The sequence below is a fragment of the Arvicola amphibius genome, chromosome X (genome assembly GCF_903992535.2).
Source record: "Arvicola amphibius chromosome X, mArvAmp1.2, whole genome shotgun sequence".
In the NCBI taxonomy this organism is placed as follows: domain Eukaryota; kingdom Metazoa; phylum Chordata; class Mammalia; order Rodentia; family Cricetidae; genus Arvicola; species Arvicola amphibius.
This window is the reverse complement of record NC_052065.1, coordinates 110,808,926-110,880,617: the sequence shown is the minus strand read 5'-3', so window position 1 is coordinate 110,880,617 and position 71,692 is coordinate 110,808,926. Positions and strand designations below refer to the sequence as shown.

The window sequence follows — 71,692 nt, the reverse complement described above, 5'->3', positions numbered from 1 at the left end:
ATCCTCTTGTCTCTGCTTCCCAAAATCTAGGATTAAATGTGTGAAGCAACATGAAGGGCAAGAGTCATGTTCATCTGAACTCCTGCTTCCCCATCAGCACCAAGCACAGGTCTTTCGCGTTCACCCTCCTCGTCAGCCACTGCTAACCCTCCTCCCTATCTCCCTACATACTCCCTCTTCTCGTTTTTAGGGTTACCAAGAGAGGCAGAAATAGGGGATGAGGGAGGATGGGGGATAGGCAAAAGGACACATGGGACATGAAGACAGAAAAAGAGATTAGAGGTCGCTTACCAGGGGGCATTTAGGGGTATCAGGAGGGTGGAGGATACAAGGAGGATGAGAATCTGCTAAACACTTTGTTCAAGAATGTTATAATGGCCATACTGATGAATTTCTTGCATATCACCATAGAACCTCCACCTGACGATAGATGAAGAAAATGACAGAGCCCCACATTGGAGCACCGGACTGAGCTCCCAAGGTCCTGATGAGGAGCAGAAGGAGAGAGAACATGAGAAAGAAAGTCAGGACCGTGAGGGAACCTCCAGCTGGCGACAGATGGGGAAGGTGACTGAGCCCCACATTGGAGCACTGGACTGAGCTCCCAAAGTCCCGATGAGGAGCAGAAGGAGCGAGAACATGAGGGAGAAAGTCAGGAACGAGAGGGGTGCGTTCACTCATGGAAACGGTGGGACAGAACTAATGGGAGATCACCAACTCCAGTTGGAATGGGACTGATGGATCATGCGACCAAACCCGTCTCTCTGAGTGTGGCCAACAGCGCGGGCTGACTGAGAAGCAAAGGACAATGGCTCTGGGCTCTGATTGTTCTTCATGGACGGGCTCGGTGGGAGCCTTCTCAGCTTGGTCGATCACCTTCCTGGACCTGGGAGGAGTTGGGAGGACCTTGGTCTTAGCATAGAGTGGGGAACCCTGATGGCTCCTTGGCCTTGAGAGGGAGGGAGGGGAGGTATGGGTGGAGGGGAGGGGAGGGAAGGGGGAGAAGGAGGGGAGGGAGGGGGGAGGAGGAGGGGAGGGAGGGGGGAGGAGGAGGGAAGGAGATGGAAATTTTTAAATATAAAAAAAAATAAACCATGAGAAAAAAAAAAGAATGTTATAATGATACCCCCATGCTTGCTAATTTTAAAAATAATTATTCTCTTTGGGGCATTTCCCCCCGCTGCTCAGCACATTAATACTATACATTTTCTACTCATTCACAAGATCCTGGGCAAAAGGGACAATTGCTGCTGCCTCCACTTCCTCCTCTTCTTTTAGATATGGTTTTAGACATTCCAGGCTGGCTGACCTCAGCCTCACTTTCTGGGTGACCTTGAACCCCACCTGGTGTTATGCAGTGCTGAGGGTCAGGATGGAGACTAGGGCCTCCTGCATGCCACGCAAACACTCAACCGACTGAGCTGCAGCCCGTCTTGGAGCCTTATTCGCAATGGATAAGCTTTTCTTGCAGTTACCCAAGAACCATCTCTTCTGCTTTCACTAGACTCAGCTGCCACAAAGACAGGGACCGAGTTTGCTGGGTTAACCATGGAATCCCTAGACTCTGGTACATGGTAGTGCTCACTAAGTAGTTAGCCACTGGGGGCTGCAGTGATGGCTCAGCAGTTAAGGGCTCATACTGACTTTTCAGAAGACCTGAGTTCAGCTCCCATCCCCCACACCGGAAAGCTCACGAGCATGTATAATTCCAGCTCCAGGGTATCTAACACCTCTTCCAGCCTCTGAGGGTGTCTGCACTTCTGTGCAAATACCCACACACAGACGTAGACTCACATAATTTAAAAATTAAAGCGACATCTAAAAAGAAAAGTAGTTACTGATTGCAGATGGAATCTTAGATGTCACCCAAAAGCACATTAGAAATGAACGGAAAAATCAACTAAAAGGCATCAGAATTTAAACTTCTCTTTAGAAATTATTATATTTATTTAGAGCTGGACATGGTGGCTCGCACTTTTATTTTCAGCACTTGGAAGGTAGGGGTAGGTAGATATCGGAGTTCGAGGCTAACCTGATCCACCGACTAAGTTCCAGGACAGCAAGGCTACACAGAGAAAGCCTGTCTCAAAAAATCCAATATATGTATGTAGTATGTATGTATGTATGTATATGTATAATATATATCACATTTATTTATTTAATGTTGGTGCATGTGTACATGCCATGCTACGCACAACATTTAGAAGTTGTTTTTTTTCCTCCCATCAAATCCTGGGGAATTGAACTCAGGTCATCAAGCTTGGCAGCAAGCATCTTCACCAACTGAACCATCTCACCAGCTCCCAAATTTAAACCTTTAGAGAACAACAGAAAACTATCAAGAAAATAAAAAAGAGGTCAGGCATGATAGCAAAATTGCTGTATTCCCAGCTGAGGGAGGAGGATCAATATGAGTTTTAGACCAGCCTGTCTCAAATAAAAGTGAGTTCTGGAAGGATAGCTGAGTCAATAAACTGCTTGCTCCACAAGCAAAGAGGACCTGAGTTTGGAATCTCAGCATCCGGGTAAAAAGTCAGCATTTGTACTGTAGTCTGTAGTCCCTTGCTGGGGAAGCAGAGAGAGGTGAATCTCGAGAGCCTGCTGGCCTGCCAATCTAGCTGGATCAGTGAGGTCTGATCTTGTCTCTAAATAAATAAATAAACAAACATTGGAGAGCAATTGAGGAAAACACCTGACATCATCGATCTCCAGCTCTCTACAGTTGTGCACACAGACAGACAGACACACAGACACACAAACACAAACACAGAGACACACACACAGAGTCTCATGGGATAAAACCCACAGAATGGGAGAAGGTGTTTGTAAACATGCATCTGATAAGTTATCTATCCGGCCCAAGCCTGGGGGTGACAGCCTGTAGTCCTATCACCCCGCGGACTATGACAAGGGTAATCTCAAATTCCAGCCCAGCCTGAGCTACATAGTTAGAGACCCTATCTCAAATTAAACGGTGGTATAGATCTGATATTAATCACATATAAACTCCTATAAGTTAACAACGCAAACACAACCACCTGATGCTGGAACGAATAAAGGACTGCACTGCACGTTTCTTTCTATGTTTTTCTTGTTGTTGGTTGTTGGTTTGTTTGTTTTGAGACAAGGTTTCTCTCTGTAGCCCTGGCTGTCCTGGAACTCACTTTGCGAACCAGGCTGGCCTCGAACTCAAAGATCCACCTGCCTCTGCGCCCTAAGTGCTGGGATTAAAGGTGTGCACCACCACCGCCTGCCCTTTACTACACATTTCTACAGGGGAGAGAAGCAGATGAAAGAAAAGCATGTAAAAAGGTGCTCGTTGTCACTAGGCCATGGAAAAATGGAAACCAAAACTACATTGAGAGGGCTAGGAATATACCAATTTTAGAGACCTTGTATAAGGTCCTGGGTTCCATGCCAGCCCTACATAAACTGGGCACTGTAATGTTTACCAATAATCCTAGTACTCAAGGAAGGAGACTCCAGACTTGTGAATGTTTGGTTCTGGAAAGATGGCTCAATGGTTAAGACCACTTAGAGTGTTTTGCCGAGGACCTGAGTTCAGTTCTCAGCTCCCATATTAAGCAGTTCACAAATACCAGTAACTTTAGCTCCAGGGGATTGGCCTCTGTGGGCACCTGCACTCATGTGCACATACCTACCTAGACACACACACACACACACACACACGCACGCACACACGCACACACACACACACACACACACACCAATTTAAAATAAGATGAATCTTTTACAAATAAAGGCAGAGACACTGGAGAGAAAGGCTCACTGTTAAGAGCACCTTCTTCTTTTCCAGAGGACCGAAGTTCAGGTCCCAAGACTCATGTCAGATGACCACAACACAACAGCCTGTCATTCCAGCTCTAAACAATCCTATGCCTCTGGCCTCCAGGACATCTATTCTGCCCTGCACATACACAAAGGCACACACTCATACACCTAATTAAGACTAAAATAAACGGGGGCAGAGAGATAGCTCAGCAGTTCAGAGTACTGATTATTCTTCCAGAGGAACCAGGTTCGATTTCCAACACCCATGTGATTGCTAAAAACCTTATGTAACTCCAGTTCCAGGGAATTCAAGGGCCTCTTCTGGGCTCTGTTGGCACAGAATGCATTTGGTACACAGACATACATGCTGGCAAAGCACCTATATTCATAAAATAAAGTAAAATAAAATTAAATCTTTTAAAATTAAATAAATTGTTATTTAAAAATTAAATAAACAAAAATAAAAACAGAACAACAGAAGGGGGGATTTTTTAAAAAGGACAATGGGATTTGAAAACAGAGACCAAACAAGCACAGAGTAACTGAATTTATTAAGAAAAACAGCAACCCAAATCTGCCCTTGTACTCACCAGCACCGGGCACAGAACTGTACATGTTCCTCATGGATCCCAATCTTGGTCAGTCTATTTCATCGTTGGTAGTTTGCTGAAGGACAGGAAGAGATTTGTTTGCGGGAGGCTTCTTCCCCCAGCGCTCTGTATCCACTTCTCCCGCAAGTCTCCAGGCAGTGAATAGAAGCAGAAAGGAGAGGAGGCCTCAGAGAGGAAAATGGGAGAAGTCCCTGCAGACAGAAGAAGATTATGTCTAGAGGAATCTTGGCCCTTGACATAAAGGTGAGGAGTCAGAAGGACTCAGGTTCCCTGTTGCTCAGCTCAGTAAACTAAAGATGTTCAAAGCAGGGCCTGGGGCATGACAAATGGATTCGTGTGTTCAGTATCACCTGCCAAAAAGACAGAGCTCGTAGCCTGTGACTGGGGATGGGACTCGGTGGTAGTGGCCTTGACTAGCATTCAGGAGGCTCCAGCTTCAACCGCCACACACACACACACACACACACACACACACACACACACACAAAAGGAATTTTCTTTAAAATGTCTGGAGTGACTCACAAATTCTCATGTCCTCCTTGCTCAAGGGCCATGTTCATCATCTCCGCCTCATTCTAATTTTAGTGTGTGTGCTGTAGAATAAGTGATTTCACAAAAATAATTTAAAGAGTAAAAACTTGGGTTCAAAACAGTAATCCAGAAAGCATACCTTAATGGGCCCTGGTCAATGAGGAGTCCTGGATATAGACTCTTCCTTAAACATAGGAAGGGCCTTTTGGTATGTGAATTCGCCTGTGTTCTAGGGCCCAAATGGTCAACAAACACCAATGGTATTGGTGAGTTGTTCCATGATGACCTCATTCTATGTAAGGAAGAGTTTCTGTGGTGACCCGAGGGACTGATTTAATCAATGGGGTTGCTTTAAGAGCAGAGTGGAAGTGTCTCTGACAAAAGAATTTTCATCTGTAGACGACAGCCCTAGCCAAGTGCAGCCTATGCCGGGGAGGCTCAATCTGCCTTTTTAAAAGGCCTGTCCTACAGACTTAACCTATGACTTGGTAGAGCCAGGAACTGCCAAAGCCAGTACCCAGTAGTAAATCTCTTCCCGTTTTTCACCGATGAGTTCTACTTCTCTGGTTGGACTCTGACGTATTAAATACAAGAAAGAAGGGCTGGAGAGCTAGCTGGTTCAGTGGTTAAGAGCACCGACTGCTCTTGCAGAGGACCTGAGTTCAGTTCCTAGCAGCCACAGAGTTGCTCCCAACCACCAGTTCCAGGAGATCCAATGTCTTCTTCTGGATTTTGAAAGCACCAGGCACGCACATGGTGCACATATATACACGCAGACAAAATTCATACATGTAAAATAAGTATTGAAAAGAAAAATGTGAGCTATGCTGGGACCTGGAATCTGCACCAGAGGCTGAGGCAGGAGGATGGTAAAAAGATTTTACCATCATCCTCTGGTGAGGATCTAGTCCAGAAGCGCCATGAATCAAGACCACATCTGAAACACACGTGTAAACATGATACACTCCAGCACTGCAGGTCAGTGGTGAAATTTAAATGTATTCAGGTCACAAGGCCCTGGTTTTGATTTCCAATGAAACACAACACACACACACACACACACACACACACACACAGTTCTTTGAATGGAACATACCTGGCAGCCAGGTCATGAATTCTACAACCATTTTCCAATAAAAAGATCCATAATGGATTATAACACAATGAATGCATGAAATAAATATCAAAAGTTTCCAACTGATATGAAGAAGTTACTATTTTTGTTGTTTTGTTTCTTGAAGGCAGGATCTCCCAAAGTTCAGTCTGAGACCAGCCTTGGACTTCTGATCTTCCTGCCTCCATATCCCAATTGGTAGAAAAAATTAATGAATACTTCTTAAGTAATTGGGGAAGAAGAGACAAACTTTATATGCAGAAAACCCCCAAAGAATGTGTGCAGATACTTCTTCAAAAAGATTGTACTCCCTACCCCTTTTCTGGTTGTCCCCGCCCCATGTCTGTGCATGTGTGGGTGTGTCTGTCTGTCTTTCTGTCTCTTTGTCTCTGTCTCTGTATGTGTGTCTCTGACTCTGTCTCTGTGCCTATCTTTCTGAACAGAGGCTCACTAAGTAGCCCTTACTGGCTTCAAAGTCTACATCCTCCTGCCTCAGCCTTCCTAGTGCTAGGGTTCCAGGCATTCCCATCACACCCTGTCCTACTCCTTAAACGAAGGTCGCACCTAACAAGCTATTTTTCCAGAGTACGAGCAGAAAGGAGAAGGGACTCAACACTGGAGAAACCTGACACCCCGCCTCGGCCAGGTGCTCTAGGTCAATGTCGACATGTAGATGGTATGTTCCCGAGACAGAGCACAAGAAAAATGGCACTTTTCCTCTGCGATCGTTCTTTCCAAAACTCACAAGCCCAGCCTAATTGCAAGGAAAACAGCAAAGGAATCCCAAGAGAGGAGCATCCTACAGATGCTTGACCGGTAATTTTCCAGGTCAGCAAAGACAAGGGAAGCGGGGGGCCTCTCACAACAAAGAGGACTCTAAGGCCATGTAATGGCTGACTAAATCATGACCTCATGTATGCGATCCTGAAATGCCGAAGTGAAAAACTGTTTAATGCAAAACGATTGTGGAGAGGTTCACATCTGCAGTTCCAGCGCTTAAGACGAGGCAGGCAGACTCCTTTAAGTCTGAGGCCAGCCTGGACTACATGGTGAGTTCTAGGCCAGCCTGAGGTACACTTTAAAACCTCATTAAAAAAAAAAAAAACTACGGGGAGGTGGTGGTGAATGCCTTTAATCCCAGCACTCAAGAGGCAGAGGCAGGGCAGGGGATCTCTGTGAGTTCAAGTCTAGCCTGGTCTACATAGCGTTCCAGGATACACAAGAAACCCTGTCTCTAAATAAATAGATAAATGCCAGGAAAATGGAATAAACCATGACTTTCTCTGTGTAATCTTCTCAGTTTTTAAAATAAATCTGTTTTAAACATAGGGACTGAAGAGATGTCTTCTTGAGGTCCTGAGTTCAGGTCCTAGCACTCGTGACTGCTAATTCACAACCATCCGCAAGTCCAGCTCCAGGGCATCCAATGAGTCTGGACTCTGAGGGGACCTGCATTCATGTACCTATACCCAAATGTGTGCATATGCACACATGTGTGTGCACGTTCACATGCACACACCTACATATACTTAAAAAGAATAAAAGTAAAAATCATTCTTAAAATAGCATCTATTTTTTAAAAAACTCAACCAGGAAAAGGTTATACAAACAAGTTTCAGTATTATACTCCAGAACGAGGAACTATTCTGATGACCTTATTTTTCCTTTAATTAAGATACAAATCTTGGGGCTGGAGAGATGGTTCAGCGGTTAAGAGCATTGCCTGCTCTTCCAAAGGTCCGGAGTTCAATTCCCAGCAACCACACATAGTGGCTCACAACCATCTGTAATGAGATCTGGTGCCCTCTTCTGGCACGCAGGCGAATATTACATGATAAATTTTAAAAAAAAGATAAACATTCAAATAAAATTTTTTAAAAAAAGTTACAAATCTTGGTGGTTCAAATGAGCAGTAGTTGTTTGAACTTCTGTTGGTCACAACTGTCTTGACTTGTAGCCAATGCTACAAAAAGAAAAAGGAAAAGAAAGAAAAAAAAAGAAAGGAGAGGAAAGGGAAACATAGAAACCACCTGAAAGAGATTGTTCCACTTCTTGTCTGCAGGGCCTCCTTTACCCTAACAGTTGTTAGTAACTTACCACTTTGCTTGCTATATAATAAACTCATGTGCAGCCATCTATGCGGGATGGCCAAGTACCTGGCTCAGCATGCCCAGTGTGTGCCTTATTGCCTCTTAGCAGCGGAACAGGTTTATGAGGCAGACCCTCAAAATGTCACTGTTCCATGGTGGAGGACGCTGAGACTCCAGAAAGGAGTCAGAGGACCAAGTTTTAACCAGCTCGTCTGGCTCCTAGGGTATCTCCTCCCCAGGACCCCAAACCATCTCCAACATCTGAGCTGTGCCCTCCCATCCCTAGGAGCCAGGAGCCACTGACTTCCTGGGTGTCTTCCTACTTCTCCTTCTCAAGCCTTTATGCAAATGAGTTCCAAGTTAAAATAATCCTCCTCCTCAAGTCCACGGCCTGTCTCAGAGACCGTCTCTCGGGTGCCTTACAATCATATCTAACTTGGTATACAAAAACTGACCTCCCAGCCTGCTTTCCAAGTGCTCTAGTTGTCTACCTCTTAGTACACAGCACAAACCTCTAGTGTGTTGTGCAAGACAGATCCCTGAGCTTTGTCGCGGTCACCTCCCTTCTCCTCATCCCTGCTGTCAGCCACACGTTTTTGTTGTTGAGACAACTAAATCTCTCCCGTCTGTCCATCTCATCCCTCTCCACTACCTCTGCCCCAATTCTGTCACCAGTATGCCTCCTCGTCTGAACCGCAGCCTTCGGTGACTCACGGCTCCACGCCTCCCCGCCACAGCCCCAATCACGCCGTTCGCAGCGGTCCACACATTCACCTTCACTCTTTCCTTTTGGCCCCTTTCTCCTACCTACATTACTTCAATTTTTATTTGTAATCAACCATGGTAGCTAATACTTGTAATCACAACTCTCAGGAGGTAGAGGCAGGTAGGTTGTCCCAAGTCTCAGGCCAGCCTGGAGGGGCCTTATCTCAAAACACACACACACACACACATACACACCGTGAACACACAGGAAATGTAACCAAGAACACAAGACCTCTACAGGTTCAAACCAAACAAAATCTCAGCACTGAGAAGGGGAAGTGGACACAAGATCCCACCCCTAACAGAGAAGCTATATGCAATAGATACCTGCTGGGGAAGGGAAACCAGTTTTCTTCAGAGGAGTGACGCTGGGCATGCCATTCACACTCCAGGGCAGGCCGCTACTTTTAGGCCCAGGAGTACTTGACCAACACAGAACAAACTCAGTCGCTTTTTGTGAGCTTTTCATTTTGTTTTGCTTCCGTTTGATTGATTCATTGTTTGTTGTTTGTTTTGATTTTCGTTTCTTTTTGTTTTTGAATGAAAGACAAAAAAAGGAGATGAAGTTGGGTAGGTTGGATCTAGAAGGAGTTAGGAGAGGGGAAAGAATAAGATCAAAGTATATTGTATGAAATAAATAAATACACAAAGTAAAATAGTGTTATAAAGGAAGGAAGAGAGGGAGGGAGGGAGGGAGGGAGGGAGGAAGGAAGGAAGGCAAAGACCAGTGAAGTAGTTGAGCAGATAAAGGCCTTCCCAACAAGGCTGCAACCCGAATTTCATCCCTAGGACCCAGCTGGTGGAAGAAGAGAAGCAACATCTTTAGATTCTTTCTGGACATTCATGAGCATGGTGCATACACTCTCTACCCCAGCCCCACCCCAAGTAAATGTGAATATGCTTGAATGATTTAAATTATTATTATTGTGTGTGTGTGTGTGTGTGTGTGTGTGTGTGCTCTATGGCTCAAGTGTGGAGGTCAGAGGGCAACTGTACGGACCCAGTCCTCTCCTTGTATCTTCCTGTGGATTTCAGGGCTGGACCTCAGGTCATCAGGCTTGAGCAGCACTTTACCTGCTGAGCCATCTCGCTGTCTCCCCCAAGCCCCCAAAATCTAAAACATGCACAATAACTGTGCGTAACTATAAGGTACAGTATGATCTGTTTTTAGAACAGAATCTCACTATGTATCCCAGGCTAGCCTCAAACTCTTGATCCTCCTGCCTCAGTCTCCTGAATGCTAGAATGGTGGATACACCCATTCACCTGGCTGTTCAGAGTGTCGTTCTGTGATACAGGTACAACAGTGTGTAATGATCAAATTGGGGCAGTGAGACTATTTACCACCTCGATATCTATCTAAACTCTCTCCTCAAGGCCACTGTGTGATTGCGAACCCTTTAATATTGTTCTTTTTTTTTTTGAGACAGGGTTTCTCTGTAGCTTTGGAGCCTGTCCTGAAACTAGCTCTTGTAGACCAGGCTGGTCTCGAACTCACAGAGATCCGCCTGCCTCTGCCTCCCGAGTGCTGGGATTAAAGGCGTGCGCCACCGCCGCCCAGCAATATTGTTCTTGACCATCGATAGAATCCAAGTTCCCCCTAGGCCTGGAGGCTCCCATGACCTAGCTCCTGGATATTTCCCAGACTCTCACCCATCTTCGCCCATCTTTATTACTTCCTCTGGCAGCCCCCACCCACCCACCTAATACATCCCCTTTCTGCAGTCCTGGTCCACTGAGTAACTTTCAGTTCCCTTAAGTCCCCCAGCCTTCTTTTGTCTGCCCTTCTTATGGTCTGTTTCCTCTGCTTGGCCACATCATGAGGGCTCCATTCTCCACAGCTTTGCTCCCAAATCTAACGCCTCTTCAGCCTTCGGGGTTCTGGGTGCTCTTCCTCAGCCCCTTCCACGTTAAAGACGGATCCCCAAGCACCTAGTGCCTTCCTCAGAACAGGAGGTGGGGTAAGCTGGGCTCTGTCTTTGACCTCTTCTGTCACCATGCAGACTAGGAGCCGATGCGGCCTAGATGGATCTCAGCTTTGTTATCGGTGGTGGGGTTTCTGGAAAGAGAAAGTAGGAGCTGGAGGTGCCTGACCTTGAACCCAGATCCACGGGCTTTGTGATCCAATTACATAGTTATTTTGTGGTGAGTTCTTTGTCTTCCTTTCTCATGTCCTATCCCTTTGGTAAACCCTAAGAAGGATTGCTTTTCCCTCCCCTCCTGCAGTCCCCCTTCCCCCACCCTCAGCCCCCACCACCACTTCAATCTGTAACCCAGACTGGTTCCAGACTAGGATTCTCCTGTTTTGGCTCCCAGAATGCTGAGATGACAGAAATATCCCACAGAAACAGGGATCCCTGTTTCTAAGAAATACAATATTAAATGCATAGTCAGGGTCACAAATGGGGTTTCTAGGTTCATGTTTCTTACAGCTTGGGCATCAAACAGAAAAAAACTAGCCAGGCACAGTGGTGTGGAATTATAATTCAAGTACAGCGGAGGCAAAGGCAGAAGGACTACTAGTCAGGGGCCCACTGATATAGTGAGACCCTGTCTCAAAAAAAAAAAATCAAATGAAGAAACCTGAAAATCCCAAAGTGGTCACAGCTTGTTTGTGGCAGGCTAGGCATATCTGGACTCAGTCTCAAATGTCTTTCCTTTCCCCTTGTCTTTCTCTCCCTCCCTCCCTGTGTCTTTTCCTTCCTTATTTGATTATTTTCTTGTTTTACTTTTTTTTGAGCTAGGATCTCAGATATCCCAGGCTAGCCTCAAATTCATTGATAACGGAAGTTACAAAATAATCCCACAGTAGCTCAGAATTACACAGAGGCCTACATTAATTATAAACTGGTTGACCTATTAGCTATTAAGTAATTCTTACATCTTACATTAACCCATAATTCTTGTCTGTATCAGCCATGTGACTTGGTACCTTTTATCAGTGAGGCATTCTCATCTTACGTCCTCTGCATCTGGGTGACGACTGCAGACTGAGTCTTTCCTTTTCCCAGAATTCTCCTGTTCTCGTTGACCCATCTCTACTTCCTGCTTGGCTACTGGCCAATCAGTATTTTATTAAACCAGTACAAATGACAACTCTTTACAGGGTACAAGGCATTGTCCCACAGCAATTCATATTGTAGGAATAGCCTTGAATAGCCTTGAACTTCTGGTCCTCCTGCCTCCCTTTTCAGAGTGCTGGGATTACATACATGTGCCACCAAGATCCAGTTTATGTGGTGTTGAGGATTAAACACAGGTCTTCGTGCATAGTAAGCAAAAATTCTATGAGCCACGCTCCAGCCCCAGCTTATTTTAGTGTGTGGTGCACACCTATAATTCCAGCTATCAGGAGGTAGAGGCTGGAGGATTGTGGGTTTAAGATCATCCTTGAATATATACTGAGTTCAAGGCCAACCTGGGCTACATAAGACCCTGCCTCAAAGTTTCTCCCTGCCAGAAAGAATTCCCTGATGGTCAATATAGAGCATCAAGTTAAACACAGATCCTTGTGTGCTCTGTGGTTCCCAGGCACATAAAGTGGCTCCAAGTTGTCTTAGAGTTTCTATTGTTAAGACAAAACATCATGACCAAAAACCATGTTGGAGTGGTTAATGGTTTATTGGGCTCACACTTCCACATTGTAGTCCATCATTGAAGGAAGCCAAGACAGTAACCTAAACAGGGTAGGAACCTGAAGGTAGGAGCTGATACAGAGGCCATGGAGGAATGATGCTTACTGGTTTGCTCTTCATGTCTTGCTCAGCCTGCTTTCTTATAGAACCCAAGATCACCAGTCCAGGAATGACACCACCCACAATGGGATGGGCCCTCCCCCATCAATAACTAATAAATAAAATGCCTTACAGCTATGGAGTCTTGATGTGGGAGGGTCTTCTGTTTGAGTTGATTTCATTGGTTAATAAAGAAACTGCCTGGCCCATTTGATTGGCCAGCCCTTAGGTGGGCAGAGTAGATAGAACAGAATTCTGGGAAGTTAGTCAGACCACTGTGCCTCTCGTCAGGGAGAGACACGATGAAGCTCGGCCCAAGATGGACATACGCTAGAATCTTTCCCGGTAAGACACCACTTTGTGGTGTTACACAGATTATTCGATATGGGTTAGTCAAGATGTGAGTAAGAGGCTGAAACTAATGGGCCAGGCAGTGTTTAAATGAATACAGTTTGTGTGTTGTTATTTCTGGGCATAAGCTAGCCAGGTGGCTGGGAGCCGGGCAGGATGAAAAGCAGGCCTGCCCGCAGCTCATCACTACAGAGTCTTATGGAGTCATTTACTCAATTAAGTTTCCCTCCTTTCAGATAACTCTAGTTTGTGTGTCAAGTTGGCATAAAACTAGCCAGGGCACAAGTTATAGATTCTAGGCCCAAGTCTCCAGAAACAGGCTACTTCCAGTTCCTGTCTCTTGGGACACTCAAGTCAAGTGAGTTGCCACCTGAATAATAAAGTGTTCTGAGGTTACCAGGGGACAAGAAACTGAAGCCACGTAGAGAAGTCTAGGAGGATCAAAGGCTGTGTAAAGAAATGGAAAAGGCCAAGGAAATCAAGCCCACTGTATGTGTATGAAGAAACCATCTTGGAAGTGAATTCTTCAGGCTGGCAGTCCCACTGTCCCCAAACCAAAGCATACAGCCAAGGTCAGCCTGAGTTCTTGCCCCACAAAAATGATGAAGACCAAAAACGTCTTTGTTTTGGGCCGTTGTGGTTTGGGATAGTTTGTTGGACAGAAGTAAATAAATAGAGCACATTATTCTCGGTGACAGAAGGCAGTAGATAGACAGTGAGAACACACAGTTTTTTGGGCAGTCTTCAAAATGCAAGCAAAACGCTATCTCTTCAAGCACAAAGGTTTTGTTTGTATAAAGTGGTTCCAGTCTGAGAGTCCTAAGTTAAATTGTAAGTATATAGATATGACTATTGCAAATACACATAGATATGGCTATGGAAATTAAAACATGTAACTTCATACTGCACAGTAGGGACAAAGACTGTTTCAGACTCTGCCAACCTCCACCCTTACACATTCCAGTTTAAAGTATGTGAAGCTGAGCTGGCTCATACCTGAAATCCCAGCATGAAAGAAGGAAAATTGCTGAGTTTCAGATCAGCCTGGACTACATAGTGAGTTCCTTCCAGTCTGTGCTGTGGCATGAGACCTGTCTGGTGGTGCTGGTGGTGCTGGTGCTGGTGGTGCTGGTGGTGCTGGTGGTGCTGGTGGTGCTGGTGGTGTTGGTGGTGATGGTGGTGCTGGCGGTGCTGGCGGTGTTGGTGGTGCTGGTGGTGCTGGTGCTGCTGGTGCTGGTGCTGGTACTGGTGGTGCTGGTGGTGCTGGTGGCGCTGGTGCTGCTGGTGCTGCTGGTGCTGCTGGTGCTGGTGCTGCTGGTGGTGCTGGTGGTGATGGTGGTGCTGGTGGTGCTGGTGCTGGTGCTGCTGCTGGTGGTGCTGGTGGTGCTGGTGGTGATGGTGGTGCTGGTGGTGCTGGTGTATGAGTTCCAGATAGTTGCCTTGGCCTTGGTATTCTCTATCATGGTACTTAAAATACCGTAAATATTTATGAACTAATCTCTTTAACCAGGCCTGTGTTTTCCTTTTCTTGTTGTTATTCTGAGACAAGGGCTCATGTAGCTCAGGCTGATCTCGAACTAAATATTCAGTCAAGGATCGGGCCCCATGGATGTGGATCCATTCCCTCTTGACCAAAGGTCAGAGAGTTCAGGCCTGCTTTTGCTCCTCCAAGAATGTGACAGGAGGTTTGAACCAGAGTGTGGCTGTCTACAGGATGGTCTAAGGTGTGGTCGCTACATGTCCTACTTAAACAACAGAATACTTAACTCAGGATATAGTTACTTGATGTCTCAGGTATTGAAGAGGTAATTGCTGTTTGTCTTTGTATCATGGTAAATCAGTCTTTTGCCTTCTCCCCCCCCCTTTTGGATTGGGGTATATGAGCATATGGAAAATAAATACAGGTGAATTCAGTATTCACTGGGTTGTCCTCCCAACTCTATTCTGTGTCGCTTTTTATTTTGTATCTGTTTTGTCTGCAAAATTTTCTAATCCACATGCCCCTGCCCTGGCACATACGAACCTTTCGAAGCTGAACCCCAACAGATGTCATCCAACATGGGGCCCTGACAGCCAAGGATGGCCTTGAATTCCTGATCCTCTTGCTGTTATTGCCATGGTGCTAGAATTATAGGCATATGTTACCACACATGGGTCTATACTTTTCAAGCTGCAAAATTAAATTAATAGGGGCACAAACCACATTTTTGATGAAATAGTCCTGTAAGTATGATATTACATATGATATTGTATGTATGATATGTATTACATATGAGTATTAAATGAAGATAGAAAGAAACGTGGGACTGGGGAGATGGCTTAGTAGTAAGACTTCTTGATACCTAAGCAAGAGGACCTGAGTTCAGATCACAGAACCCTGTAAAAAGGAGAAACATGGGTGTTCATATACATACCTGTAACTGTAGCAGTGAGACAGGTAGAGACAGGAGGATGCTGAGGTGTTGGTCTTCAGCCTGGTTTCAGGTTTCAGTGAGAGATTCTGTCTCAAATGAGTAAGACATAAAGTGATAGAGTAAGACACTCAACATGCTCCTGTATACACATACATCACATGCTCCTGTATATACATACATCACATGCTCCTGTATATACATACATCACATGCTCCTGTATACACACATACATCACATGCTCCTGTATATACATACATCACATGCTCCTGTATATACATACATCACATGCTCCTGTATACACACATACATCACATGCTCCTGTATACACATACATCACATGCTCCTGTATATACATACATCACATGCTCCTGTATACACATACATCACATGCTCCTGTATATACATACATCACATGCTCCTGTATATGCATACATCACATGCTCCTACATACACACATACATCACATGCTCCTGTATACACATACATCACATGCTCCTGTATATACATACATCACATGCTCCTGTATACACACATACATCACATGCTCCTGTATATACATACATCACATGCTCCTGTATATGCATACATCACATGCTCCTACATACACACATACATCACATGCTCCTACATACACACATACATCACATGTTTCTGCATACACACATACATCACATGCTCCTGCATACACACATACATCACATGCTCCTGTATATACATACATCACATGCTCCTGTATACACACATACATCACATGCTCCTACATACACACATACATCACATGCTCCTACATACACACATACATCACATGCTTCTGTGTACACACAAATATCACATGTTCCAGCATCCACATATCACACATACATACACACACATACATATATAGTGAATTTTCCTAAAAGAGAAAATAATGAGGCTAGGTATGGTGGCACATGCCTTTAATCCTAGCACTCAGGAGGCAAAGGCAGGAGGATTTCCATGAGTTCAAGGCCAGCCAGGGCTACAGAGTGAGACTGGACTCAAAAAATATATTAAATGAGGGAAGAGAATGAAGGAAAGGAATGTTGTCGAAAGAAACAGCTAAAGGAGTAAATGGCATGGTTTATTCTGGAGCAAATACGAGTGGTCAGGTCCCCGGATCACACGGTTAGGCCTCCCCAAATATAATCGTAACGCTCAGTGTAGAAGTAGTTTAGCAACAGGACAGTGAGTAAGAAATCAAGAATACACTGGCAGAACCATCAGAGGAACAGGCACAGCAAGAGGAGGGAAACCTCTGCCATAGGCTTCAGATGCTATTTCATGACGGGCTTAGCTTTTGGGTGGTGGAAGCTAGTGGCCTGCTAAATTCATACTTTCCAAAAGGTCTTTCTCTGTTAGGTATGCTACAGAGGTAGGCAAGGAATGGCTATTTGGGGGGGGGGGGCAAAAGCTGGCCCCAAATAAAGTGTAATTAGACTCTGAGCCTGCAACCTTCTAGCCTCTCCCATCAGACACAGCTTCCCTCCGGGGATGCTCATTCCCAGCAATGGAAGCAATGGAAAAAGAAAGAAGAAAACTGACCTTACACGAACTTTTTTATTTTTTGAGACAGGGTTTCTCTGTGACGCCCGGGCTGTCCTGGAACTGCTTTGTAGACCTTGAACTCACAGAGATTTGCCTGCCTCTGCCCCCCAAATGCTGGGATTAAAGGCGTGCGCCACCACCTCCTGGCCTACAAGAACTCTTTTTAATGACTCAGTTATTTACAATTTCAGAGAACTATCCTCCTGTATGCCCTCCCCCGCCCGCTGAACCTCTTCTTCTTCCCAAGAAATCTCCTGCTTATTTTCACTACTACTGTGGATGTGTGTGTCCCACTGCATTTAATTACACTTGCTTGCCTGGCACGAGTAGGGGTTATTTATTTACTTGAGAAGGGCAATTTGTCAGTCGCTACAACATTGAGGATATCCTCACTCCTCCAGCAACCTTTAACTGCCTACACTGCTCAGGGAGAGGTGTGATCTTATGAACCACCCCCCACCACCACGATGGAATGTTGACAGGTCCTGTCTGCTACAGATTTTGCACAGAGACCTATTGCTCCCGTGAGTTCATGGCTGTATAAGCTATATCATGACCAGAAGACAGCATTGCCCAGCACTCCTTTCCCTCCTCCAGTTCTTACAGCTTTTCTTTCCCTTTTCCATAATGTTCCCTGTGCCTTAGTAAATGCCCCGTTTAGGGCCGAGCATGTGGCCACTTTAATCAGTTCTGCGTCTGTATTACCCATTACAGACCAAGGCTGAGCACAGCACGTATCTATGGATACAAACATACATGTTTAGGAGGCAGTTTGATACGATGCCCATTTAGCAAAGCAACATTAGTCTGCCTCCCCGTTAGGGCCAATAACTTCCCCAGCTATGGACTTTGGAACAGATTTATACTATTTGGCACGATTTCTTCCTGTGGTGCCAGCCTCAAATCCAATCAGAAAATGATGGCTTACCACTTTGTAGGAACTCCTAAAGACCAAATACTAACATTTACTGATTCGCTGGGCACTCGTTTGTTTTATTTTATTCTTTCGAATCAGGATCTCATGTAGCTCAGGCTGACCTCAGTATGTAGCTGTGGATGGCTTTGAACTCCTGATCCTCCTGCCTCCATCTCCTAAGGATTCTAGACAGACACAACCACGCTCATCTGGCACTCATGCGGCTGCAGTGACTGCTTTTCTTCCTCAGCCCTCTCCCCACCCCTGGTTATTTATTTTACTTGTGTGTTGTGCTGAGGACTGAAATCATGCCCCACCTGTTGCTCTGGTTTATATTTTATTTTTTTTTCTTTTTTCTTTTTTTCTTTCTTTTTTTTTTTTTTTTTGGTTTTTCGAGACAGGGTTTCTCTGCAGCTTTTTTAGAGCCTGTCCTGGAACTAGCTCTTGTAGACCAGGCTGGCCTCGAACTCACAGAGATCCGCCTGCCTCTGCCTCCCGAGTGCTGGGATTAAAGGCGTGCGCCACCACCGCCCGGCTTCTGGTTTATATTTTAATATCATGAATCAGCAACAAATTGATAACAATAGGAAAAACTTTGAGATAGGGTCTCATTGGGCAACTCTGGTTGGCCTAGGACTTACCATGTTGACCTGGCTAGCCTTGAACTCAGAGATCCACTTACCTTTGCCTCCTGAGTGCTGGGATTAAAGGCGTGCGTCACCATGTCTCACAATAGGAAATGTTTTTATGTTTTTACACACACACACACACACACACACACACACACACGCACACAGAGTGCTTTTTCGACTCTATCAAAATACAAGTCTCAGAAAGCTGAGAAACAGGTGTGCGTCCAAAGCATAACGGAATGCCGAAGGCTCCCTCTGGAGGTAGCAGATCAAGATGACAACTCGAAACTCATTATGAGTCTCTTGGCAGAGGTAACATGCGATTCCAGCGTCCACCCCTTTTCCTTTTGTTTCTTTTCTTTTTTATGTATCTTTCTTTCTATGAATGTAGTTTGAGCTGATCTTGAACGCTTCACCCTCTTCCTCTGGTCTTAACTTCCCAAGCATGGGGGCTGCAGGCTTGTGTCACCACAACAGGTTCGGCTCCTACTCTCCACAAGTCCAAATCAAAGATGGCTCAGCAGATAAAGCACTTGCTGCCAAGCCCCGCAACATTTTGATCCCCGATAGCCCCATGCCAGAAAACAGACTCCTGCAGGTTTCCTCTGGCCTCGACACCTGTGCATGTGTGTGTGTGTGTGTGTGTGAGAGAGAGAGAGAGAGAGAGAGAGAGAGACAGAGAGAGAGACAGAGAGAGACAGAGAGAGAGACAGAGAGAGAGAGATCATCATGAAATAAATTAAGGTAATAAAAAATAGTCTGCCAGACGGTGGTGGTGGTGGTGCACACCTTTAATCCCAGCACTCAGGAGGCAGAGGCAGGTGGATCTCCGTGAGTTCGAGACCAGCCTGGTCTACAGGGTGGTTGGTTACTCAGAGAAGTCCTGTCTGAAAAACAACAACAAAAAGACACTAAATCCCACAGTCCATAACCTAATTTGTGTTAAGATTTATTCCTTCTATTTTAAATGGCATCTTTCCCACATGGCAGCATCCTTAGGGATCTCTGAAATAGCCAGACAGACCTAAATTTAAAAAAGGGGGGGCAACATAAATGACTGTAGAAAGGAACTGTAGGGGACGGACCTAAAAAGAGTGAGCACCCTGCCGAACTTGTCTTTTTTTTAAAAATACTTATTTACTTATTATGTATACAATATTGTCTGTGTGTATACCTGCAGGCCAGAAGAGGGCACCAGATCTCATTACAGATGGTTGTGAGCCACCATGTGGTTGCCGGGAATTGAACTCAGAACCTTTAGGAAGAGCAGGCAATGCTCTTAACCACTGAGCCATCTCTCCAGCCCCCCTGCTGAACTTGTCAATGGCCTTAAAGGCCTACCTATGCTTTTTCAGGAAGCCTAGCTCAATCTTGCCCTTTGGTCCCATGAAACAACTTTTTTCCTTAAAGGTTTATTTTTAATTATGAACATGTGTGTGTATTTGCATGAGTTTCTGCATGTCGAATGTATGCAGGCACCAGCTGAAACCAAAAGACAGTGTTGGATCTAGGAGATCTGGAGTTGCAGGTGGTCATGAACCACCTGCAGTGGGTGCTGGGAACTGAACTCAGATCCTCTGAAAAGAAAGAGCAGTAAGTCTTCTAAATGGTGAGTCATCTCACCAAACCTCTTTAAAAACTTGCTGTTGGCATATAGCAATTCTACATGATAACGCATTTCATTCTGACATGTGTGTAATGCATTTGGATTACCGCTGACCCCTTTCCTCTTCTACGTGTCCTTTTGTTAATTTTTTTATTGGTGATTCAATGAGTTTAATTAGGGTGACTTACAGGCAACTCACCAGTGGATACACCACTGAAGAAAGTCCTTCCCCCAGCAACCTTTAACTACTCAGGGAGAGATTGGGCCTCTTGAGATTCCCCCCTCCAGTCCTGTTCTATAATGGAATGTGGATAGGCTATAAGGGAATGTCGATAGGCCCAATCTTGTGCTAGTCCTTTGTAAGTAAGCAATTACAGCTGCTTTGAATTCAAGAGTGCAACGAGCAGGGTGTGGTCATGTGAATATTTAATGCTATCACTCAGGAGGCAAAGCCAGTAGAATGTCTGTGAGTTCAAGGCCAACTTGGTCTATATATCAAGATCCAGGACAGCAGGACCGTATAGAGAGATCCTGTCTGAAAAAGATAAAAATTTTAATAAAAAGAATGTTTGTGGCTGCAGGTTTGTTTGTCAGCATCCACACATTCTAGAGGACCCAAGTTCGTTTCCAAGCATCCACATGAGTCGGCTTACAAACTACAGCTCTAAGGGATCTGGCACTCTCTTCTGGCATCCACAGGCATCAGCACATCTCTCTCTCTCTCTCTCTCTCTCTCTCTCTCTCTCTCTCTCTCTCACACACACACGCAATTTGTAATAAAACACAATGTCATCATGTCTATATAGCCTGGGAAATATAAAAAATGAAAGCTCAATCATGTTATAAAATATATATACGTATATATATACATATATACGTATATATATGTATATACACACACACACACATATATATATATATACATATATATATACTGAGCAAATGATATGTTCAATAATGATTACATCTGCACTATTCACAGACTCCAACCAGACATGGTGGTGTTACATTGTGATACCAGCTACTGTTACTAGGGCACTGACTCAGGAGGATCCTAGACCTTGACACAAGGTTGGGTGATGTAGCAAGACCTCGTATCAAAGAAACAAAAGCGATTGCTACTTTATTCACTGTGAACGTAAATGCATTAGCGAACACATTTTATACTATGTACACATATGCATTAATGTGCATGTTTTATATTATGGCTCACTTGCAAGCTCATCTCTTTATTCACGCACTCCCATTCATTCATCTGCTTATTCAATCAACTGAGTAAATTTTCTACTAGTTGCTGCTATGTGAAAACAAAGATCAGTGTGCAAGCCGTCCCTTTGGTCTATCCTGCAGAGTTCATCATCGGGTGAAAAAGGCAGCCATCAACGAATCAACCACATGTGCAAATTTATAATTACAGCTGGGAGGTTAAAAATGCCAGAAGCTGGTTGAAGAGGTAAATCTACCTGGACTGGGAGGAGATGGGAACTTCATGGAGTCTCCCTGTGGTCATATACAGTAAACCGCCACTTGAAGAACAGTCTGGAGTTAGAAAGAGGAACAGCATTCCCAGTAGGGAAGGGCACCTGGTACTGTGAGGGGCAGAGCCATGTGGCTGAACCCAGCTTAGTAAATAGAGGAGATTGGAAACATGCTGTACTCTACTCCTTTTGAGGCCGTTCAGGGAATGAGCTTTGTCCCGAGAGCACTGTGAAAGGAGCAGAGGCAGGGGGTGAGAGTTGTCTGGCAGAGCTCACTCTAGCTGGCGGGGTAGGGCTGTGGGACCAGCCTTTCTCAGCACTGGCATTGTTGGTATTTGGGGCAGGATAATTCTGTTGCCGGGGACTGACCCCTGCAAGCCATAGCATGTTCAAAAGCGTTCCTGCTGGACACTTTTAGTGGCAACTGCCCTCATAGTTACACCCAACTGTCTCCAGACATTGTCAAAAGTCCCTAGGGACAAAATCACCCCTCATGGGCTGTTTAATTTTCTTGGTTGACTACTTCATTTCCCTCGACCCAAACAGAGACCTGCAGTCCTGACTGTGGTACCCTTGCAGATCACACTTGAGGCTGCTTCCCTACTATTCCACTATTGCGTAGCTAGGGCCTTGATGCTTGTTAGATAACCATTCCTGAAGAGAATGTCATCCAAGAAGGGTTTGTTTCTCTGTGCAGCCCTGGCTGTCCTGGAACTCACGCTGTAGACCAGGCTGGCCTTGAACTCACAGAGATCTGCTTGCCTCTGCCTCCCCAGTGCTGGGGTTAAAGGTGTGAGCTGTCACTGTCAGGCAGAAATATAAATAATACCACACCCAGTATCTCCACGAATTTACAAAATGTATTTTTTATTAAACAGAGCCTTGCTAATTGCTACCTAGCATGGTCCAAGCACTTAAAGAGTAGTTGAAAACCCGACAGGGCAGCGCATGCCTGTGATCCCAGCTTAGAAGGTGAAGGAATGAGGGACAGGGGTTCAAGGCCATTTTTTCCTCTTTTTTGGGGGGTGGGGACAGGGTTTCGAGACTAGAACTCACTCAGGCTGGCCTCAGACTCACTGAGATCTGCCTGCCTGTACCTCCCAAGTGCTGGGATTAAAGGCGTGTGCCACCACCATCTGGCAAGGCCACTCTTTTCTACATAGTGTGTTCTTAGCCACCACGGGGTACATGAGACCCTGTTCAAAAATAATCACCTAATTGTCATTAGCAAGAATAAAGTTTAGGGCTGGAGAGATGGCTCAGTGGTTAAGAGCACTGCCTGTCCTTCCAAAGGCCCTGAGTTCAATTCCCAGTGACCACATGAAATGAGATCTCATGCCCTCTTCTGGCCTGCAGGCATACATGCAGGCAAACCACTGTATACTTAATAAATCTTTAAAAAAAAGAAAAAGAAAAAAAACTGAGGCAGAAGGATTGCCATGAGTTTCTGTAACAGCTTGGGTTACATAAATAAATAACTAGGCTGGGCTCGGCATCATGTGCCTTTAAGACCAGCTTTTTTAAAAAAAAGAAGAAAGTTTAACTTTTTTTCCTCATCTGTAAAATGGGAGACTTAGCTGTTAGTATTGGCCCTGCATAGGGACTGGACAGATGGCTTAGCAGTTAATGAGTGCATTCTGTTCCTGCAGAGGACTAGAGTTCAGTTCCCGGCACCATCAGGTGGCTCACAAACATCTGTAACTCCAGCTCCAGGGGATCCAACACCCCCCACCTCGCCCCATTTTTTTTTTTTTTTTAGAGACAGGGTGTCTCTGTTTAACAGCCCTAGCTATCCTGGAATTCTCTCTGTAGACCAGGCTGGCCTTGAACTCAGAGATCCGCCTGCCTCTGCTTCCCCAGTGCTGGGATTAAAGTTTGCACCATTACTGGGCCTAACCTCATCTGTTATCCTTGAACACTGCACTCACGCAGAGACACACGTATGCAGAGTTAAAAATAAAAGTAGGCGCTGGAGCGGCTCAGTGATTAAGTTCTTGGTGCTTTTACAGAGTATCTGAGTTCAGTTCCCAGCACCCTCATCAGGCAGCTCACACCCACCTTTAACTCCAGTTGCAGGGGATCTGACGCTCCTTTTGGGTCTCTCGAGTTCACCAGGAATGCATAGTGCACACACACACACACACACACACACAACTTCAATTTTTAATTGTTTTAATAAAAGAATTGGTCTTCTACATAGATTTGTCAAAAAGATTTACCAACCTGTTTATTCCTTAGCTCAGGCTGGCCTTGAACTTCTGATTTTCCTGCTTCTACCTCCCAAGAGCTGGGACTACAGATGTTCACCACCACTCCTGCTTTCTCTGGCACTGGAGACTGAAGCCAAGGCTTCACTCGCGTGCTAGGGCAACCACTACCCACTGACCTGGCCCTCACTTTCTAGCGCAGGCTGCCCTTGAGCTGCCGGCGACCCTAACTCAGCCTCTCAGGTGTTTGGGGCACAGGTGTGAAGCGCCACACCCCAGGGATTCTGTTTCCTGAGGGCAAATTTCCACAACCGGTTCAGAGATGGAGCTGGGACCCAAGCCCAGTTGACTTCAAAACCCAGGATTTTTTTTTCTCATGTCATCCATCTTGCCTTCTTTGGGTTAGAACCCTGGAACAGGAAGGGCCCAGCACTCATTTCTTGAACTGGCTCCCATCACAGCACCCCGCTTTCCACAATCTCGGGTATGGGTTGTTATACCGTATCTATCCAGCATGCAGCATATACTGCTGGGGGAGGGGATTAAAATCCTACTACGTTTTTTCCCCCTGCTCCCCCCCCCCCAATATTCTACAACCCATTGGGTGTGGTGACACACTTCCAGCACTCAGAAGGCAGGTATTGACTTTGAGGTCATCCTGATCTACAGAGTTCCAAGCCAGCCAGTGCTGCACAGTAAGACCATCTGAAAAACTTTCCTGCTAGGTGGTGGTGGCGCATTCCTTGAATTCCAGCACTGGGAAGGCAGAGCCGGGCAGATCAGAGTTCGAGGCCAGCCTGGCCTACACAGAGAACCAAAACTACAGCTAAACCTAGCACTTTTGAGCAGTCAATTTTCTGCCTCACGCTGGGGAGGCTCCAGTTTGCACTGTTCCACTGTGGCTTACTCCTGGTTTTGAACCCACAGTTAATTCTCAATTACTATTCTGCTGCTTTTTCCAGGTCAATGAATAGGCAGTATTGTAGCACCACATCACCTTCCATTTCTATTAGCCTACCTATCCAAGGTCCCAAGAGAAGGCTGATAGACGCTATCCCAACTTCCACTGAAAAAAAAAATTTTTTTAAATAGTATTAGTTTTTTTTTTTTTTTTGAAACAGGATCTATGTAGTGCTGGCTGTCCTGCAAAGGACTATGTCGAGGCAGATCTACATAGGCTGGTCTTGAACTGGACACACACCTGTATCTGGAATGCTGAGGTTAAAGGCATGTAGCACTGTACCTAGCTATAATGCATATTATCTTTAAATCATCTATTTGTGTGCATAATTTGTAGGTACCCCGAAAGGCTAGTCACTGGATCCTCGAGAGCTAGTTACAGGTAGGTTGTGAGGCACCTGATGTGGGTGCTAGGAGCCAAACTGGTCCTTGAAGGTCTCTCTGCCGTGGATTTAAAAGAACTGCCATCTATGACAGCCTTGAGGATTATTTTTGCTGTGCTGGAGAAAACCCAGGACTACACACATGCTAGGCCAGTGTTCTATCTACACCCTAGCCCCACGTTGATGGAGTTAAGAGAGACATGAGCCAAAGACCTGGAGTTTCTAGGTCTCTGGGTTCCTTCAGGAGTTCAAGATGACCCTGGGATCAAAACCAAAACAAAATCCCCACCAAAACACTGCCACCACAACCAACAGGTATTTTACTGGCAGATGTGTAGTAAGTCAGGCAAAGTCAATAAGCGCCTCTAAGCAAACATGAACTTGAACCCAGCAGAGGCTGGTTCATTTATAAAAACTTCACTTTGCTGGCCAATCTACCCTTCAGATCCACTTAAGGGGCTCAGGACGGGCCTGCTGTCCTAAGTTGGACCTCTGGTATCCACAGGGTAGAACTCACTTCAAGTTGTTTGGACCCCAATATACTACACACCTTCAAATAAATGTAAATTCAAATGATTTTAGATATACAAATTTGAATTTTCAGATATTCTTCTTCCCTAATGGTGTGAACCTCTTAACACAGTTCATATGATCCCCCAACAATAAAATTACTTTCATTGCTACTTCGTAACTAATTTTACTGTTGCGAATCGTAATTAAGTATCTAGTATGTAACCCTGTGAAAGGGTGGCTCAACCCCAGGCTAAGAACCGCTGCTAGAGGGCTGGGGATGCAGTTCAGCTGCTGAGAGTGCTTGCCTACATGAAACCCTGGACTCCATCTCAAGCGTAAGTAATTAAAGCACACTATATACAAGTGGGGGCCTATTGAGATGGCTGTTGGTAAAGCCCCTGCTACGCAAACCTGGCTACCTGAATCCAAAGCCTGGAACATACATACAAGACAATTGTAAAGTTATCCTCTGACCTACCTCCACACTATGGGTCATACGTATGTGAACAGTCCCAATCTTAACCAAGGTGCATGGTTACCTGCCTACATATACGTCAAGTCAGCAGTGCCCAGAGGGGCTCACCCTGAAGCTGGTGTAATATAATAGACAGTGTGAGCTGTGGGTGCTAGGCTCCAGGTCTTCTGCAAGAGCATCAAGTACTCAGCCTCTCTAGCTCCCAGGGAACAACTCCCCACATGCACCACAGAAGAAGCTTATCTTATTAGGTCTGGCAGGGGAAAGGGAAATTCAGAACTCGACAAAACCAGAATTCTACATTTTATTATAGGTTCTACATTTTATTACCGGAGAAAGCACTCCCAACTTAAACATGATCAAGTCTCCAAGTTGAAAATGTCGATCTCCATCTTGTAACACTCATTGAAGATCATGATTCAGCATAAACTGTCTTGCCATTGTTGACTCCTTACAGACCCAGCTTCGTTCTCCTCCAGTGTCTTCTCTTGGAGTTGTACCTGCAGAGAATGAAGACACGAGTTACAAGGTGGTACGGTCATAATATCACCGCTCATATTTATCAGATTTGGCCTTTGAGGGAATAGGACAATTTAATAAGGAGCTTCCTAGAGAGTTCCAGGCCAGCCAAGGCTACAAAGCCAAGACCATCTCCAAAATAAAAGCCCCTTCCTTTTGATTCACAGATCTAGACAGGGTAGATGCAGACATAGTCTGAACTCCCCTATGGACCACACACAAAGGCTCCTGCAAAGGCTAACAAGATGGCTCCCGTGCACACCTGGCAACCAGAATTCACCCCCAGAACTCATTCAGGTAGGAGGAAGCATCTCCCAAATTGCACATAATTTGCTGTTCATGTCAAGGTGTCATGATTTTACTCCCAATAAGTAAAATCAGAAACAGTCAACATGGTTTTTCTTTCAGCAGGATAATGGCAGTACTCCCACAGGATGAAGCACTGTAATTGCGACCTGCTTTAAGTTTTCAAAGCTGGGAGAGGGGCTGGGGGTTACAGTCCCATGCAGAGAACTTGCTGAGTAGAGCACGCAGGTGGCCCTCACTCAAACCCATAGCACCCATAAATGCCAGCCAGAAATATAGAACTCTGTGGGTTAGGGTATAATTCACCCAACAAAACACCATCACAACTCTAGGACATAGCTAACCCACATATCAACTAGCAGTCCCTACTCTCATCAGCCAGGGCTCTAGGAAACAGGCTCATGTAGTTACAGTATGTGTTGGCTCTCACCTGTAATCTCAGCACTTGAGGTAGAAGAGGATGGCTAGCTCAGGCTACACAAGACTGCCGCAAAAAAGCAAAACACACATCCCATCGGCAAACGAACAGCCTGCCCAGAAACTTAAAGCTCTCCTTAGCATTACATGGGGGCAAGACTATAGGTTCGAAAGCCCAGTCCTGATTGTGCAATCTCTAAATACATGTACATGTATTTGAAAAAGGCAGCACCTACCATACCAGCAGATAGAAGATATCTTATTAACTAGAGTGTAAGGCCAGAGTGGGGAGCTGACTTCCAAGTTCAAGCTAAATTAACTGAGAACATAAACCCTCAATTTAGCAGAACCACACCCCAGCACTTGGGAGGCAGATCTGAGTTCAACGCCAGCCTGATCTATTTATTGAGATTCTGTCTCAAAAACAAAAAGCAAACCCACAAAAGCAAACCACTCCCAAATTCGCTCCCAGGCAGTCTGGACTATGGAGACCCTGTCTGAGCACAACCCACCAAACCAGTAGCCAGGCGAGATAGCTCCGAAAAGTGCTCACTATCAAGGTTGAAGAACTGCATTCAGTCGCTAGAACCCACGTGGTCAAAGAGAACCAACTCCCACAAACCAGCCTCTGACCACATGCAGGCATGCATCCCACACACAAATGATTAAAGCAATACACACATGAACTATCAGAACTGTTACTGGCTCACTAAGGCACTTCCCTTGCCTGTGGGAGCCCTCAGTTCTTCTGAAGCTGCCAATTCAAAGGTTCCCCACCAGGAAAGTCAATCTCAAGCTTTCATAGGGAAATTAGCAAGGAACTGAGAAACACCTGCCCCCAAAGCCCAGCTGTGACTGCAGAAACCAACAAAACATTAACAAAAGGTGTGTGGGAGGGATTTCTGGGGCTCTCTATGAGGTTAAGTAGGCAAAGCCACTTCCTTGGAGCCCAATGACCTGAGTTGGGATTCCCAGAATCCACTTGGTGAATGGAGAAGTGATTCCTGAAAGCTGCCCCCAGCCACGTGCACGTTAGTATTCAGGTCTTCAGCCTGTAGCCACTAAGAGCACCACCTGTGCACTCAGGGCGTTTCTCTCGTGTGCAGCTTTTTCTAAATTTTAACAGTGCGTCCGCCCCCCCCACACACAAAAGGAGTCGCAGCATGGTAAGCAGAAAACAGCTGTCGCAGTGCGTTATCTTCCAAACACGAATCTACACACCCCAAATCATGTAAGAGCTGGAGAACGGCAAGCAGGGCAGTGGGGGCCTTACCTGATTTTGTTGCCAGTTTTCATCCGAATCCATTGAGGAATAGGACGATTTTGCTTTTGTTTCTTAGCCAGGAATCGTTTGATTCTGAAAGTCTTGTGAGAAGACTACGAGGAGATACAGTTTAGTGACCCCAGAGCTTACTCGTGTGATTCAGTCTCAATTTCCCTCGCTCTACCATCTGGCCTGCGAAATATACACCCGGGAAAATCTCCCCAACACCGAACCGTGGAGTCCTCTGAACCTCATTATTTCTCTGAAGTCAGAGTTCATGGCTTAAACTCAATTGTTTTAGATCAAGAGTGATTACAGTCATTTTTTTTTTTTATTTTTTCGAGACAGGGCTTCTCTGTAGCTTTGGAGCCTGTTCTGGAACTCGCTCTGCAAACCGGGCTGGCCTCGAACTTATAAAGATCTGCCTGTCTCTGCCTCCCAAATGCTGGGATTAAAGGTGTGCGCCACCACCGCCCAGCTACGTCAGGTTTTTAAGTCCATGTCCTGTCTGCTCGAAAATCGCGCTAAGTTACTGTTTATCCTGCTGCTTCAGATGACAGAATAGCTAAGGTAGGGGGAACTAATTTACTGCAACTAAAATGGCGTTGGGTCAATCCCGTCCAATCATTTATATCAGTAAGTCTAAGCGCTCTACTTCTGAAAACAGTATTCTCTACTTTCAAGGGACGCTGTCCGGGTAATCTAAATTATACAGCACTCGCCGCTCAGTAGGCATTGAAAAGGCAGTGTGCACTCCTCCTGAACCACTGAATAAGTTTTAGATTTTCCTGAATAAATACAGGTAGGAATCCCACTTTGAACCTAGACGCCAATAAACAATCTGTCAGTAAGCAACGACTGGTGTGCTGTTGGCAGACTCTTCCACGGAGTGATGCAGAGCTTCCGAAGGCTCTCGTTAAGTCCTAATGCCTGTGCAAGCCCCCACTCTGACCTGTGCTCTCTGTGCATGCCAAGGCAAGGCTAGCGTTCAATCAGCCGCAATCTACGCGTGGCTCCAACCCTCTCCTTTTGCCCAGAATCATCGGCTCGAAGCTAAACGAAGCAAGAACACTTTGAACTGCTCGCCTGACTAAACGATAAACAGCCCGACATTGTGGGGGAGAATTGGGCTTGCTAATTTTATGCTGTGCCCTTGATCCGTGCGATGGCCAAGCTAACTCCCACAAAAAAACCCTCCAAAACTGGAAATGCACCCGCCCCTCAATGCTGTGCAATCCCATCGTAAAGTCATGGCAGCCTGCGGTCTCAGGGAAGCTGCCTAGAAAGGGATGGCGGCCGATAATCTTACCATAGCGAGAAGCCGAGGCGGGCAGAAGGTGCACGATGGCGGAGGAAAGGCGAAGAGGAGGCCCCGGCCGGAAAAACGAGATTAGAAGAGGCAGCTAGAGGTGGAGCTTAGGTGGTGACGTCACTCGGCTCTTCTATCCCCCGCCTCCGCGCTCCTATGGGGCCATGAGAACGCGCGCGGGAATTACACGAAACCTAATTCTCAGGCCTCCGCTTCAGTGGCTGTGTTCTCCCAGGCCACCGTCGGGGTCCTGGGGGCACTCCTTTCGTGGCTGGGGTAGGTGGCCTTTGAGAGGTGCCTAAGTAAAAGCCTTTAAGCAAAACCCGGGAAACGGAGTGGGCGGGGCCAACGCTGAGGAGGGCGGGGAAAGTGATGACGTCACTTTCGAGCGCCGCTACTTCCGCCCTTCTTTGGGCGGAAGCTTAACGCGAGGGGCGGGGCTTGGGGTTGGGTGTGCACCTTCAGGGTGATGGGCGGCGGGCATTTGGGAAGAGGGAGGGTGTGATCGCTCCGCGGTTCTGTAAGTTCGTTCCCAGCACCCGCGTCTGGCCTTCCAGACACCTGTAACTCAGCTCCAGGGAAAAAGATGCCTCTGGCTTCCACAGGTGCCTGTATTCACGATTTACGTCTACATATCCCCTATGTAGAAACACACTGACACAACCAGAAGAACTAAAAAAAAAAAAAAAAAATTAATTGAAAAAAAGACATATACGGGGGCCAGGGAAATGGTTAGTGGATAAAAGTACTAACCATGGGGCTGGAGAGATGGCTCAGTGGTTTTGAGCACTGACTGCTCTTCCAGAGGTCCTGAGTTCAATTCCCAGCACTTATGTAGAGGCTCATGATCATCTACAGCGGGATCTGACGCCCTCTCCTGGCACGCAGGTGTACATGCAGAGCACTCATTAATAAAATTAAATAATTTTTTAAAAAAATTAAAGAAAAGTACTAGTCATGCAACCTTGACAGCTCAGTCTTGAAACGCGAAAGCACGGGCCATGGTGGCCAACACCTTTAACCTACCATGAGGGAGGCAAAAAGCAGGAGTGTCTCTGTGAGTTCAAGGCCAGCCTGGTCTACACAGCGAACTCCGGGACAGCCAAGACTACTTCAGAGAAATAATGAGGTTCAGAGGACTCCACGGTTCGGTGTTGGGGAGATTTTCCTGGGTGTATATTTCGCAGGCCAGATGGTAGAGTGAGGGGAAATTGAGAATGAATCACACGAGTAAGCTCTGGGGTCACTAAACGGCTTTCATCTCTTCATAGTCTTCTCACAAGACTTTCAGAATACAGAGACCTGTCTCAAAGAAAAGAAAGTTAGCCGGGCTGTGGTGGCGCATGCCTTTAAACCCAGCACTTGGGAGGCAAAGGTAGGCAGAATCTCTGAGTTTGAGGCCAGCCTGATCTACAGAGTGAGTTCCAGGACAGGCTCCAAAGCTACAGAGAAACCCTGTCTCGAAAAAGAAAAAGAAACAAAAACAAAAACAAAAAACCTTGGATGCAGTGATCTAAATATGTAACCCTGAACATCCCTCCAGCACAGTAGGTAGTGGACGCCTGGAAGATTGAGGGCCAGCTAGCCTGGAGCACTCAACACAGCAACAGAAACAAGAGAAGTCCTGCCTCAAAAAGGTGGAACGCATGAACCTCCACACATGTTCTATGTAAATAAAACAGAAGTTGGACATAGTTGTGTATACCTATGATGCCCAAGAGGCAGAGGCAGGAGGATGGTGAGCTGTGAGGCAGCGTAGGTTATAAATATATATATATATATATATATATATATATATATATATATATATCTTATTTTAAGAAATATTACTATATAACAAAACTGAAAAGTAAAGATACTATCTGTGGATATCATAAAAAGTTAAAGATTCCTTTTATCAGTGCTAAGTTATTCTCAAAACTACCTTGTGTATGCCTTCTGGGGAAGGGGATCAGTTTTTGACATGCAAGGCCTGAGAACTTCATAAACATCCAAGCCATCCTTCACTACCTCACCAATACCCAGCACACACTGCCTTCAGCTCTGGAGTTTCTCCTAGTTCCTTTAGCCTCAATTCTCCTAGCAGAGCAGCTAGCTTGTCACAGCCATAAGCATTGCGAGACAGCTTATGGAGTGTTCGGTGCTGTATGCATTATCAGCACCGACAGAGAAAGAGCAAAGGCTCAGACCCATGGAGGTGATAGTTTCTGCAGATCAACACTCAACACACAAGTGGTGCCACCTATACAGTCACTATCAGATAGTTTTGTTGTTTCTCGAGACAGGGTTTCTCTGTAGCTTTGGAGCCTGTCCTAGAACTAGCTCTGTAGACTCACAGAGATCTGCCTGTCTCTGCCTCCCAAGTGCTGAGAGGAAAGGCATGTGCCACCACTACCTGGCATCAAGTACAAAGTGATTACCTTTGCATAGGGATCGACTCTGTTGCGATGATATAATAGGCAAATCTCATCTCGAAGTTTCTAAACAATGCCAGAGGAAGGCTTAGCAAAGAGATTCTTGCTCTTCTTTTCCCATCTGCAAAAGAATAACAAAAGAGGGCTGGAGAAAGATGGCTCAACGGTTAAGAGCATTGCCTGCTCTTCCAAAGGTTCTGAGTTCAATTTCCAGCAACCACATAGTGTAATGAGATCTGGCGCCCTCTTCTGACCTGCAGGCATACATGCAGAAAGAATATTGTATGCATAATAAATAAAATTTTAAAAAAATAATAACAAAAGAGAAAAGAAAAAGAATAGAAGAACATAGGTCCATAGTAGGGCCATAGTCACAGCAATAAGGAGGCTGAAGCAGGAAGAGTCCTATGATTCGAAGCCAACCTGGGATACATAGCAAATTCCAGGCCAGCCAGGGCAATAAAATGGGACCCTGTCTACATATATAAGTAAATCTTTTCTTAGCAACTGTCAAACTTTACAGCTTGCTATGTGTGTCTTCTCAACTTCTCAAATGCTTTTTCTTTTTTTCTTTCTTTTTCTTTTTCTTTTTTTATTTGAGATAGGTTTCTTTGAAGCTTTTGGAGCCTGTCCTGGCATTCACTCTGTAGACCAGGCTGGCCTCGAATTCACAGAGATCCCCCTGTCTCTGCCTTTCAAATGCTGGGATTAAAGGCCTGTGCCACTGCCCCATGGCTTCTTCTCAAATTCTAATTAAATGGTCCTGGAGCTTCAGAAACAAACAAGCAGGGTGTAGTTAGTTGCCCACACTTTTAATCCCAGAAGTTGTGAAAAAAGCAGAGGCAGATGGATCTCTAAATTTGAGGCCACCCTGATCTACAAATCCAATTCCAGAATAGCCAGGGCTGTACAGAAAAACCCTGTCTTGAAAAACCAAAACCAGGGCTGGAGAGATGGCTCAGTGGTTAAATGCTCTTCCAAAGGTCCTGAGTTCAATTCCCGGCAACCACATGGTGGCTCACAACCATCTGTAATGAGGTCTGGTGCCCTCTTCTGGCCTGCAGACATACACACAGAATATTGTATGCATAATAAATAAATAAATATTAAAATAAAAAAAAGAAAAACCAAAACCAGGCTGGGAGGTGGTGGTACACACCTTTAATCCCAGCACTCGGGAGGCAGAGACAGGCAAAAAGCAGGAGTGTCTCTGTGAGTTCGAGGTCAGCCTGGTCTACAAGAGCTAGTTCCAGGACAGGCTCCAAAGCTACAGAGAAACCCTGTCTCGAAAAACAGACAAACAAAAAAAAAATGAAAAGAAAAAGAAAACTCAAAGCCAACACTGGAGAGATGGCTCAGAGGTTAAGAATACTGGCTGCTCTTCCAGAGGTCCTGAGTTCATGCAGGCAGAACATTGTATAGAGAATAAATAAAAAAGAAAAACCAAAACCAACTAACCAAACAAAAAAGACTCAGGTGCCCTCTGAATCTTCTCCATTCTGTCTTTAATTCCAAAGAAACCAGAAGCTGAGCACAGGTGAGGGTTTGAGATTTAATCACCAGCACCATACAAATTCAAAACAATTAGCCATAAAAAATTAGATCTGTGCCTGAAGAAAAAGACCCAAAATGGAATAAACTTTTTTTTTTTGGTTTTTAGTTTTAGGGTTTCTCTGTGTGTCCCTGGCTGTCCTAGAACTAGCTCTGTAGACCAGGGTAGCCTCAAACTTACAGAGGTTCACCTGCCTCTGCTTCTCTAGTCCTGGGGTTAAAGGTGTGTGCCACCATCTGGAATGACACCTCCTCCCCACCCACACCCCCCATTATTTATAAGCTTACTTATTTGTGTGTGTGTGTGTGTGTGTGTGTGTGTGTGTGTGTGTGCATGTATGGCTAAGGATGGAACCCAGGGTCTTATACATGCTAGGAAAAGCACTCTACCATTGAGACATGCCCAGTTCTTATGAGTTTATTCTCTTTTGTTGGTTTTGTGAGACAGGGTTACAGTGTAGTTCAGGCCTTTTAAAAACTCACTATATAGCTCAGGTTGACCTTACATTTATAGCAATCCTTCTACCTCAGCCTCTTGAGTACCAGCATTATAGACAATGTGCCATCATGCCTGGCTCCTATAAGTTTATTATTATAAATAATAAATTATGATTTATGGCTGCAAGGTGGGACATGGCAGCACATGTCTTTAATCTCAGTACTCGGGAAGCAGAGGCAGGTGAATCTGTGTGTTCGAGGTGAGCCTGATCTACAGAGAGAGTTCCAGGACGGCCAGGACTGTATACAGAGACTTTGTCTCAATAAATAAAAAATAAATAAAAGTGGTGGAGAGGGACAGCAAGGGGACAAACGAAAGTTTGACAAAAAAAAAAAAGGGTGGCAGTAAAATGGCTCAGTGGCTAAATCTGACAATTGAGAACCAATCCCCCAAAGCCCCAAAAGTTGCCCTCTGACCTCAACACATTCCACGTCATATGCAAACAGCTCCACAAAATAAATACAATAAAAATTAAAGTTAGGGCTGGAGAAATAGCCGTGGCTATGAGGCGGTACTATTATTTGGGAAGGGTCAGACCAGGTTGAGACAGGGCCTCTGTACACGCCCTGGGCTGTCCTGGAACTCAGGCTGGCCTTGAACTCACAGAAATCCGCCTGCTTCTGCCTCCTGAGCGCTGGGACTCAAGTGTGTCCCCCTCCCCCCTCCTGTCACCAGGCTCAATCTTTAGAGTAGAAAGGGAAAGAAAGGCAGCTAACACCGAACAACTGCTCAGAGGGAGGAGGGCTGGGCCCTGCCATGCTCTCAACCGGTCCATCCAGTTTAGGGGGTTTCCTCAGCCACACTTGGCAGCTTCCAGGCAGGAGACTCCCAGATCGTCTGTCCTCTCACCGCCCTGCTCACATTGTAACCCCAGTTGTTTGTTCCACTGGTCTCTAGTCACTGACGTAGCTGAGTTACTCAAGGACAAGGACTTGGTTTTCTTTCCTTGTCCCTAGTGACTGGCACACAGTGAATAGGAAGTGAATAGAGAGAGGAAGAAATTCGAAGGGGCGGGGAAGAGGCCTTGACTCAGGCCAGGCAAGACCAGAGGGAGGTGCTGACGGGAAAACTGCCCTGAGTTTACTCAGCTGCTTGCTAACCAGCCAGAGAGGAGGCAGGCGCTGCCAACTCATTACTGATGGTTGGGAAGTAGCCTTTTTCCCAAGGCAGGCTCCTCTGACCTCTACCTTCGCTTCTATTTTGGCTGCCTTTGCAAGAAAACTACACTATTGGTTTTTCTCCTGGGTATCCCTTCTCTTAGACGTCTAAATACTAAATTTTAGTGTTCCTTATATTAAAAATGATCACTTATCAACACAATTTGTCCGGTTTATTTCATGATAGACTTCTATAAAAAGCTACAAATGCTAACTGAATCTATTCTCAACCCAATGGCTTTCAAATGCCAGGCCATTAATAGTCTAGAAGCCACCGGGCGGTGGTGGCGCACGCCTTTAATCCCAGCACTCGGGAGGCAGAGGCAGATGGATCTCTGTGAGTTCGAGGCCAGCCTGGTCTACAAGACCTAGTTCCAGGACAGGCTCTAAAAAAGCTGCAGAGAAACCCTGTCTTGAAAAACCAAAAAAAAAAAAAAAAAAAAAAAATAGTCTAGAAGCCAACACATTCTGTGGCTCTCAAGTATCATAATTGAGTTTTCTCTTCTCTTGCATTCAACTCTGCTGGCCACTCCCCTTTTCCCGCTGCAGACTGGAGTGTGAAGCCAAGGCCTTGCTTGCTCTATCACCAAGCTTTATTCACAGCCCTGTCTGCTACTACTGGTTTTTGGTTTTTTATGTTTTGAGATAGGGTCTCATACAGCCTGGGCTGGCCTGAAACTTACGATGTAGCCAATAGCCTTGAACTCTCCATCTCCAAGTGCTGTGATTATAGGTCTGTTCTTCTATATCCTTTTTTTCTATTCTTGAAACATCCTTTCAGATTAAGTAGCACCAGAATATTTGGTTTTTCTCCTACTCTATGGCTACTTCTTGTCATCCTTATAGAATCATTTTTTTTATTGGTATAGGAATGTCAGAATTCTTTCAGCCTGGAATCTAGATCTATTTCTGTCCCTACTTCATTCTCTTTGGCTAAGTGACAGAATCCATGTCTGTGGCTTCAATGACCATCTAAAATTAGATGAGTTCCTAGCTGTTTCTCAAGTTCTAATCTCTTCTGACCCATTTGTCCCCATCTCTGCTCCCCACTTACCGGTCACTCTGCCTTATGAGTTTCCCTCTGCCCAGTTTACTAATACCCAAGCACTGCCAAATCCAGTGACAACTTCATATTTCTGTTCCCTAACCTTTCTGAGGCAAGGGACACACTGACCCACTCTCCTGAAATTTTCCCTTATTTGGAAGTACTCTCTCAGTTTTGGGTGATTTTCTTTCAATCATTTTTAGTGGCTCTTCTACCTGCTTCTTGGAACTGGCTTCTACAAGCTGAGAAAGGTGGATATGACCAAGATACACTGACATTGCATAGGGGGCTGGAGAGATGGTTTAGTGGTTAAGAGCACTTGCCACCACTACAGAGAACCTGATTCGGTTCCCAGCGCCTAGACAGCAGTTTACAATGGCCTGTAATTCCAGTTTCAGGAGATCTGATCTGCTGGCGCCAGGCACTCATGTGGTGCACATAAATCCAGTCTGACACATAAATCAGTAAAATGGATTTTTAAAAGATACATTGCATACATGTATAAAATTGTCAAAGACTAAAACTATTAATAAATGTGAAGAAATATAAAGCCACAAGCTAGCCTGAGTAAATGGGTAATCAATGCCATCTTGGATGGAGCTGGCAGGAAGTCAAGCAGCAGCTCAAGAATGCTGTGCCCCACTACTCGTATGTCATGCAGTGGTGGGGGTGGGGGGAGATCCCCCCCTCTACAGCCTGCAACAGGTGAGAGAGCTGACCCTCCCCCTTACCAGCTGCAGCACTCAGGAAAGTGGGCTCTGCCTCGCCTAGGTAGCACAGCAGAGTTGGCCAGGTATTTGGAGGTAAGGGTGACCCAGCAAAGGGGAGCTGTCTCCATTACTCATCTGACATGTGGCAGCATGGGCGGAGGAGAGATGCACCCCCAAACCCCACTCATCAATGCCTGAGCCAGGTGGAGGAGCTGGCCATGGGGTCATAAGAGTGGGAGAGCTGTCCCTACCTGTCACCAGCTGCAGCACTGGAAGGAGAGGCCACTGTACCTCACAGGGTAACACAGTGGAGCTGGCGCTGGTGGTGCAGGTGTGGAAGAGCAGACCCTGAGGGCCTGACAAAAGAACCGGCCCCACCCCCCCCTCATTGCAGCAAGGGCTGAATTGGAGGGGAGGGGGGGACAGGGCCAGGACAGTACTGGAGAGCTCATCCTGGTGGTGAGGACAGGGCAGAACTGGTGGGGTGATCAACCCTGCAGCAGCCCAGGCCCAGAACCAGGGTTATGACTTTTTACTTCATTGGCCTCAACATCCACCCCATCTATGATTTGCAGGAGCACGTGAAGAAACCTGACCTGCAGATCCAAAGCTGCTGGATCTCCACAACACAGGGTAACCACAGGATATCCAAAAGAGTCCCAGTGAGGGCCCAGCATTGATAGTGTAGCAGAAATCAGTAACCTCGATCCAGACCAAGGACTCTTTGCAATGAACGCTTGGGAGTAAAGATGTGTAGACAAAAGGCTTTACTGCGTGACTCACTGTATCACACTACTGCTTCCATGACGAGATTTTAAAATTTTTTCCTTTTTTTTCTTTTTCCTTCTCTAAAATTTTGCTTTATTTTGGGGGGTACAGGGGCAGAGGGTGGATGTGAAGGGACAGGGAAATGAACGGGATCAAGGGACATGATATAAAAGACACAGAGGAAAAAAGAATGTTGTGCATTGTTGTTTTAGACAGTCTTACTTTGTAGCTCAGGCTAGCCTGGACCCTGCTATGTAGCACAGGATGACCTCAAATTGATGTCAATCCTCGTGCCTTGACTTTCTGAGTGCTGGGATTGCAGGTGTGAACCCGTGTCTACCTTTATTTCTTTCTTTATGGTAAAAGAATGGTGCGCCGTGATCTAACCTCTCTTTTGGCTGAAGCTTCTCCTTGCCTACTGAAGGCAGAAATTAGTATCATTTATCCCCTTTCAAAAATTCCAAGAAGTTAATTCAGTATCAACTATTTAATTTCTAAAAAGCAATAGCTACTTAATAAAGTTAATAAACTCACTTAGCTTCAGGCTGCAGAGGTTATAGCTGAGTGGCCGAGTGCACACAGAGCATGCTTGAGGCCCCTCGTTCCGTCCCCAGTACCACCAGTAAGCCAGAACGTGAGTAAGTAAATGTAGTTTCATACTTGAATGAAGTCAAAATTTATTGACTGCAATACAAAACAAGCTAAGACTGAAAGCTGCCATTTAACAGGAACAGATCTATTGGTGTAGTTTTCTTCCTGGAGAGGGTGTGCACTCAAGTCATCTGACCTAAGATAGAACAAAGACTTAGATTGTCAGCAGCTAACCAAAGACTACACTTTACCTATTAATAGGAAAAAATTGCTAAAGGCAAAACGAGACATTTACAAATTTTTTTTGATGCTAAGTTCACAGAAGTAAACAAAACAATCTATAATTACAAAAACTTCAGACACAGAATATAGATGTAACATGACTATTTAAATCTTTTCCATCAGTCATAATCTCTCTTCCACTCTACTTGTGCTACGATTACATGCTTGTTGCTTCTACACTACAGAGTCAACAGTTATCACCAACAATGCAAAACAGTTAGACCCCGACAAGACTTCGTGTGCTTCTGCTCCACTCAAGCTAAGCCGCTCTAAGCCAGGATTAAGAACACCTGTTGATTTTAGCCCCTGCACCGTTTTCGCTTGTGCCATACCAAGTTAAGTCCTTACTTTGCACTTGCGATGTTCTTGCTACCGTCTTTGTCTGAGACATTAAAATTAACTTGTGAAAACTGCAAAAAACAATGAAATTGTACTTCCGATTCTGAGCCTGCAATCTTATTCCTGCTTAGACACACTACACTCCTCTGTAGTGCATCCCACCAGCACAGAGACCCCTTTCCGTGTTCTCTGTTCCTTTGCCCCGAAGGCACTTCTGGATAGCATAATACGTGCTCTTTGGCTGCCTGGACAGTCAGGACACCTATGGCCATTGAGTCTTCTCACTCCTCTCCTCCTTCTTTTCTATGGCTAATACCACTTTCCTGTTTTCTGTCCACTGGGGAATCGCCAGACTTGATGTTGTCATCAGGGGGACAGAGTCGATTTCGGCTTCGGGCTCCTGGTTGGTACAGCTGCATTGCTGGACGATCCTAAAACAAAGCAAAATATTCACATTACAGCACTGTAACTCCTCTTTAACATGGGGGTGGGGAGGCTTCAGAGCCCTAAATGATGCATTCATATACCCCCAAATCAAGTCATACCAGGTTAAAGACCTGAATGTGTGCTATGTAGTAATTTCCCAATTCCTCTCTCTATCTGAAAAGCAACCTTTTTTTGAAAGAAGGGATTGAAACAAGAGCCTTGTGCATGGTAGATAAGTACGCCACTGAACTGTATTTCCAGCCCTTTTTCTATTTATTCTGAGACAGGCTATCTCTAAGTTGCCCAGGCAGGCCTTGAACTTACTATCTTCTTGCCTCAACCATCCGAGTAGCTAGAACTACAGGCCATCAACACACACACAGACACACACACATATGTATGCATGCATGTATGTGTGTATGTATGTATGTATAGCTGCTGTCCCATTTTTATTTAAGAAAGGGTTTCTCTGTGTAGCCCTGGCTGTCCTGGAACTCACTCTGTGGAGCAGGCTGACTTCAGACTCACAGAGTTCCATCTGCCTCTGCCTCCTTAGTTCTAGGGTTAAAGATGTGCCACCATACCCAACTTACAGTCACTTAAGACTTACCTTACAAAGCTGGGGTAGTGTTTTGAGAAATCTGCCTATTTTTAAAATGATATTTTTATTAATTCTTTGAGAATTTCATACATGCATATAATGTCTTTGCCTAACTTTTTTTTTTCCAAGACAGGGTTTCTCTGTAGTTTTGGAGCCTGTCCTGGAACTAGCTCTTTTATTTTTAAACACTTTTTAAATATTTATTTATTATGTATACAATATTCTGTCTGTGTATATGCCTGCAGGGCAGAAGAGGGCACCAGACCCCATTACAGATGGTTGTGAGCCACCATGTGGTTTCTGGGAATTGAACTCGGGACCTTTGGAAGAGCAGGCAATGCTCTTAACCTCTGAGCCATCTCTCCAGGAACTAGCTCTCGTAGAGCAGGCTGGCCTTGAATTCACAGAGATCCACCTGCCTCTGCAAGCCAAGTGCTGGGATTAAAGGTGTGCACCACTACCACCTGGCTTTCTTTGCCTAACCTTTAAAGCTATCTCAGATTCAATTATTAGGTCTAATTTGTTTTTAATGTCAAAATTACATCAATCAAGGGTGTGGTAGTTTGAATGTAATTGGAACCCATAAGTTCATAGGGAGTAGCATTTATTAGGAGGTGTGGCTTTCCTGGAGTAGGTGTGGCCTTGTTGGAGGGATTTGTCAATGTCGGGGCAGGGTTTAAGGTCTTATATATGTTCAAATTTAGGTACAGCCCACCATCCTAGCAGGTAGCACTTTAGAATCAGGTTCCTCAGTAAACCAACAAAATCACACACTTGGGCCCTTGATTCAAGTCCTATGTAAGCTTTATGACCGTATGACCCTAGAAAACTTGTAAGCCATGTTAAGAATTTAGCAAGTGGTAGACTGGGGATATGGCTCACATGACACAGTGCTTGTTTAGCATGTGTGAAGCCCCGAGTTCAATCAGAGCATAAACTGGACACAGTGATACAAGTGCATAAGTGCAACACTTGGAAGGTAGAGGCAGGAAGATCAGAAGCTGGAGGTCATCTTTAGTTATAACTGATTTAGGGCCAGCCTGGGATCCAAGTCTCAAACAAAACAATAAGAAAACCAGGCCCACACAAATAGTAATAAAGAATAATAAGAAAAAACAAAGAAAGAATTGGAGTGTATGACTTAGTAAAATATAGGCCTTGCATGCACAAATCTCTTACTCAAGGTCAAGGGGCTCCCTATCTCCTCAAAAAGAATTCAACAGGGGCTGGAGAGATGGCTCAGAGGTTAAAGGCACTGACTGCTCTTCCAGGGGTCCTGAGTTCAATTCCCAGCAACCACATAGTGGTTCACAACCATCTGTAATGAGATCTGGTGCCCTCTTCTGGCATGCAAGCATACATGGGAGGAATGTTGTATACATAATAAATAAATCTTTAAAAAAAAGAATTCAACAAAAAATTATAGGTCTTCTTTGCCCTTTCTTCCTGATTTATGAAAGCTAACCCTAGAGTGTTATTCCTCTTCTGTATGTGGTACTGGGGACTGAACTCAGGCAAGTGCTCTAACACAAGCTATGGCCCCAGCCCTAAAGTACTATTCCTAATTGAATAACTGTAGCAACATATTTCACTGCTTTCACAAGATGAAATGTCAAAATACTTGACACCCTTGCATACTTTTTAAAGATATGGATAATGGGACTTCTAGTGTGTAAAGATACAATGAATTTGGACATCAAGGATGAAGAGCTGCAAACAGAAAGTTAGACTGCAGTGAAGATATCTAAAGCAGACACTGGCTCACATCTGTAAATGCCAGCAGTTGAAAGGACAGGGCAAGAGGATCGTCTTGAGCTCAAAGATGGCTGTCTTACACAGCAAAAGGTCATCTCAAAATCCAAGGAGTGGAGGATGTAGCTCAGTTAGCAGACTACTTGCTTAGCATGTACAAGACTCTTAGTTTGATCCCCAACAATGTATAAACTAGGGGTACAGTGGTGTATGCCTGTAATCCCAGCATTCAAAAGGTGGTGGTAGGAGGATCAGAAGTTCAAAGTTATTCTCAGCTACACAGTAAGTTTGAGACCAGCCTAGATAACATGAGACCATGTCATAAACAAAAAACAAACCAAGGGAGAAAGTATAAAAATAAAGATTTCTAAGTTCTCAGGGACTAAACAAGACACAATGATAACCCCTAGATACTGCTAGGACACCAATCTTTATTCTCAACACTGCTAAATAAAGGGGAATAAAGTGTTTAACTCTTCTTCTTCTTCTTCTTCTTCTTCTTCTTCTTCTTCTTCTTCTTCTTCTTCTTCTTTCTTTCTTTCTTTCTTTCTTTCTTTCTTTCTTTCTGGTTTTTCGAGACAGGGTTTCTCTGTAGCTTTGGAGCCTGTCCTGGAACTAGTTCTTGTAGACCAGGCTGGCCTCGAGCTCACAGAGATCAGCCTGCCTCTGCCTCCCGAGTGCTGGGATTAAAGGTGCGTGCCACCACCACCTGGCTCTCCTTTTCTTATATAACAAGCTAATGGTATTAATATTTCATGCCTTTTTCATCCTTATTCTGAAAGAAGGTCTCACTATGTATTGAGAGTGGTCTCAAACTCACAATCCTGCTTCAGCCTCCTGAGGGCTAGGATTACAGGCATGCACATCACACCTGGCCTTTTCAACTTATATTTGGGTAGACACCTGAGCATGTGAGGGTCAGAGGAAAACCTGTAGTTGGTTCTTTCTTTCCACCATGCAGGTCCCAGGGATGGAACTCGGATTGTCTAGCTTAGAAGCAAGCACTCTACTCACTAAAGCATATTGCTGGCCTCCTGTCAACTATTTCTCTTGAAAAGCTTTAAATCAACTGGAATATTTTATAAAATTAGTACAGTGAGTACCCACATATCCTCCTCCGAGGATTCAGAAAATGGTAATTTTGTCACATTTGCCTTTTCTGTCTTTAATGTACGTGTGCACATTTTTTCACACACTATTTTCTTGTAGATTCATGTAAGAAGCTGTAAACATCAAGACCATTTACTCTTAAATATTTCAATATTTCAGCTTGTATCTTCAAGAATAAGGACAGTTGTTATTGATCAAGACTTTTTTTTGAGAGGGTTTATTAAGAAAAGATTTAAATATAGATTTAAGCATGTATGTTAAGAAAGGGGAAGTAGGGCGGTGGTGGCGCACGCCTTTAATCCCAGCACTCGGGAGGCAGAGGCAGGCTGATCTCTGTGAGTTTGAGACCAGCCTGGTCTACAAGACCTAGTTCCAGGACAGGCTCCAAAGCCACAGAGAAACCCTGTCTCGAAAAAACAAAAAAAAGGGGGGGGGGGGAGATGATCAAGGCATACCTCATACAAAGGTGCATACCTTTGACTGAGGAGATGGGGAGGAAGGAGGATCAGAAGTTCAAGGCCAGCCTAGGCTGTATAGTAGTTAAGGCCAGCATGAGCCATGTGAGACTTTGTCTAAAGCAAACAAATTAGAAATGGAAAAGAGAGGAGATGGGAAGATGGCTCAGCAGTTAAGATCACAGACTGCTTTTTCAGAGGATTTGGGATTTGTTCCCAGTATCCACAGGGTGAATCACAACTACATGTAACTCCAGTTCTCTGGTGTCTTAAGGTCTCTTCTAGCTTCCTCAGGTACTGCACACATGTAGGCAAAGCCACCATACACATCATCATATAAAAATAAGTAAAGTCATTAATGACAGAAAAGGGGGAGGAAGAGGAAGGAAAGAGAGCCATATAAGAGGCGAAGAAGTAGTATACATGTTCAAGAGGGCACAGGCTTCCCAAGAGCAACCCAACCAAAATATCCTAATGCTGCAACCCTTTAATACAGAACCTCATGTTGCGGTGACCCCCAGCCATAAAACTACTTTTGTTGGTACTTCATAACTGCAATTTTGCTACTGTTATGAATCATAATTAAATATTTTTGGAGATAGAGGTTTGACAAAGGGGCTACCTACAGGTTGAGAACTGCCATCCTAATAATGGAAACATACATTCAGCACAGGTGCATATCTGTAATTTTATCACGCTGGAGGCTTAAGCAAGACTCTGTGTCATTACAAGTCAACTAACAAGAAAATTAGGATACCCAAAGATCATATTCTTCCTGATGTGACGTCAGAGCAAGGGAGCACAGCATGATTTAAGAATATTCTTGCTAAGCCAGGTGGTGGTGGCGCACGCCTTTAATCCCAGCACTCGGGAGGCAGAGGCAGGCGGATCTCTGTGAGTTTGAGACTAGCCTGGTCTACAGAGTGAGTTCCAGGACAGATTCCAAAAGCTACAAAGGGAAACCCTGTCTCAAACTCCCCACCCCCCAGAAAGTTCTTGTCTACGACTGAGTGTGAGGATAGTCACACTCAGATCTCTAGATCAGGGCATACCAGGTGTTTTGTCTATTTTGTTTTTGAGACAGGGTCTCGCCATGTAGCTGTAGCTTGCCTGAAACTCATTGTTTAGACCAGGCTGGCCTCAAATTTGTAAAGATCTACCTGTCTTACAGTCATCAATCTGCTCCTGCCTTCTGAGTTTTGGGATTAAAGGTGTGCACCACCATGCCCAGCCATTTTTAAAGATTTTTATTATTTTTAACTATGGGGTGTGTGTATGCATGTGTGTGTGCATGCATGTATTTATGTGCAACTTGCTCATAGAGGCTGGAGTTATAGATTCTGTGACTGTCTAACATGGGTGCTAGGAACTGAAGTCCAGTACTCTGGAAAGGCACTATTCACTCTTAACTGCTAAGCCATCTCTCCAGCCCCAAGTTTTTTTTAAAGTAAATAAAATTTGCTTAGGACACAGCTATACTCAATTCATTCCTTTTTTCCTTTTTGCAGTACTGGGATTGAACCTTGGGCCTCATGCAGTTTAGGCAAGCACTCTTAACCACTGAGAAATACTCCCAGCTCCAAGATCATTTTTATATACCATCATGCCTGTTTTCTTAACAGAATTTAGCTGCTATGTCAGAGACCATATGGCTCTTACCACTTAATATATTTACCAGCTGGCCTTTTTTAGGAACGCTTGCTGATTTCCCGCCTAGATTTGATTATTATTTTCATTTTAAAATTGTTCAGTTAATTATAAGTTTTTAGTACTGGGGATTGAACATTCATGCTAAGTTGTCTATCACAGTACCAGCACTTAATTATTAACTGTAAAAGAAACAGGATATATATGTTTAATGAGATCAAAATGTTATAATTTGCCAGTCTACAATCTGAGAAGATCCATAAGACAAACTGGTTTCTGCAACGAACAATTCAATGTCAGAAAACAAAAGGGAGATTGCTTAGATCAAAAGAGAATTCAACCACACACTAGTTAACTATTTCAAACACATATACTTTAAGAACTTTGTTCACAGCCCTTATTTAATAAGACATTAATGTTGCAATTGAGAAACTCTGAATTATGAATAAATAGGATATTAAGAAATTACTGCTTGGACTGGAGAGATGGCTTAGTGGTTAAGAACACTGGCTGTTCTTCCAGAAGTACTGAGTTCAGTTCCCAGCAACCACATGATGGCTCACAACCATCCATAATGAGATCTGGTGCCCTCTTCTGGCATGAAAGGCAGACACACAGGCAGAATACTGCATAAATAATAAATAAACCCAGAAAGAAAGAAAGAAAGAAAGAGAGAGAGAGAGGGAGGGAGGGAGGGAGGGAGAGAGGGAGGAAGGAAGGAAGAGAAAGAAAGAAAGAAAGAAAGAAAGAAAGAAAGAAAGAAAGAAAAAAAGAAAGAAAGAAAGAAATTACTGTTCATCAGGTAAGGGTACTTGCTGCCAAGCTTGACAACCTGAGTTCAATCCGTAGGATCTACATGGTGGAAGGAGAGAAATGACTCCCACAAATTGCCCTCTGACTGTCACTCATGCACTGAAACCTAATGTGCACCTTCACACACTTATATGCATGCACACACAAAATAAATGAGTAAATAAACATAACAAAAGAAATAAAAATTCCACAATAGGGACTGGGGATAAAGCTCACTAGCAGAAAGCTTGCAAAGCCCTGAGTTCAATACCTAGTGGGGGTGGGGAGAGCACTCATTCCTTTACATTTATCCTTGTAAGATAATCAGGGCTAGAGAGATGGCTCAGTGGTTAAGAGCACACTGGCTGCTCTTCCAGAAGTCCTGAGTTCAATTCCCAGCAACCATATGGTGGCTCACAACCATCTGTAATGAGATCTGGTGCCCTCTTCTGGCCTGCAGGGATACACGCAGGCAGAATACTGTATACATAATAAAAAAAAATCTTAAAAAAAAAAAGTTGACAATCTCTAAAAGAAAAAAAGAATGGGGAAATCAATTCTCATAAAATAAGCAAGTTTAATGAAAAGCAGCACCTTGTTCCTTATGCGGTCTCTCTTAACCACTTCCTCTTTCTTTTCAGCTTTTTCCAAGGTGCATATTGATTCTGTATTCTCACTCTTCTTCCCTTTATCTCGAAGTGCTTCTTTTTCTCTCTTCAGTTCCTCTTCCTTTCGTTTGAAAGCCTTTTCTTTCTCATAGCGCTCCTTCTGCTGCTGCCTCCGGCGTTCTTCTTCTTGCCGCTTTATCCTCTCTCTTTCTCGAATCATGCGCTCCTGATCTCTTTCGTAATCCCGATCCCTGTAATCTCTGACATTCTCATCATCAAGCCTGCATGACAAACAAACAAGAGGGCTGGAAACACAGCTTGGCTGACAGGATGCTTTACCAAATGATGTATGATCTTGTGCGGGTCTCAAGTCCCAGCACCATAGGCTGGACTCAAACACATGAGACCCTGTCTGAAAAACAGAACGGAACAAAAGCAAGGAAGGTGAACCCGAACCTTCAAGCATCCTGCAATTGCAAGTGAAGGAACACTGTGCTAACTTGGCCATCCTAATGAGGGTGCACTGACTGCTACAGCTGAGGGAAAAGTAGTGTTTTTGAAAATAAGCAAAACCAGAGGTCAGGGCTGAAGGGCTGGCTTACCAGTTAAGAACCTATTGCTTTTGCAGAAAACTCGAGTTTGTTTCCCAGCACCCAGAGCACCTATAACTCCAGTCACAGGGGGATCGGACACTTATGGCCTCCAAGGGCATTTGCACACATGTGCACATAACCACATACTAGACATATACACATAACTGAAAATAATATAAATAAATCTTAAAAAAAGAAAAACCAAAGGTCATTCACCTAGATGAAAACACTAGAATATTTGAAACCTTTCCTCTTCCTTCTTCCACGTGTATAAAGCAATTCATCTTTTTTTTTTTTTTTTTTTTTTCAAGGTTTTACTATGTAGTCTAGGCTGCTCTGGAAACTAGCAATCCTCCTACCTCAGCCTCCTGAGTGTTCTTATATGTGAGTACACTATTCCAACGAGCAATTAATTTAACTCCATGCAAGTATAGGACATGCCGTCTACATTAATGGCTAGCAATGAAATGTGGCTCAGAGCTCTCAATCGCTGACTGACCTCTTTGGCTTTTCATCCTTTAGGTCAACATCAAAACGCCTGGGCAGAGTACAACTTTGCCCACAGGCTCTTTCTTCATTCAGATTCTCTTTGTCCATTTTCTTGGCTTTGTCTCTTTTATCAAGTTCTTTTTCATCTCCTTTTTCCGGTTTCTTGAGCAGCTTTTAAAGAGAAAATTTTTATATTTTATTTTGGTGAACAGGGCACTGCCTTCTGATTTATCAAAAATCCCACAATATACTATTTTGACTTTAGAGTACGGAAGGCCCCTTATCTTTGTACCATTATTCTCAAACTTACAGGCAAACAACTAATGCACAATAGTGACTTACTAAAAGGATGCTACTATTGTGAAAGTATTATTCCTTCCACGGGAAATGGTTTCATCATCCTATGGCAATGAGATCAAGACTCCTTTGGTTTTAAATGGACTCTTTTGAAGGGGTTTTGTGACAGGTTCTTACTATGTAGCTCAGGCTAGCTAGGAAATTACAATCTGCCTATACCTGTCATCCTAGTACTGGTTAAAAGTGTGCACCACCATACCTGGCTATAGGTCAAACTTTTAAGTCAGTCAAGTTTTTTTGTTTTTATTTTTCTTTTATGTATATACCCGCAGTGCCAAATGCCTTGATTACCAAAGGAGAGATTCACTGTGGGAATGATTCTGCCTAAAGCCTGAGAATAACATATTTATGATGGTATAATCACATTATCATTAGAGATAAATATCAAGAATTACTTGGCACTGAGTTTTTAAAACCCAAAAGCCTTACAGAATAGAACGCTGAAATTCCAACTCTACTCAATGCCACATATGCTACTCTTTCTGACATCATTGCTATAAAGAGGTATCATGGATATGTCTGCTAGGTGTTGGATAGGCAGAGATTCTTAGGCAAAACAAAATAGCACAGTAAATGCATCATAAGAGGTTCACCTCAGGGAAAAGGCATCATGCAAGTCACCAAGCAAAAGGCAAAGGAACCACAGGACTTAAGCATGAGCTACTTCAGCACACACAGCCACTTACAAATGGGAATCCAAAATGGACACAAAGAAGGTCCCAAAGTAAAATGAGGGCGGATGTGCAGGTTTCATTTGAAGTGTTCTTATTTCTCTAACAAACATCTACCTGTATTAGATGCCAAGATGTTCATTACTCAATAAGAACATTAGAGAAGCTCTCTAGCATGGCTGGCTCTAGCTTCTGTCTTGCTCAGCATGCAGATAAACAAGTTAAATCAATTGTGGCATGGTGGACAGAGACTCAGCTGGAAGGAACTGAGGTGGAAGTTTCCCCTGTATCAGCAATGATGAGTCCAAAGGAGACTCAGGAAACACCAGCTCCCCTAACTGCAGAAAGTAGAAGAAGGCAACTATGCTGTCCTATCTGTGAGATGTTCTCAGACTTTCTGATGGTCTAGCTGCAAGTACTTCTCTGGGGTGTTCACTGGAACAAGGGCTGCTCAAGCCATACCCTTGGGATGGAAGCAGCAAGGCTGAGATCTTTCTACAGGCTTTCCTCTTCCTATATGCAACACAGCAATAAGCACCTGCTGATTATAGACTCCTAGATGCAAGACAGTAACTCAGGAATCATGAGAGGGAAAGCACTTAAGGCAGGGTATTTGTCAATACTCTTTCCCCAGGGCAGCCAGTTAGGACAGGCATAGAAGAGGAGAAGGCACGATATAAACTGACTTTCCTCTGAAGCTACACTGCTGAGGCTTCTGGGTACACAGCAGAACATCAGGGTGTCACTTGAATGCCCTCTATTTATTCTATCCTATTTTATTGGGGTACTGGAACTGCAGGGCAGGCTGGCTTCACACTAAACCCTTCTGCCTTGATGAATTACCTTGCCTGGTTTGGGGTTTCCTTTTAAAGAGAGATGTCAAATAGCTCAGCTTTCACAAAGACCCAAGTCAATCTGAAGGGGTTTCAACACATAACACTACCACCACCACCAAAAGTTATGAGCTAAGACCTGTGTGTGTGACATGATACTAGATGCTCTGTATCATGTACTTGATCCTTACATTTTTCTGATTCACAGCTTGTAACAGAAACCTGTGTACCTGAAGACAGTGGAAAACAAACAGATGAGGCAACTTCATGTATCATTTATGAAAGAAAAGCTGAAAAAATCCCCACATTCATGCAAGCCAAGCCTAAGTCCTCATTTACCAGGAACCAAGAGACTAGCGACCCACAGAGCAAACATTATTAGTGACTTAAACAAAACAGGTCTGCAATGAAGGATGATAGCATTGGGTAAACTACCGAATCCTTCTAAGTCATCCTAAGCTTAAACTTTAATATTATTACTATGATAGGAAATATTTTTATTTCCACAACCCACCCCCAAAAGTGCAAAAAAACAAAACTTGCAACAACACAAGGCTCATGCATAGACACATGCAGTTTCAGTGACATGCAGTCTATTTCCGTTGTCCCCATACCTTAATCTTTGGTTCATCCTTTATTTTTTCCCTTTCTGGAACTCTCTCTATCTTCTTTAGCTTTTCTATATCTTTCCTTTTTCGTTTCTCCTCTTCTTTCCATTTTCTTCTTTCTTCCTCTCGTTGTCTTTTCCTTTCTATTTCTCGTCTCCTCCTTTCTTCCCTCTTTTCTTCTCTCATTCGCTAGAAATACGAACACAATCCTTCCAATTACAAAGACACCAAAACCCCAACTAGCTGCAAAGGCATTATGGGTACCTGCTAGCCCATCTGAGTTCTTTCCTACTTTGTACAAGAACTTTAATAGCTGCTCTCTGGAGGATCAAGTCTCGGACCTGCTCCCATGGTTTCCTTTGTATATATATTCCCCAAGGCATTCGGGTATCACAAATGTCTCTGGGGCAGCAAAGCTCTCTCTAGGTCTGCAAGGTAAGCCCATAGGCTCACCACCACCATGAAGATGCCCAAAGAAGCTAGACTTTTAAGGGCTAACTGTGGGAAAATAGCTATTTCTCCTGTAGGATCCCAAGGCTCTCAAATGCTTATACACTGTGAACTAATCAAGAACCAGGCGAACCACAAAATGAAAACTCACCTGTTTGTTCTTCAGGAAGCTCAAAAGTGGGGTTGTCCTTTTAGCTATAAAGCACAAGCAGATTATTAATGATGCTTATGAAGCCTGGAAAGGATTTCCTGAAGTCAGCCCTTGTTACCAATTCAAGATGGGGAAATGACACCCCTTACAAAATCCACCCTATTAATCCAAACAAATTATATAATATTCTATTTCAAAATGCCGGCTTAAATTACATTTTTAAAAAAGTGAATAAAACTGGGTGTGGTAGCATACACCTGAGGAGGCAAACTATGTGACCATACAGTTGGCTAAAAAAGAGAAAAGACAGTGAATAAACTGTCATTAGAATACTGAAAAGTTGGGGCTGGAGAGGTGGCTCAGCAGTTAAGAGCACTGGCTGTTCTTCCTGAGGTCCTGAGTTCAGTTCCCAGCGCCCACATGATGGCTCACAATCTGATGTCCTCTTCTGGGCTACAGGCATACATGCAGACAAAGCATGTGTACATAAAAATCTTAAAAAAAAGAAATGCTGAAAGTTTTTATGAGCAATTTCTAGTTGGTAAGACACAGGTAAGTAAGTACATTTTTATTAGATAGGAGCTTAAGTTTGTCTGACTGGAAAGAAACCAAGGACAGGAGTATGTGCTCCAAGCAGCTGGTCATTCTGATGCCCTAGTTCTGCTTCGGGGAATTTATTCTAAGGAAGCTACCAGTAATGAGCTTAATCTGCATATTCATTAATAGAAACCAAGCTTTAGCATTTTAGTAAGGGGCTGGAGAGATGGCTCAGGGGTTAAGAGTAAGTACTGCTACTGCAGAAGACCCGTGCCCACCTCTCAGGAACCACATCAGAATCCCAGCGCTAGGCAATCTGAAGTCCCCTGCCTCCCCAGGCACCTGCACCATGTGCATACAACCCCCCACAGACATAAACATTAGAAAAGTAAAAATGGGGTGGACATGGTGGCATACTAGGGAGACAGGTGGCAGGAGGATCTCTGTGCAGTCATCCTGGTATACAGAGTGAGTTCCAGGACAGCCAGGACTACGGAGGGAACCTGTCTCAAAACAACAAACAAACAAAAAACTTAAATTCATTTTTCAACATACTGAACAGTGATATTAACCTTGATGACATCTTTTTGAACACATCTTTTTTTTTAAACAAAACAAAACAAAACTTTCTACCCCCCCCCCCAAAAAAATAAATAAATAAATAACCTTTTTGTTTAGAGATAGGGTCTAATACGGCTTAGGCTGGTCTGGAAGAACTCACTATGTAACCAACGATGGTTTTTTTTTTTCAAGACAAGGTTTCTCTGTGTAACAGCCCTGGCTGTCCTACAACTCACTTTATAGACCAGGCTGGCCTCAAATTCACAGAGATCCACCTGCCTCTGCCTCCCAACCTCCCAAGTGCTGGGAGTAAAGGCATGCACCACCACTGCCCAGCTCTCCAAGGATGATTTTAACCTCTGATCCCCCTTCCTCTATCTATCCCCTTCACCCCACCGAGTGCTGGGATTACAAGCGTATGCTACCATTACTGGGTTTTTTTTTTTTTTTTTTTGGAGACAGCATCCTGCTCACTTAACTGTCCAACTGGCCATGAACAAACTGTAGCAGGCCTTAACTTTCTATCCTCCTACCTCAGCCTCCTGAGTAGCTAGGACTATGGAACAAATTTATAGGATAAATTCCTAGAAGTGGAAATTCTGGGTCAAACACATGTCAGTAGTTAGAGCTGGTTGCTTAGAACCAACATCTAAGCAAAATTTTCTCAGATTTTCAGTTTTCTAATAATGAACTTCAGTTTTGTAGATTACCAGGTCAATTTTTAGGAATAAGATCTTACTGCTAGAAGACATCAATTGTTTTTCAAAGGTTTACCATCCACTAGGCATCCCATAACAAGCTTTAAACTTTGCATACGCATAGCATAGCTGTGTAACAAACACTAAGCGGGCCAGTGGAGCCTTGTCTCATGGGTGCAGTATCCCAATCCCGCGAGGCAGGTATTTACTGTGCATTCAAGTAGAAACAGTCTCAGAGAAGGGAGTGACTTCAAGATCACACAGCTGCCAAATCAGGCAGGAAGAGACAGACTTAGGCAGTCTGATGAAAAAGCCACTGGCCAAAACCCTTTTCCTACTTACCTATTAATTCTCGATTTTTGGCTTCTATTTCCTCCAGCAATGTCTCTGGAGTAGACGTCATTTTTTCATTGTCTGTGGCATAACTCTCCAAAAATTTTCTGTATTCTGGATCTAAATAATCATTTAAGGAACCAGAAAACAGAGACTTTAACCAACAAAAAAAGAAATATTACCTAGGACAGATCTTTATCTAAGAAGATATTTTTCTACTATATAGAAGACTTAAAAAACAAAAACCAACAGTCACACAAGATAGATTACTAGGGCTACTATGGAACTCAAATCACTGATACCCACGGTGGAGTCTGGTGTAACAGAGGGGTCAGGAAAAATGAGAGAGCATACTTTAGGAACACACTGATAAGAGGTGGAACACTGTTCTAGGCCTGGGGTTGCAGCTCAGTTTGAGAGCGCTTGCTGAGATGGATGAAGAACTTGGTTTGAGCCCCAGAATCTCAAGAGAAAAAAAGTCTAAGGACCCTATGACACCAGAGCCACACTTACAGGAGAAATAGAAATTACATAGTATTCCTTAACAGTGTTTAAGCATTTTGTGCATGAGCACACGCCACTTTATGACACCTCAACATTGGAAAGTGTGGTGGTCCAAAAAAGATAAATTAGAGGCCAAGTCCTAGACATGGCTTTGGAGACTGTGGTGATTCCTGGAGCTCCCTCCTAGGTATCTCCATCCTAAGGAAGGGAAATATACCCGAGTCATTATATTGTTTGCATTGCCACATTTCATATCTGGAGTATCATCAATAAAAAGCTGTGTACTTGACTCTTCACTGTTTCATAACAACAAATGACAAAAATTCAACAATTTTTATTTTATTCAACATTTTTATATCAGATTGATTCTAAAAGATCAATCTGATATAAAAATATTGGGGCTGGTGGTTAGATAGATGGCTGGTTAGCGAGATGGCTAAGTGGTTAAGAACACTGGCTTCTCTTTCAAAGGATCCAGGTTCAATTCCCAAAATTCAATGGTGGCTTACAACCTTCTATCTCTCCAATTCTAGGGAATTAAACATTCTCTTCTAGCCTCTGAGGGCACCACCTATGCATGTGGTGCACAGACACACATGCAGGCAAAACACCCAAACATAAAAAAAAAACAAAAACAAAAACAAAAAAACTACTGGGGCTAAATCCTTACCTAATACAATAAGAGTCATATAACAGTTTTCCAACATAATAGTACCAAAATCGCAAAATCTGGAGTTGGTTATGCCTTACATGGAAATTATGCCAGTTATCCATTCTTCTATTTTTGTTTAGCTTAATAACTATATGTATTGCTAACTGCATACTCAAGGCTTAGGGGATTAGAATGCTGATTTTAGTTGTTTTATATGAGCTATCTGGAGATAAAAAGGTTTTCCCCTTGGGGGTGGGAGTGTCTATCAAGATGGCTCAGAGGTAAAAACATTTGCTGCCAAACCTGCTGACAAGAGATCCGTCCCCAGGACCCAAATGGTAGAGGGGAGACCAACTCCTAAAAGCTGTCCCCTAAACTCTACCCTTATGTATTCCACCCACCCCCAATTATATACATTAATATTTTTTCTAATATTTTTATTACTTTATAAATAATACCATTCAAAATTTCCACTTCCTACATTAATATTTTTTAAAGTTTTTTTTTGGGGGGGGGGGGCTAGAGAAATTGGTCAGTAGTTAAGAGTATTGACTACGGTTCCAGAGGACCTGGGTTTAATTCTAAGCACCCCATAGTGGCTCACAATCACCTATAATTCTAGTTTCAGGGGACCCTCTTCTGGCCTCTCCTTTCACCAGGAAGACAAATGGCATATAGACATACATGAAGATAAAATACATGCACACACACACACACACATACATATATAAACTTTTACAATGTTTTCAACCACAGGCCAAACCTTGTTTTAGAAAGAAAACAGAAACTAAAGTTAAATCACAGCAATGGTAGGAGACTGCAAGGAGCAGTCAATATCATTTAAACTAATTTTTGAGGCTGGAGAGATGGCTGAGAGGTTAAGAGCACTGGCTGCTCTTCCAGAGGTCCTGAGTTCAATTCCCAGCAACCACATGGTGGTTCACAACCATCTGTAATGAGATCTGGTACCCTCTTCTGGCCTGCAGGCAGAACACTGTAAACATAATTAAAAACTGCTTTTGCTTACCATTTCCTAACCAGCAGACTCAGAATGATTTACTGCTCAGTGGTCAAGACTGGATGGCTCAGTGGCAGACGAATGAAATGCCACTAAGCCAAAGAGAATAGAAACACTGGAAAACCCACACCCACTCTCACAATTCAACAATGCTTCCGCAGGCATAAGATTTCCCATTAATTTTATTTGAAATGTTTCTAATGTAACATATTGGAGTCTAACTCACAAAAGCATTATGCAAAAGAACTTTAAAAAAGCCCAAAGCAGCAATATATAACCAGAGCTATACTGTACCATCATCGATAGTCCCAACTTTTGTATCTCTTTTCTTAATCTTCTTTTTTGCAGCTTTTTGAAAAGGTGCAAATTCTACTATAGCATGATATTCCTGACCTGTTTAGAGAAAAAAAAATGCCACCCTTACTGTAATAAAGAAGATCTCAAAAGTGGGTACAAGCAAATCATCTACTGTTTTCTAGACCTATTTAGATGGCAGAATAGTCTCCCAAATGCTAAAACCCTTACTAGATTAACATAACTACAGAACCGACACTGATAGCATAATTAAAGATATGGCATCGAGCTGGGTGTGGTGGCATGTACCTATAGTCTCAACTATTGAGAGGACTGAGGTAGGAAGATTGCTTGAGCCCAAGATTTTCAGGCCAGCCTGGGCAACACACAAAGACCCTATCTCTATCAACAACAAAAATAAAGATAAGGTATAGAAGTAATGTTCCCTGAAATTCAACTTCTAAAATGTGGTATTTTGATATGTGAAAAGAAAATCTACAAATTTTCATTATGAAATTCATTCCACATATTAGAGCATGGCATAGTGGGTCATCTATAGCCCTAGAAATAGGAGGGTCATGAGTTCAAGGCCAGCCTGGGCTCCCTAGCAAACACCAATTCAAAAATCCTAAATAAACCAGTAAATATTAGAAATCTCTTAAATAAGCAACTATTTAAAAAAAATATGGTGGCTTTTTTTTTGAAGTAGGATACATCACATAGCCACAGCCAACCTCAAACTTTCTATGCAGCTGATACTGTCTTAAACCCCTGATCCTCCTGCATCCACCTCCCAAACTCTGGTATTAAAGGGATACAATGCCCAGCTACATGAGGGAAATCTAGAGACAGAAGCTCAGTGTGGTGGCCCATGCCTGTAGTCCCAGTACTCTTGAGGAAGAATGCCTTGAGTTGAGGCCAGCATGGAATACAGAGTAAGACCCTGTCTGGGGATGGGGGGGGGGGGAGATACTAATGGCTTAGAGCTTGTTGTGGGGGTGACAACTAATAAGTATGGGGTTTCTCACTGGGATGTTAATCACAGTCTAAAATTAGATTGTGTTGATGGCTATACAACTCTGTGATTATATGGAAAAAAAAACCCAATGAACTGTATTCTTTAAAAGGGTATATTTTATGGTGTGTGAGTTACACCTACATAAAGATATTATTTTCAGTAAGGTACCAATATAAGTTTGACAGATATTAACTTCATTATGGCAGTCATCTCACAGTATATATACATACATCAAGTTATATTGTCAACAAACTTGTATAAATTTGTCAATTTGATCTCACTAAACAGAAAAACCTGTTTAAAGTCAGGTATGGTGGCTCGTACCTATAATCGCAGCACTCAAGAAACAGAGACAGGAGGATTGCCACAAGTTCAAGGCCAGCCTGGTCTATATATACAGAGAGACTGCTTCAAAAGTGCAAAACAAAGTAAAACAACAACAAAAAAGACTACATATTGCACAAATGATATGATTCTGCTGCTATGAAATGCCCAGAGTAGGGAAATCCATAGAGAGGGTAGATTAGCTGACTGCCAGGGCTGAGCGGAGAGTAGAGGACTGCTAATAGAGAGGAGTTATTTTGCGGATGGTCAACACTCCAGCAAAGTGATACTCACAGAACTTTGCGAATATACTAAACCCTACTAAATTTGCACTTATAGATGGTGAATTTCTTTCTTTTTTTTTGGGGGGGGGGGGAGGTTCTCAAGACAGGGCTTCTCATTAGCTATGGAGTCAGTTCTGGAACTTGCTCTGTAGACCACGCTGGCCTTGAACTCACAGAGATCCACCTGCCTCTGCTCCCGAGAGCTGGGGCTACCACCACCAGGCAAAAGATAGTGAATTTCAATTGAAAAAGAAAACTGACTGCTAAAAAATAGATATACCTGATCATTCCCACTGAACAATGTCATGCATGGTACAAAATAATGTCTTCTCAAATAAATTAATAAAATAAAAAAATACTATCTTCTCTTCAGTGCCATAAACTAGAATAAAATAACAACTGGGTTCTTATGTGGGTTTGGGAGGCACAGATGCAATCCTAGTACTTAGGAGAGAAAGGCAGAAGGATGAGGAAGTCAAAGCTAGCCTAGGCTACACGGGACCTGTCTCAAACAAAAACAAATCATGAAGGAAACATGGTTATGAAAATCCTAACAAATGCAGAATCAGACCAGGAAGATTAACTGCTATCTATTGGAGGGGCGGAAGAAAGAAAACTAGACTGAAGCACAGTGGGAGATCAACTGCAGGAAACAAACAAAGAAAAACCAAACCAGAGCCAAGGCAAGGTGGTGCAGGGCTGTTACTGCCAGGATGAGTTTGGAATTTTTGCTTCATAACTATCAACTTAAATCATCTTTTCAAAAGGGTTAATTTCAAGTTGGGGATGTAACTCACTGACAGAGACACGGTCTCGTATGTGAGAGACCCTGGGTCTACTCTTTTGTGTGTCTGTGCGCGCGCGCACACACACACACACACACACACACACACAATGAATCTTATGGCAATTAAAGTATATAAAAATAGAAAAATAGAAACCCCTGTGAGGAGAAAGTGGCTGTCTACACATTGGCTGATGAGGACAGAGAATGTAAAGTATAGGTAAGTCTCAGGGAAGAATGCACTTTAGGGGCTGGAGAGATGGCTCAGTGATTAAGAGCACTTATTGCTCTTAGATCTGGGTTCAATTCCCAGCACCCACAGGGCAGCTCACAACCATCTGTAACTCTCCAGTTCAAGGGATCTGGTGCCCTGGTCTGGTCTCAGTGGGTATGAGGCATGAATATGGCACACAGACATACATGCAGGCAACACTCATACACGTAAATTTTTTTTAAAAAAATACACACAATAAATGTTACTTAAATATAAAAAAACTATACACAATGGGCTGGTGAGAGGACTCAATGGGTAAGTACACTTGCCACCAAGGCTGATGACCTGAGTTTAATTCCCAGCACCCTCACAGTGGAACAAGAGAATATGTGTACCATAACCCACAGACACACAAATTAAATAAAAACACGTAATAAAATTGTTTAAGAAAATAAGCCAGGTGGTAGTGACACATGCCTTTAATCCCAACACTCAGGAGGCAGAGGCAGGTGGGTCTTTGTGAATTCTGAGTTCGAGGTCAGCCTGGTCTACAGAGCAAGTTCCAGGACAGGCTCCAAAGCTACACAGAGAAACCGTCTTGAAAAACCAAAACCAGAAAAAAAAAAAAAAACCAGAGAAAGAAAAAAGAAAATAATACGTTGATAAGACTCCTAACTTGAATCAGATGTAAAGAATAAAAAAATAAGCCGGGTGGTGGTGGCTCACGCCTTTAATCCCAGCACTCAGTAGGCAGAGGCCGGAGGATCTCTGTGAGTTCCAGACCAGCCTGGTCTACAAGAGCTAGTTCCAGTACAGGCTCCAAAGCTGCAGAGAAACTGTCTCGAAAAACCAAAAATAAACAAACAAACAAATAAACAAATAAATAAATTAAAAAAATAAAAAATAAAAATGATAAAGAAATAAAAATGATAAATACTTATGAGGTAAGTGAGAAATCACTGCTACCAACTAGAATAAAAATGCTGGTCAGGAAAAATAGCTAGTTTGGGAAAATTTATACAAGTTAGGCATGGAAGAGTATAACAGAGAGTGACTGTAGCAAGTGAGAGGCCCTTGTTTTATCCTTTGTGCACACATGTTCGATAAACACAATTGTCAAGTCTTCAGCTTTTATTGGCATATACCATAACAAAGATTCAATATTTGAAAACTGGAAATAATTGAGAAACCTTATATCATTTATCTATAATTATAAAACCAAATGAGAGATGGCAAATGCCAACCTGGCTACATTCTGGGTAAATATTGCAAGTAGCCAATAGCAAGTAAAAAGTGAGATTGGAGTTAAGTCAGAAGTTTGTCATTGTTATAAACTGTGTGTCCTGGATACCAATAGCTTGTATGTTTATGTGTTTTGCTGGTGCTGGGGATCACACCAGGGCCTCACATGATATTAATCATTACACCTTCAGTCTGGGAGATAAAATTTGATGTGTTAGCTATATACAACTTTGTGAGAAAGTTAAACAGTATTCTCACTGAGGACTCCTGACCTAAAGAATATTAATATTTCTGAAGCAGAAAGTCAACATTTAAAACAAGTTTAAGGGGTTGCATAAGGAGAAATCAGTGGCAATTTCATTCACTGGGTCCAACTAGAGTAAGTTAATAAAAATATCTCAGGATTTTAAAACCCTTTACATGTTGTACATTCTATCTCAAAGGGGTTGAGAAAAAGTGCCTATATAGGCTTGGAGAAAGCAATGTTCTGTGTACTGCTCTCCCCCTCGCCCCCTCCCCCTCCCTGACCCTCTCTTTTTCCAGGGTTATTCTATGCAGCCCAGAATGGCCTCTAACTTGCAGTCATCCTCCTGCCTCTGTCACCAGAGTGCTGATAATAGGTATACATCGCTACTGGCCGCACACAGTCTCTTCAATGTAAAAATGGTAAACTCTCCTAAATCTTAGAAAGACTCACCTTTATTGTCAAGGAATACATAGCCATCAAATCGGTCCCTGAATAAAATAATGTCCTCTTGGTTTTTAAAGTTGATATAGGCTCTGGCATACATATGAGGATACAGACTGTAGAGGGAAAGCAGGTATGTGAATATACTTGCAGGTGTCTGGCTTAATTGCAAATATGTACGCATCAAAGAAACTAGCTCAAAACCAAAAAGGAGTAGCATAAAAGAACGGAAGTCTGCTTTCCACCCCCGTTTATTATTATTATTATTATTATTATTATTATTATTTGTTACCTAGTATCATTGGAAAAAAACTCAAAATAATCATGCTCAGGCATAGGTTGAAGATGTTCCTGAAGCTGCTCCTTGGTCAAAGTGGGAGGTAATCTTCGAATTACCACCTTAGGAAATACGAGGAAAACAAGATCAGCACACATCAACTTTCTCGCATACCCTAATCATGGCTCTTGAGGATCGGCTTTAAAATACGAAACCACTGACCACTGAGCCTATTCTCCTGCAGCGCAATACTCAGGATTAGTCAAAGGTAGGGGCAACACGGGCGGGTTTATAAACACTCTCGGAAATGACAATTGTCTGGCGCAAGGACAATCTCAGGTTCTGTTCTTAAATAGCAACCCCGCGGTGTGAAACCCGTTCTTAAACAGGTAGACAAAACCTGGTCTTTCGTGGGTGTCACGAAATCGTTTCTCTCACACTCCTTTCCTAACTCGTGCCGAAAGAATGCCCTCCCCCATTCTGCTTAACATATGCAAAACATTTCACCCACCGCCGTCCGTCCGTCGTGCCCCTCCAGGTCGTCAAGCCCCTTAACGGACTTCCCCAACTCGCCTCCATTAACCCATCACAAGCACTCCCGCCCCTCACCCGCGGTGTCGCAAGGACTATTTAGCAATTCAGCGCAATTAAAGTTCCCCTATCTTGACTGCCGCTCCCCTCTCCCATGACCACCCCGCAGTCGCAACTCTAACTTAACCCACCCTTCTCAACTGGGAGCCCTCGCTTTCCCTCACCGCCCCCCCCCGCCCCGATTCGGGGGCTTAACCAGAACCCGCTAATCCCATTTCCACCGGCGCTAGAGACCGAGCAAAGCGATTTTCATTCAGTCAGAACGAGAAGAGAAAGCCGGGAGAGGAAGAGAACAGCCCCATTCTCTGCCAGCCTCCCCAACCCGTGTACACGTCCCGCCCTCTCTCGGGCCACCCGCCGGTAGGCACCTTGCTTAAAGCTTCTTTCTTGTCCCTGCTGCGATCCTGCTTATCTTCCCCTTTGGCGCCTTCGGCAGTAGCACCAGCGCTGCTGCCCGTGGCACCCTGAGGCGTTAAGAGGGTCACTCGCTTCTCCTTAGGCCTGTGATCTTTCTCTTCCTTCATGGTCACGGGTACGCTCCTCAGAGCGCTGGTTCAGCTGCGATGCCGTTACGCCGGGCACCTACGACTCACGGCAAGAAGCCTCCAGAGCTCCGCCTCTAACAAATGCCCCTGGTGATAAGCGGAGCTTGGCGTTCCATTGGGCTCCCCGAGATCTCGCGAGAGTCTAGGGCACCCAGCTTTACTCCGGGAGTAAGGGTTTAACACCTGGTCTATACTTCCCGCCTGCCTAATCGCCGCGCGGCCCAATCCCCTAGCGGCCCAGAGTCCCGCGGGGCCCGCCCCTTCGCGCGTCAGTAGCAACTCCGCCATCTTGTCTGGAAACGACTCTTTCGTGGACTACAACTCCCTGCATGCAACGCAGCTACCCGCCTAGGATTGGAACGTGGGAATTTTACAGCTGTCTCAGGCTCTCTATTTTAAGTACATGTGATTCTTTTGTTTTTCTTTTTTGGTTTTTCGAGACAGGGTTTCCTCAGTGTAACAGCCCTGGACTGACCTGGAACTCACTTTGTAGACCAGGCTGGCCCCGAACTCACAAATATCCACCTGCCTCAGCCTCCCGAGTGCTGGGATTTACAGGCGTGCGCCACCACCGCCGGGCATATGTGATCATTTAATAATGTTAAATTTTAGTGTTCTTTTTTTTCAGATAAGGTTTTGAGCCGCGTGTGGTAGCTGGTGCCTGTAATCCCAACACTGGAGAGCCTGAGGGTGGAGGATCACAGCAGGTTCAAAGTCTGGTCTAAATAGCATGTTCCAGGCAAATTAGTGCTAGATAGTGGAGCCCTGTATCAACCAAACAATCAATAGGTAAGTAAATAGATAAGGAAAAGTTGTCTTTTTTTTTCCTGAAGTACACTTTCAGAAACGTTAAAGCCTAGTATGAAGATTTACTGATTAGGATTTACAAAAATTAACGACGGGGTCATGACACGCCTCAGAGGCAGGCAGATGTCTGTGAGTTTGAAGCCAGCCTGGTCTACAGAGCAAGTTCTAGGACAGCCAGGACTATGCAGAGAAACCGTCTCTCTAAAAACCAAATAAGTAAATAAAATTAGGATTTACAGAGACTCAAAAAACACACTATACTAATTTCAAGGAGTTATAACAAAAATGTATGAGATTTGTTTTCACCCCCACCTCACCCCATTTTTTTTTATAATTAAAGGATTTTCTACTGATATTGGTTCACTTTACTCTCTTCATTTTAAAAAGGACAAAGCTGACTGTAAACGACCTCTCCTACAATTTAAATCCCCTTAGCAGGTGAATGGACAAGCGAGCTGTGCTGCATCCCCAGGATGAAGTACTATGCCTTGGTAATGACCAGTGACACATTAGCCAGGTGCAGTGGCGTGTTCCTGTTGTCCCTGCATTTGGGAATCTGAATCAGGAGGGTCATGATTCTAGGCCACACTGAACTACCCAACAAGACGCTTTCTGTGGAAGGAAGGAAGGAGGGAGTGAAGAAAGGAATAAAGCATTTTGTTGGTACGCCTTCTTGAGTAGAAGCGGGGGACGCCTCCGGCACACTTGCTGGTACCCGCAGAAGATGGGGCACTGCACCACCTTGGTGTAGCAGGTTCCTGATCCTTGCAGGCAATTCTCAGCGCCATGACTGAAAATAACCATGGTGTGCTACCGTTGAAGAAAGAATGGGGTCTGGGCAGGCGGATCTCTGTGAGTTCAAGGCCAGCCTGGTCTACAAGAGCTAGCTCCAGGACAGGCTCCAAAGCTACAGAGAAACCCTAACCCGAACCCAGAATGAATCCATAGCCTCTCATTTCCTGTGGAAACAAAATCAAAATCTCTTCTCCAAAGTAACATAGCTTTTGACTTAAATTTTGAAGTCAAGGCATTTTCAAAATATATAGGTTGAATTAATTCAGCAGCATTTGTAATCAAATATCTTTAAGCAGCTTTTGCTCCTTTCTCAGCAGTCAAACAATTTAGGGGCAATACAATAGCATACAGTATCCAGATTCTCTGTGTATTTTCCATCTTTACGTGACTTTTCTCTCCATTTATTTTTAATTTTTGGTTTTTTGAAACAGGGTTTCTCTGTATATCTTTGGCTCTGTATAAATGGAACCTCCTAAAACTGAAAAGCTTCTGTAAAGCAAAGGACACAGTCAACAAAACAAAACGACAGCCTACAGAATGGGAAAAGATCTTCACCAACCCCACATTGGACAGAGGTCTGATCTCCAAAATATACAAAGAACTCAAGAAATTGGACACCAAAAGAACACATAATCAAAAAAAAAAAAAAGGAGTAAAGACCTAAACAGAGAACTCTCAACAGAGGAATCCAAAATGGATGAAAGACACTTAAGGAAATGTTCAACATCCTAAGTCATCAGAGAAATGCAAATCAAAACAACTCTGAGATTCCATCTTATACCTGTAAGAATGGCCAAGATCAAAAGCACTGATGATAACTTATGCTGGAGAGGTTGTGGGGAAAAGGGAACACTCCTGCATTGCTGGTGGGAATGCAAGCTGGTACAACCCCTTTGGATGTCAGTGTGGCGATTTCTCAGAAAATTAGGAAGCAACCTTCCTCAAAACCCAGTAATAGCCGGGCGGTGGTGGCGCACGCCTTTAATCCCAGCACTTGGGAGGCAGAGGCAGGGGATCTCTGTGAGTTCGAGGCCAGCCTGGTCTACAAGAGCTAGTTCCAGGACAGGCTCTAAAACTACAGTGAAACCCTGTCTCAAAAAAAAAACAAACAAAAAAACAAACAAACAAACAAACAAAAACCCAGTAATAACACTTTTGGGTATATATCCAAAGGATGCCCAATCGTGCCACAAGGACATGTGCTCAACTATGTTCAAAGCAGCATTGTTTGTCATAGCCAGAACCTGAAAACAACCTAAAGGCCCCTCAACTGAAGAATGGATAAGGAAAATGTGGTACATTTACACAATGGAGTACCACACAGCAGAAAAAAATAACGACAGCTTGAATTTTGCAGGAAAATGGATGGAGCTAGAAAACATTTTTTTTGAGTGCGGTAACCCAGCACAGAAAGACAATTATCACATGTACTCACTCATAGGTGGTTTTTACACACAAAGCAAAGAAAACCAGCCTACAAATCACAATCCCAGAGAACTTAGACAACAATGTGGACACTAAGAGAGACTTATATAGAACTAATCTACCTGGGAAGTAGAAAGTAGAAAAAGACAAGATCTCCTGAGTAAATTGGGAGCATGGGAACCCTGGAGGAGGATTGAAGTGGGGAGGGGAGCAGAGAAAAATGTAGAGCTCAATAAATATCAAGTAGAAAAAAAGAAAAAGAAAAGAAAAGAAAACAGCAAAGACTAACAGCAGGGCGAAACAGCATCCAGAGACAAGATGGCCTACCGAACCCCCAAATGACATGTGATCTCATGTTTCGGCACCTCTCTCACCCATCAATTTTGGCAAGTCCTTTGTGTCTTTGAACCTCGTTCAAACGATGTAAAATAACGAGGAGAGATTGTTCTACAACTTTAGGGATGGAATTTGAGAGATACAATCTGTCTTCAATCCCTGCGATCCATGTCTACACACACCACCACCACCACCACCAAAATCTTATATGTGCTTGTACTGGGTGGTTTTGTGTGTCATCTTGACACAGGCTAGAGTCATCAGAGAGGAAGGAGCCCCAGTTAAGGAAATGTGTCCATGACATCCAGCTGTAAGGCATTGTCTTAGTGGTTGATAAGGGCGGGCACAGCCCATTGTGGGTGGTGCCATCCCTGGGTTGGTGGTCCTGGGTTATATAAGAAGGCACGCTGAGTAAGCCAGTAAGCAGCTACTCCCAACATCACGGCTTCTGCATCAGCTCCTGCCTCTGGGATCCTGCCCTGTTTGTGTTCTTGTCCTGACTTCCTTAAGTGATGAAGAGCAATGCTAAAGTGTAAAATAAATCCTTCTTTCCCCAACTTGATTTTTGGTCATGATGTTTCAAAGCAGCAATAGAAACCCCAAGACAGTATCTAGCCTTAAAAAGCCCGAGCACGACTCTCCTCTATAGCCCATAGCCACACTTGATGTCTTATTTTTCCAAGTGCCTTTCCCCCCAAATCTTTGTGGTTAAAATCTATATTGTAATTTCTTTTTTCCTGAAGATTTAACATTTTAGGTTTTATTCATTTTCATTGAAGTGTATGAGTTTTTATCTGAATATATACTTGTGTACGGCATATGTGCAGTGCCTGTGAAGGGCAGAAGAGGTTGCTAGATCCCCTGGGATTGGGATTAGAGACCATTGTGAGCTGCCTTGTGAGTACTGGGATAGAAGCCAGGTTTTCTGGAAGAGCAACCGGTTCTCTTAACCACTGAGATATCTCTATATTTGCCATCCCAAGAAGATAAGCTAGAAGATACTTCACCAGAGTTGGGGCTCTCCTTCCAGCAAGTGGTTTGTGGGGATAGTACTCACTTGCAGCGGGTGCCTTTTATTGATTGATTGAGTGAGTGATTGATTGAATTTTTTTGAGACAGGGTTTCTCTGTAGCTTTGGAGCCTGTCCTGGAACTCACTCTGTAGACCAGGCTGGCCTCGAACTCACAGAGATCTGCCTGCCTCTGCCTCCTGAATGCCAGCAGCAGGTGCCTTTATTTGCTGATCATCTCACCAGCCCTTTAAACCTTTTAAATGTACATATTTCGAGTGTGTGCCTGTGCGTGTGCATGGGAAAGGAGACCAGTGGACACCCAGCAGGAGTTTGTTCTTGCTTTTCACCACCTGGAACCCCGGGATTTAACCGATTCTAAGACTTGCCAGCTTGCCTGAGAAATCTCTCCAATCCTTAAAAAAAAGATCCTTTCCGTAAAACAGCTTTTACTTAGTTAGTGTCAGTATGTACGCACGTTTGCTTATGCAGAAGTTAAATGATACCACCCCCCCCCCCAGTTCTTTGTCTCCTGCCATCATCTGGGTCCCAGGAATGAAGTTCACATCCTCAGGGGCTGCTGCAGGCTCTTTTACCCGTAGTGTCATCTCACCAGCTGGTTTTTTTTTTTTTAAAGCTAATTTCTGAAACTTTTTTTAGAGCGTGCACGTTGAGGTGTACCTGTGTGCATACCAGCAAGGAGGTTATATAACAACATCCTCCCCCAAGTAGGTTCTCTCCTTCTACCAGGTGGGGCTGGAACTTCAGAGAAAATGGATGGCAGGAACCTTTATCACCTGATTCATGCCCCCCAATAAACACACAGTACCTTAGGAAAAATGTGCTGGAATGGAAACGCACCCTGTATGTAGTACCCAAAGAAGCCAGAAGAGGGAATCAGATACCCTGGGACTGGCGTCGTAGACCATTGTGCCCTGATGTGTGAGTTCCGGGACTTGAACCAGGGTCCTCTTGGAGAGCAGCCAGTATGCTGACCTATTGCACCAACTCTTCAGCCCCCCCCCATTTTAATCTTTTTTAAATGTCTTTATTTTGTGTGTGGTACATGTGTGTTTATGTGGCTGAGGAGGTTAGAAGTCATACGACCAGAGAGGGCTGAAACCTTCCACCTGGTGCTTTGCAGGGACAGAATTCAGGTCATAAGGCTTGGCAACAGGCACCTACATACACCTGCTGAGCCATCTCACTAGTCCCTTTAAAATACATTCTCAAACTATTTTTTATTCATTGGTGTGTGTGTGTGTGTGTGTGTGTGTGTGTGTGTGTGTGTGTGTGTTTCTGTCTATCTGAGAACCTTCTGGTGATGCTACAGGACAGCTGGCCAACTGCAGCTGCTCCACTCCATGGGTCCGGGGAATGAAACTCAAATCGCCAAGCTTTGCAGCAGGTGCTTCTGCCTTCTGAGCCACCTCACTGGACCTTTACCTTTTTTCCCCCTTAAGCATGTGTCGTCTTTTGTTTTGGTGTGCTTGTGCATCTGCCCTCCTGGGAATGTTAAGATACCCAGACATCATTTGTGTTCCATTTTCACCATGTGGAGGTGGAGATGGAATCCAGAGGCACACATATCAGCCAAGGCATTTCACCACACTTCTTCATAAAACATGGTTTATTTTTATTTGTTTGTTTGTTTGTTTGAGACAGTGTTTCTTTGTGTAACAGCCCTGACGGTTCTGGAACTTGCTTTGTAGACCAGGCTGGCCTTGAACTCACTGAGATTCGACAGCCTCTGCCTCCCAAGAGCTGGGATTAAAGGTGTGTGCCTCCACCTCCAGGCTTTAAAATATGTTTGTAAATAGTTTATTTATTTTGTGTGCGGCGGTGAACCACGTGTGGCTCCGGGGGTTTGTGTGCAGGTGCCTGCAGGCCATGGGGTTAGATGGCACCCAGAAAGAGTTGAATCTCTCCTTCCAGGCTTGGCACCCAGAACCTTTATTTATATATTGCCAGTGCTTAAAAAAATGTGTTTGGGTCTGGAGAGATGGCTCAGCGGTTAAGAGCATTGCCTGCTCTCCCAAAGGTCCTGAGTTCAATTCCCAGCAACCACATGGTGGCTCACAACCACCTGTGTGATGAGGTCTGCTGCCCTCTTCTGGCCTGCAGACATACACACAGATAAAATATTGTATACAAAATAAATAAATAAATAAATAAATAAATAAATAAATATTAAAAATGTGTTTGAAAAATTTGATCCATTTCGTGTATGTGCCTGGGTGTGTGTTTTGGGTGGCCGGGACACGATGCTCAGAGGACAACCTACAAGAATTTGCTCTCTCTTCCTGGATATTCAACTCACATGTGAAATCTGACAGCAAGTCCTTTTACCTGGTGAGACACCCAAACACACACACACAGAATCACATATGCAAAATATATCCTTTCGCCAGCTTGGGTTCTATAGCTATGGTCTGACATCCAATAAGAATAAACATGTCTTATAAATTGAATGCAGATATTTGTCATAGGAGGCAGGAAATCTCCTCCAGGAACAAAATGCACCCGAGGTAAAAAGCCCTCCGCTTTTTCCCCTACAGCCCTTCTCCCAGTTCCCCAAGGCATTGCTCATGGTGCATCATTCTGTCCGTCATGTTCTGATGGGATGAAATTCAGATCCCTAGGCTTGGTGTCAGGGGCCTTTACCTGCTGGGCCATCTCATTAGCTCCAGGCCAACTAGGGCTATATAATGTTGCCATATTTCAAAAACAAACAAACAAGAAAACAAGAAAAAATAAGAACAGTTTTCCTGGTAAGTCTCATTCCAAGTTGGAAGACATGAACAAATATCTATTCACTGCAGATAAGGAACTGGTAATAGACCAAAGTAAGGATACCATCAAAGTCCAACTTGACGAGCCAATGAGTTTTATTGGGGTTACTCACAGGGATGCGGGTGAATGGTTACTTCCAGTTTCAGAAATGACTCAAAGATATCGCCAGTAAGTGTGGTAAGGGAGGGGCTTAGGGTATCTGCTCTGTGTCAGGGACTTTCTACAGCCTTGGCATTGCGTACTCCCTGAGCTTCACTGGCTTCTTTACAGGACAGAAGGTTTCCCCTCCCTTTAGAACAGTGGTTCTCAACCTTCCTAATGCCGCAGCCACAATGCTTCCTCACGTTGTGGTGATCCCCAACCAGAAAAATATTTTCGTTGCTGCTTCACAAATGTAATTTTGCTCCTGTTATGAATCATAATGCAGATATCTCAAATGTGGGATATCTGATAAATGACCTCTGCGAAAGGGTTATTCAGCCTTCAAAGGGGTGGAGGGCCTCAGGTTAAGAACGGCTGCTTTAGAACATCCGGTGTCTTAATGAACTCTCCAAAATGAAAGGTTTTAATCTGGGAGGAGTCTGCTATACAACACAAAGTTCCACATAATTCTGGTTTCGACCTTTAACCTCCGACTAATTGTCTTTTTTCTTTCTTTCTCTTTCTTTCTTTCTTTCTTTCTTTCTTTTTGTTTTGTTTCTGTTTTTTTTCACCATAGGGTTTCTCTGTAGCTTTGGAGCCTGTCCTGGAACTAGCTCTTATAGATCAGGCTGGCCTCAAATTCACAAAGATCTGCCTGCTTCTACCTCCCAAGTGTTGGGATTAAAGGCTACGCCACCACCGCTTGTCTTTTCTTTTGTCATAGAATACATTCAACATAAGGTTCGCTTTTCCCATTTAACATTTCATACAACTTTCTCTTATATTTCAAAGGAAATGGCTCATACTCCAGTTTATTGGTTTTCAAAGTGTGGTGACTTACTACTAGCCCTGATATTCCACTGCTAGCCCTGATTTCCACTGCAAGTCTATGTGCCTTCAAAATTCCAAATTAGAGCGGGCTGACAGTGCTCCCAGGAGAGCCATACACTCTATATAATGAAACTCCAATACCTGCAGTATTATTAGTCAGGGTTCTCTAGAGTAAAAGAACTTATAGAGTGACCCACACTATATATAGAAAGGGGATTTATTGGAACGACACACCGGCTACAGTTCATCTAATCCAACAATGGCTGGCTGCGAACAGAAAGCCCAAGAATCCTGTAGTTGTTCAGTCCATGATGCTGGATGTCTCTGCTGGTCCAGGAGCCACTGGAACCCTGAAGAAGGAGGTTCTAATGCAGTGAAGGAAGGCATTTGCCAGCAAGGTAACCGTAAGTGGGTAAAGAACAAAAGCTTCCTTATTCCATAACCTTATATAGGCTTCCAGCAGAAAGGTGTGGCCCGAATTAAAGGTGTGTCTTTCCACCATAAGATACAGATTTATTATTATTATTATTTTGAGTTTTTGAGATACGTTTCTCTGTGTAGCTTTGGCTATTCTGGAACTCATTCTGTAGACCAGGCTGGACCTAAACTCAGAGATCTGCTTGCCTCTGCCTCCTGAGTGCTGGGATTAAAGGCATGTGTCACCAGCGCCCTTCAAGATTAAAGGCATGTTTCTTCCCACCTCAAGATTTGGGTTAGATATGTATCTTCCTATTTCAGATTAAGCAAAAAAAAAAATCCCTCACTGGTATTCCCTCCATTTTTGGATTTTGTAGCTCATTCCCGATGTAGTCAAGTTGACAACCAAGAATAGCCATTACACCAGATAAGAAGCCCACTTTGGGGTTATTGGTCAGGGGAGTCTAAGAGACTCTTCAAACATAAACTATTGCTGTTGCTCTTTGTTGCCTCTCAGAAGTTGAAAGTAAGTCCATATTTTGAAGGCACCACACACCAACAAGGACCTGGAGGATCTGAGCTGGACCTGACCTTAAAGCTTCCTCTCTTAGGATTAGCTTTTGTGATACCAGAAGGTGCCATACAAGCTTCCAGAACAAGCAATCGTCATACCTATGAACTTCAGCATCAACCAGCATAGCATGATATCCCTAAAGATGCAGTAGGGGCATGAATATCCTGGAAGTAACCGACAGCTCTCTAGTTGGCTGCACCCTCTCTTAGATGACTCTGCCTGTCTTTGAGTCTGGCTTGTCGTTCATTTGTTTTCTGTTTGTATTTTGATTTCTGCCTGCCTTACAACCTTTTCATCCCTTCTTTTACCCCACCTCACAACCTTTTTACTTAGCCTTTTCTTCCTTACTTTTTCACTCATCCACAGACTCCTTCATAAAGTAAAGCCTGCTCAACAAAAGGGAAGTGACGCTTAGTACTAGAAACTCAGTCAACTAACTTCCCAGGGCGAGTTAGGTCATTGGTATTTGCAGAGAACCTACAACTACCACTTCACTAAACCAACATAGTTCTTACCTGCATTCTAAATATTTATCTTACTACCCACAAATACAAGCGTAACTATCACCCCTCATCAAAGAAACCTGTTTTTGCAAGAGACAGAGACCATCATAGAAAATTAAATTGCCGGGCAGTGGTAGAGCACACCTTTAATCCCAGCACTTGTGAGGCAGAGGCAGGCGGATCTCTGTGAGTTCGAGACCTGGTCTACAAGAGTTAGTTCCAGAATAGGCTCCAAAGCTACAGAGAAACCTTGTCTTGAAAAAACCAACCAAACAACCAAACAACCAAACAAACAAATAAACAAAAAAAACAAAAAGAAAATAAAATTGGTGGTGTTTGTGCATACAGCTGCTCACTGAAATATGCTCTGTAGTCATCACTGAGAACATGTAATTCTGTGGTGCCCAGTCCCAGCTGATCCATCTGAACCCCAACTCTTGCACCTAAGACTCAGGGAACATGGAGGAAGAGGGGCAGAATGATTGTAAGAACCAGAGGAACAGGAAGTCTGCTGTCAGATTGCATCCTCTAGAAATATCAGGGAACTATGTTGTTGTAGGAGACTGCTTGTTTGTTCCTGGCTGCTCAGCCCTGAAATAACCACACAGAAACTGTATTAATTAAATCACTGCTTGGCCCATTAGATCT

The 71,692-nt window shown here is 43.9% G+C and overlaps 2 protein-coding genes and 2 non-coding genes across 5 annotated transcripts; all 4 read right to left on the bottom strand.

Annotated features, from left to right (window-relative positions):
* Nucleotides 1-4,905: 4,905 nt before the first annotated feature.
* LOC119805609 lies at nt 4,906-5,017 on the bottom strand. Its single transcript, XR_005283931.1, has one exon. It is a non-coding gene; the product is annotated as a U6 spliceosomal RNA (small nuclear RNA).
* A 21,408-nt stretch (nt 5,018-26,425) lies between these two features.
* Nucleotides 26,426-30,094, bottom strand: Rpl39 (ribosomal protein L39). The gene is made up of 3 exons (XM_038316547.2): nt 29,951-30,094; nt 28,651-28,754; nt 26,426-26,635 (listed from the first exon to the last, which is right to left on the bottom strand). The coding sequence occupies exons 1-3, from the start codon at nt 29,951-29,953 to the stop codon at nt 26,587-26,589; spliced, it is 156 nt and encodes a 51-aa protein (XP_038172475.1). The 5' UTR covers nt 29,954-30,094; the 3' UTR covers nt 26,426-26,586.
* LOC119805627 lies at nt 26,986-27,116 on the bottom strand. Its single transcript, XR_005283943.1, has one exon. It is a non-coding gene; the product is annotated as a small nucleolar RNA SNORA69 (small nucleolar RNA).
* Nucleotides 30,095-38,743: 8,649 nt separating the features above from the next.
* On the bottom strand, nt 38,744-61,474 carry Upf3b (UPF3B regulator of nonsense mediated mRNA decay). 2 transcript variants are annotated; one of them, XM_038316544.1, is made up of 11 exons: nt 61,237-61,474; nt 60,293-60,399; nt 60,010-60,116; nt 55,447-55,545; nt 52,988-53,098; nt 50,850-50,893; nt 50,255-50,437; nt 49,832-49,870; nt 47,790-47,950; nt 46,684-46,978; nt 38,744-39,737 (listed from the first exon to the last, which is right to left on the bottom strand). In XM_038316544.1, exons 1-11 carry the CDS (start codon nt 61,390-61,392, stop codon nt 39,588-39,590), a joined length of 1,452 nt encoding a protein of 483 aa, XP_038172472.1. In that variant the 5' UTR covers nt 61,393-61,474; the 3' UTR covers nt 38,744-39,587. The 2 variants fall into 2 exon arrangements, with proteins under 2 accessions (XP_038172472.1, XP_038172474.1); XM_038316546.1 differs by lacking the exon at nt 49,832-49,870.
* Nucleotides 61,475-71,692: the final 10,218 nt, after the last annotated feature.

What these genes read in the sequence shown, in the direction of transcription:
- Rpl39 (XM_038316547.2), bottom strand. An exon ending in AAAACTGGCAACAAAATCAG is followed by an intron (nt 26,636 to 28,650) that starts GTAAGGCCCCCA and finishes CATTCTCTGCAG; the next exon opens with GTACAACTCCAAGAGAAGAC.
- Upf3b (XM_038316544.1), bottom strand. Translation starts at nt 61,392, where the DNA reads ATGAAGGAAGAGAAAGATCACAGGCCTAAGGAGAAGCGAGTGACCCTC. An exon ending in GCTTCCTGAAGAACAAACAG is followed by an intron (nt 50,438 to 50,849) that starts GTGAGTTTTCAT and finishes TCGTATTTCTAG; the next exon opens with CGAATGAGAGAAGAAAAGAG. An exon ending in AAGGATGAAAAGCCAAAGAG is followed by an intron (nt 46,979 to 47,789) that starts GTCAGTCAGCGA and finishes TTTGTCATGCAG; the next exon opens with GCTTGATGATGAGAATGTCA.